This window comes from Balaenoptera musculus, chromosome 1, assembly GCF_009873245.2.
Source record: "Balaenoptera musculus isolate JJ_BM4_2016_0621 chromosome 1, mBalMus1.pri.v3, whole genome shotgun sequence".
Classification (NCBI taxonomy): domain Eukaryota; kingdom Metazoa; phylum Chordata; class Mammalia; order Artiodactyla; family Balaenopteridae; genus Balaenoptera; species Balaenoptera musculus.
Genome location: NC_045785.1, coordinates 39,723,032 through 39,795,120, shown reverse-complemented (window position 1 = coordinate 39,795,120; position 72,089 = coordinate 39,723,032). Strand labels below are relative to the sequence as shown.

At 37.1% G+C, this 72,089-nt stretch overlaps 1 protein-coding gene and 1 pseudogene across 1 annotated transcript; both read left to right on the top strand.

Moving 5' to 3' along the window:
- Positions 1 to 22,284: 22,284 nt before the first annotated feature.
- LOC118896964 (putative selection and upkeep of intraepithelial T-cells protein 1 homolog) lies at positions 22,285 to 65,807 on the top strand (the record flags this gene model as incomplete). Its single annotated transcript, XM_036855673.1, is given in 7 exon segments — positions 22,285 to 22,651; positions 24,233 to 24,466; positions 24,469 to 24,519; positions 26,501 to 26,605; positions 28,247 to 28,354; positions 31,787 to 31,909; positions 65,650 to 65,807. Coding segments are annotated over 7 exon segments (1,146 nt in total), but the record flags the coding sequence as incomplete, so codon positions are not given.
- A 3,827-nt stretch (positions 65,808 to 69,634) lies between these two features.
- LOC118896894 lies at positions 69,635 to 71,010 on the top strand (annotated as a pseudogene).
- The last annotated feature ends 1,079 nt before the right edge of the window (positions 71,011 to 72,089 follow it).

Below are 72,089 nucleotides of genomic sequence, written 5' to 3'. Positions count from 1 at the left end.
TTCAGTTATACATATATATATTCTTTTTTAGAATATTGTTTTCCACCATGGTTTATCATAAGATATTAAATATAGTTCTCTGTGCTACACAGTAGGACCTTGTTGTTTATCCATTCTATATATAATAGCTTACATCTGCTAACCCCAACCTCCCCCTCCATCCCTCCCCTAAAAAATATACAAAGAACTCTTAAAATTCAACAGTAAGAAAGCAAACAACACAATTTTAATATTAGGCGAAAGATGTGAACAGACACCTCTCCAAAAGAAGATATACAGGTGACAAATAAGCATATGAAAAGATACTGAGCATCATAAATTATGAGGGAATTGTAAATTAAAACGACAACGAGGTAACACTATACGCTATTAAGAGGGGCTAATATCCAAAACTAACAACACCAATTGTGCTGAGCATGGGGAACAAAAGGAATTCTCATTTACTGCTGGTGGAATTGCTAAAAGGTACAGCCACTTTGGACAGTTTGGTGGTTTCTTACAAAAATAAACATACTCTTACCATATGATACAGCAGTGACGCTCCTTGGCATTTGCCCAAATGAGTTGAAAACCTATGTCCACACAAAAACCTGACATGAATTTTTATAGAAGCTTCATTCAAAATTGCTAAAACTTGAAAGCAACTAAGACGTCCTTCAATAGGTAAATGGATAGGGACTTCCCTGCGGTTAAAATGCCACACTTCCAATGCAGGGGGCACGGGTTCAAACCCCGGTCGGGGGACTAAGATCCCACATGCCACGTGGTGCGGCCAAAAAAAAAATAGGTGAATGGATAAACAAACTGTGGACATCCATACAATGGAATAGTACTCAGTGATAAAAAGAAATGAGCTACCAAGTCACAAAAAGACATGGAGGAACATTAAATGCATATTGCTAAGTGAAAGAAGCCAAACAAAAAGGCTACATACTCCATGTTTCCAACTATATGATATTCTGGAAACAGCACATCTATGGAGACAGTAGGAATATCGGTTGCTGTGAGGGGATCAGGGGGAGAGGATGAAGGATAAATGGACTGAGGAAAGGGAATTTTTAGCAAAGTAAAACTATCCTGTATGATATTGTAATGTAGGATACATGTCATTACTCATTTGTCAGGAATGTATAACACAAAGAGGGAACTCTAATGTAAACTATGGATTTTAGTTAATAATAAAATATCAATTTTAGTTTATCAGTTGTAACAAATGTACCACACTAATGCAAGATATTAATAATTGGGGAAATTAGGGTAGTGATTAAAGGGACCTATGGCTATCTGCACTTTCCTAAGTAGGTTTCTATTTAATGGTGAGATAAAGGTAAGGGAGGAAAGCATCAGCGAAATTAAAGGTAGATAAACAGAAACTATCCAATCAGAAAAACACAGAGAAAAAAGATTGAATAAAAATGAACGTAGTATCAGGAATCTGTATGACAATATGGTCTAACATGCATGCAACTGGAATACTAGAAGTAGAAGAGAGAAAATAGGGAAGATTTTTTTTAAAATTCTAAAATAAACCAGAAGTAAGAGAAATATTTACATTTAAGGTTTCAGAATCTCATAAACCCCAAGCAGTATAAATTTGAGGGACTGTGTCTTTATTCCCTTCTTGCCCCTAAGTTCTTCATGACCTTCTTTTTTTTTTCTTCTTAGATTCCATATATATGTGTTAGCATACGGTATTTGTTTTTCTCTTTCTGACTTACTTCACTCTGTATGACAGACTCTAGGTCCATCCACCTCACTACAAATAACTCAATTTCGTTTCTTTTTATGGCTGAGTAATATTCCATTGTATATATGTGCCACATCTTCTTTATCCATTCATCTGTTGATGGACACTTAGGTTGCTTCCATGTCCTGGCTATTATAAATAGAGTACATTCCTTTCTAATGCTGAGTAGTATTGCATTGTATGGATGTACCACAATTTGTTTATCCATTCTCCCACTGAAGGACATTTAGATTGAAATGATATTCCATTTCCATAATCTTGATTGACTGAGTCCAGCTTTACTGAGGTATACTTGACAAGTTGTGTATATTTAAGGTGTACAACATGATGTTTTGATATATGTCTACTTGTGAAATGATTACCACAATTAAGCTAATTAACATATCCATTACCTCATATAGTTACAATTGTGTGTGTGCGTGTGTGTGTGTGTGTGTGTGTGTGTGTGTGTGTTGAGAGCACTTAAGATCAACTCTCTTAGCAAAGGTCAAATGAACAATACAGTATCATTAACTATACTCAGCGTGCTGTACATTAGAGATCCAGAACTTATCTATCCTGCATTTCTGAACCTTTGTACCCTTTAACCAACATGGCTGGCTCCACTTCCCCCACACTGGTGGAAGTGTCATTGCCCCTGGCAGTGACCATTCTACCCTCTATTTTTATGAGTTTGATTTTTTTAGTTTCCACATGGAAGTGAGATAATACAGTTTTTGTCTTTCTGTATCTGATTTATTTCACTTAGTATAGTGCCCTCAGGATCATCCATGTTGTTGTAAATTATAGGATTTTGCTTGTAGGACTGTTTGTGTAAATTGCTACAATTTGAAAAACTATTTGGTAATATCTATTCAAAGTGAACATATGTATACCATATGAGTCAGTAATCCATTTCTAGGTATCTGACAGATATTAGTGATCTCATCCACCAAAAGGCACGTACAAGAATATATATATATATATATATATATATATATATATATATATATATATATCAGATACATATATATTGTAGATGATATATGTTATATGTGATATATACATATGTATATAGATGTTTATATATATGTATATATATATTAGATTATATCATCTTAGCTTTTCTTTGTCATCTTGATCTTCATGTATTTGTGTTTGGGAGTGGGGAACTGGTTTGTTAGAGACTTTTTCTCAATGTTCTTGTCTTACCCCAAGCTGTAGGCTTTCCTTGTGAGTCTGTGTATCAGAGAAGGTCTGTGCTCCGATCTCTCCCTTAGTAAGAATCTACTAATACTTCTCACTCAGTACTTGCTACCCCTGTGTAGGGTATTGGGAGTGTGTTCTCTGTTATCCTATTTTAGCTCAAACTTAGGCAGGTCCCATGTGCCTGGGTCTCAGGTGAGGGGCTTTCTCAGTCATCCTGGTTTCCTCCATTGGGAGCTATCTCCACGGTCTAGTAACAGTAAAGTTTCTTGCCCCTCCTTCAGGAGCAGAGAAACTTTTATGTTCCCTTTTGATCTAACAACAGGTCTGCACCTGTGCCCTGAGGATGATAGAGTTTGCTGCCCTTCTGCCAGCATATTAACACTATTGTTCCATATGGAAGGAGGATCTGGGTGTAGCCTCTGCCTTTCCCACAGAGTAGGCGGCTGCCCTCTCCCAGCTTGTATCACACACAGGAAGGCTTTCTCTAGTCTCTTGACCTGCCCCCAGTCGTTCTCATGAATACACACTGGGGTCCACAGTGAAGATCCTGCAGGTGGGTGCAAACTCCTTTTGCGTCTGCATCTCCTAGAGATCTGTACTCTCATGAAAGCCCTCACTTGGCCTTCATTTATTCATTACCATTTTAGTCAAGTTTTCACACCAGTTTCTACTGTGGTTCCTCTTTTTTCTGTGCTCTGCCTCAGGTGAGTCACTGCTTGTGTCTCTTCCATTCACGGAAATTTCAGGTTCATTCCGAATTTCATTGAGTTTTTCTCTGCAAACTCAGCAGGGATCAAGAAAATTTTATGATTCTGTTGATTTTCAGATTTTCCTTGTTGTTGGGATTCCAACTTCATGAATCCCAAGTAGAAGCCAGAAATCCTTCACATTGTATTTGGATGTGAGAAAATTTTTAATTTTGATGAGTTTTTTTTTTTAATTTTTTAACTTTATTTTTAATTGTAAAATATACATAATATAAAATTTACATGCAAAGGAGTGAAGTTGGACCCTTACCCAACACCGTGTAAAAAAATTAACTCAAAATGGATGAAAGACCTAAATGTAAGAGATAAAATTTAGAAGGAAGCACAGGAGAGAAAAGCTTCATAACACTGGATTTGGCAATAATTTCTTAGATATGACACCAAAGGCACAGGTAATAAAAGAAAAAAATAGACATATTGGACTTACCAAGATTAAAAACTTTTGTGCATCCAAGGCAACAATCAACAGAGTATAAAGGCAACTCACAGAATAGGAAAAAATATTTGCAGATCACCTATCTGTGATAAGGGACTCTTATCCAGAATATATAGAGAATTCCTAAAATTCAACAACAAACCAATTTACATGAGATGTCTTTCCATTTATTTACATCTTCTTTCATTTCTTTCAGCAATGGTTTTGCTGTTTTCAGTGTACAAGTCTTTCACCTCCTTAATTAATTCCTAAGTATTTTATTCTTTTTGATGTTATTGTAGGTGGAACTCTTTTCCTAATTTCCTCTTTGGATTGTTCATTATTAGAAATGCAACTGATTTCTGTGTTGATTCTGTACTACTACATTGCTCAATTTGTCTATTGGTTCTAACAGGTTTGTGTGTGTGTGTGTGTGTGTGTGTGTGTGTGTAATCCTTAGGGTTTTCTACATATAAGATCATATCAGCTTCAAACATAATTTTACTCCTTCCTTTCCAGTTTGGATGGCTTTTCCTTTTCTCGCCTAGTTGCTCTAACTAGAACTTCCAATACTATATTGAATAGAATTGGCAAAAACAGTCACCCTTGTTTTGTTTCTTATTTCAGCAGATAAGCTTTTAATCTTTCACTGCTGAGTACAGTGTTAGCTATGGGTTGTTTTTTTTTTTCTCACACACACACACTGTATTTTATTTTTACAAGAGATAAATAGACTGACACCAAGCATTGTACATGGATGACCACAACAAAAGCAACAATGATTGCAATTACCAAACATGAAACACACTCATACTATGTCATAATATTGACATTCAGTCCAGTTTTATTCCTCATTTTTTTTCTTTTATGGTGATTACCTATGTGACCAATCAAAGAAAAATTTTAAGATCATATAAACCATCCTCCTTTGTTACAGCAGAGTTAGTTTTTCCATTGACCACATTGAAACTCTGACTTTATAAACAGAGAGTCAAAACAAGTGGTCTCATTATGTTATACAGTAGATGGAGATAACATATGAAATCACTTCTCAGTTACAAGATGAAGCTCGTTTTTCCCTAACACAGTAGTCCCACACTCAGTACTAGAAAATAAAAATAGTCACTGAACATCAGAGCTAATAGAATTTGGAATTCATTTCTAATACCTCCAACTGAGAAAACTCCATTACCCTGCCTCTCAGAATTCTTTTTGTCACAGCCTTGAAAAATTTTAAGGGCAAGTGAAAAATCTCCATTAACTATAGAGGCATAGTTTTCAACCTGGGTTGCATAATGCAATCCTCTGGGGGAACTTTAAAAACACCAGTGACATCTAAAAAGCCAAACCTGTAGAAACGGAGAGTAGAATGGTGGTTACTAGGGTCTGGGGGTTGGAGGAATTGGGGAGATGTTGTTTAAGGGTACAAACTTGCAACCGGTAGATAAGTAAGTTCTGAAGATCAAATGCTCTGCATAGTGATTATGGTCAACAATACTGTGTTATAAACTTCAAAGTTTCTAAGAGAATATCATAATTGTTCTCACCACAAAAAAAGAAATGATAATTATCTGACATGTTAAAGGTATTAGCTAATGCTCTGGTGGTAATCATATTGCAATATGTATCCAATCAATACATCGTATACCTTAAACTTATATAATATTAAATGTCAATTATAGCTCAGTTTTTAGAAAAGTAGTTTACTATAATGAGGGATGCAGAGTTAAAGAAAATGAAAAAATGATGAAAACTGAATAAAGTCTATAAATTGGTGTTTTTTGGTTAAGAAAAAAGTGGTATATCCATAAATAAAATACTATTCACCCATAAAAAGGAATACCTGCTACAACATGGATGAACCTTGAAAGTGTTTTGCTGAGTGAAAGAAGCCAGTTACAAAAGGCCCCATATCATATGATTCCATTCATATGAACTGCCCAGAATAGGAAAATCCATAGAGACAGAGAGTAGATCAGTGATTGCCAAGGCATTGAGGGAGGGGACAATTGTGAAGCATGGGGTTTCTTTTTGTTGTGATAAAAATATTCTGGAATTAGACAGTGATGATGGTTATACAATACAACATTGTGAATATACTGAAAACCATTGGATTGCATACTTTTACATGGTAAATTTTATGTTATATGAATTTATTCTCAACTACAAGTAAATAAAGAAAATCATAATTAATTAATTAATTAATTAATAAAACCAATGGCGTTCCCCACTCCGAAGTACTTCTAAAATACTCCCCAGATGATTCAAATGTGTAGGCTGGGTGGATGGGTGGAACCTGATATAGAGGCCTATTGAAAGTGTGGGGTTGATATTTTGGTGAGGCAGGGAAAGAGTTACGGGGCAGAAGCATTTCAGAAGAAAAATAATCCTATTAATGCTAAAAAATGTTTTAATCAAGGTTAATTTCACTCCAGGAATTACATCACCTGAACAACAGAGAAACTTTTGGATTCTGCCTCCAGATTTTTTTCTGCATACGTGTTTTAATCACAAAAAATGGGGCCTTGGCGTAGTTTATGCTTCATGATTTCTCTCCAGATTCTCTGCATGTGTCTTGACACCCATTCTGCTTGGCTCTGTGTGGGAAGCTAGCTCAGATATACTCCCAGGCCCTGGCCCAACCAGGGCTTCACCAGAAGGACCAGGAGAAGAGAAGGACACCAGATTCAGGCACAGGATTGAGTGGTCAGATTTAAGGGTTGGAGCCCCATCCTATAGCACAGTCACCAGGAGAGTAACGCTGAGCAGGTGGTCCTGGAGGAGTGGGTGTGGCTCTCCTTGGGGCTTTTCTCAGGCCTCTCTTTCATATTCAAGTATCTAGTTCTATGAGGCTCTCAGACTGATTTCTGAGAGGTCCCAACATGGGTTCTAATCACCTAGGTAGACATTTCTGCTTTGCATATAGAGGATAACCATAGAGGAAGGAACCAGGAAAAGGAAGTATAATGATCTTCTGCCCAGCCCATGAGCAATAGATGAAATGACAGAGTTCCACCATGGACCCCAGAGCCTCTTCTAGGAGTGCATTGGGCTATAAAGGCCAGGGATCAGTTCTCTAAGCATCTATTAATATTGTAGAATTATTTGTATCGCCACCTAAGTTACTTCATTAACCTTCCTGTTTCTCTAAAAGAAAGGACAACAAAATGCTTAAAAGGAAGAGGTCAGTTGTTTTGTTTGGAGTGCGTTGAAGAGGAAGGGAGCTGAGTGTTGTGACGGCAATGCAGAATGTGGATGGGGGCAACTGCAGGGCAGGGGGGACAGCCTTAGACCTGGGGGCCTGCAGAAGAGGAAGAAGGCCCTGAGGAGCCTTCCTGGGGGAGGTCACAGTGAAAAGGCCAGTAAGTCCCCTTACTGAAGCTCTCAAAGAGGAGAACAAACACAAACCATGAGCTCTAGAGCCAAACAACCAAGTGCTTCTTGAATATAACCTTAGGGTTCCAAAAATATGTTAAAACCCAGCTGTTCCAAACCAAACTCAATCATCCCAACCACCACATTTTGCCCGTATGTGTTAAAATTGTTCTTCTTCCCCTCATCCATACCTCAAAAAATATTCTCTCCATTCATCTGGTCAGTGGAATGCTGAAATCTGGGAGACATCCTGAAAGTCTTCAATTTCCTGAATTTCTTTATTCTATCAATTCTATTGAATACATGCTAAATAGATCTCAAATCTTTCCAATTATGCATCATCTGCTCTGCTACTGCTTTAGTTTAAATTCTCATTGCACTCTTCCATGATGATATGTATGTATCATTTACATTTTTATGTTAACATATATCCATATAGTCTATGTATTTGTGCATATATAGACAAAGTTATAGATATAATCATATATGCATATATCATCACTTACACATATACATGTATTGTACAGATATACATCATTAGGATATGTATGCATGTGTATATTAATACATATGCATAGCACCTATATTTATATGTATATAAGCATATATACCCAAATATGTGTAATAATTTATAAATATATCCATATATTTGTGCATACATGTATATATTTATATATGTAGGTATGTATTATACTTATGTATGTGTTTCCTATATCATATGACATTTAAGTTTATATATGTGTGTATATATATATATATACACTTAAGTATATATTATAGATATTCCTTAAAATTACAAACGTCATAATTTTACCTTTGTTTCTCTCTACAGTTCATTTTCTATCATTCTCACATCATGTCTCCTGTTACAGCCACAGTAAACTACTTCAGCTTTTCTGAATTTACCATCTTCTCTCATATGTCTTTCCAGCTATTGCTCCCTCAGCCTGGAAAACTTACTCTGCTCCTTTTTTTCATAGGGCTAACTATTCTTTTTGTTTCAAGAACCTTCTCAGAACCATTATCACCTTGCTGAAGCTTCCTCGAATGCCTAATCTGAATTTAGTGCCGCTTATTTGTGCTTCCACAGCTCCCTTCCTTTCCTCTCTGGGTGAAGGTACAGCATTCAGAATATATGTCTTTAGCATGGCCATTTTATTCAGCACGAATTACAGGGAATGTATAAATCAGATCATGTGTTGCCTCCTTTCAGAGTGAGGCAAGTCATGTTAGTACTTGCGATGATAACACAGTGATGCCAGTTACAATCACTGAAGGTGAACAAAGACTCCTACCCACAGAGTGAAAGAGCCAGGCTCCTTGGAATTTCCCTTGGAAAGGAACATAAGGATCAGGCTGGCAGAATCAGGTGTCTGGAGTGGAATGGCCACAGTGAGAAGGGACTTCGGTAGGTAGTTTGCCTGGTCCCCATCAGACTCCACACTGTGGGAACTCCAGGTGACCAAGGCTGGAGCTCGTTCTCTAAGGGCTGACTTGGGATCACCAGGCTCAAGTAAGTGGAAGATTCAGGGACATGGTCCTCTCTTCATAGATGGTCATCACTTCTTCTATCCCTTCCTCTTCCTTGTGCCTTCTGGGAAGTCTCCTGTCCCTGCATTTCTAGAGTCTTGACTGACCTATATTTGAAGACTATGAGATTTGGGGGTTCAAAAGGATGGGGTCTCAGTCACCTCTAGGGAAGATCTTTTCTCAGTTTTTCTTGGTGGGTCACTTGCAACTCACTCTGCAGTACGTTTCACAGCAAATCTGGGCTCAGTTTCTAGAGTCTGGTCTGATCTGGAGCAAAGAAAATATTCCTATGCATGTTATTCCCCAGTCACATAGTAACAGTGTGACCAGTCCCCACCACATAGTATTCATTGCAACCAGATTCCTCTTCTCTAATGTTGCTAGCTGAGATGAATGAAAATAGAGATAAATAAAAATACCTCACTGTGGGATATTTAGGGTGAATTTTAAAAAATTATATCTTCAAAATTATTGACCTTCAAAATGTAATATGAATGACCTTCATAAAAATATTTTAACTCATTCACCCTCAACAGGCAAGGAGCATATATCAGAAACACTTGATTTAGCTTAAAATAAAAACATAAATAACAGGAGTAGATTAGACACTAGTCTTTCTATAATACAGGAAAATTGCTGTGATCACACTGGTTTAAAGACATGCATCTCTTCTTTTGTGATCTGATTCACTTTCCTGGCAGATTGAGTGTGATTTGTGTTAAATTTCATAGTCCCTTGTTTGCATATTTGCTTTTTGTTTGAACATTTAAAAGTGTTTTTATATCAGTAAATGATACATAACATAAAATTTACCATTTTAACCATTTTTAAGTGTACATTCAGTGGCATTAGGTACATTCACAATGTGCAACCGTCACCACCATCCACCTCCAGAACTTTTTCATTTTCCAAACTCTGTACCAATGAAACATAAGACTGCATTGTTCAAACTTGTTTTAAAACTCATACAGTGTGAAATATGTACCTGATCAGGGTTTTCATTTGAGTGAGATTAAAATTTGTTTGTTCCCTATACCAATGTTTCAAAGGACATTTCCTATAACAAAGTCACACTTGTTATCCCCTATATCAAATATTCATACTGGCTTTTATTCCAATTTTGTTACAAATTCACTTTGCAGACATGTGGAGGTCCAGCTCGAGGTCAATCAACTGTCACATCCTCTTAATGACCTCCTCCAACTCTTCCCCCCTTGTGACCTGCTCTTACAATCTAAAATGTCCCCCTCTTCTGGAATGTACCCTGGGTGGTCAGCAAGAGGTGTCACTAACATGGGGTGGCTCATTTTTGTCAGCTATGTGGGTGCCTTGGAGGCAGATACCACAGCAACACTATAGGCACATGCAAGAGAAAACACAGATTAAAATAATAATTCCCCAAACAATTTTCTCCACCAAGAGCCCCATGATCCAAACTATTGACTTACTAAGTCCCCTAGGCTAGAGGTCGGATCACTCAGGGTGTTCACTTGTGTTTTATGTGATTTAACAAAGATGATGCATTAGCAGAGTCATCAGGTATGAACACACAATATCTGTTTAGATAATGGCACAGGTGCCGCCTTACAAAGCAGTAATAGTGTCCAAGGCCATCCTATTTTGGAGGACAGCTTTTAGAGAGCTTTTCGTGTAGTTTAGAGACATTTCTGTGGGTGATAAAGGCAGGCTTTGCTGCCTATCATTTAAAGCTTGTTGGGTGAATTTAGCAAGGGCTTCTATGTGTGCTACAACATCCTCCAGGCTAGTGGAGGGGACAAATGGTGGCCAAATGATTGTACCAGTGGAAAACAGAGTGTGCCTCCTAGCCTTTAGGAGAGGGGGGCTGGCAGCCTTAGGAAATTAACCCAGTTGTGTATACCATCCATGCTGGCCAGGGGAGACAGCACTGTCAGGTGTGAGGAGATGGACTGGGGGCCAGACCAGCACCCCCACCTTCTTCCCTCTCAGTGGTGCGTGTTCCAGTCTAGGTAGAGTATGTTTCAACAGGTCTAGCTTGCAGCAGGACAACAGGATCCCAGTGGAGATGGAGTAGTTTCACCTCACCCAGGGGTGCAAAGTAACTTTCCCATCCCAGTGGGACATCTCTGCAAATTCCAGTAGATAATGTTTCTCAGAGGCATGATGGAGCTTGGTGTTCTCAGTAGCGTAACATATTGATCCATGGTGAGAGTCAGGACAATGACCATTCCCTGTGACTTCCATAAGTTTACAGCACTGAGTGTCTTGGCAGGCATCCCCAGTCTGGCAACAGGTCCTCCTGGTTGACCATTAAAATGTATTAAAGCCTGAGGCAGTACTTTAGTGCACCTGGCTGAGGTGGTTTTACCTGTCAGTAATTTAATCTGCTGCTTTAATATTCCATTTTTTCCTTTCCACTAACCCTACTGTTTGTAGATTTTAGGGGAGGTGGAACCTACATTCAATGTCATGTACTTTTGCCTCGTCTTGTATAACATGACCTTTGAAATGTGGCCCCTGATCACTGTCTATTCAATGAGAGTATCTGTACATGGTACTCAGCTTTTCTAATCCCCTAATTGTGGCAGCCTAGCTTGCAGGGGGACAGAGAAAAGCTTGGCTTAGGCCAGATGCAGAGTCCACACAAACCAGGGCATATTTAGAACCCTCATTTGGAGGGTGGGGGCCAATATAATCAATTTGCCAATCCCTCACCAGCTGGGAACTCTGGTGGAAGACCCCAGACTCCTTTGGCAGTTGCCTTGGGTATTATCTAAAACATACAGGATATAAAATTACTACATTAACCAAGTCACTGCATGTCAAGGGCAATCCAGCATCCTTGGCAATATGCCATCCCACCTGGGCACTGTGGTGGCTGCTCTTTCTCTGCACCCAATCTGCTGTACCTACTGGAAGGTCAGTTGCTAGGTCATGTACCCAAGCTAGGGCATCAGCTTCCTGACTGCCAAGGGGAGTCAGCACATTCTAAGTCAGAATATAGAAGACAGTGAGGACTGCCTCAAGCTCTTAAAGGTAAATCCAAATATCTTTCTACCTATCCTGACTCCACGAGGGCTTATTCATGATCATCCACCCCTTGGCTTCCCATTGTCCAAGCCAAAGGGTTAATCCCTTCAGAACAGCCCTACTGTCAGTGCAAAGGGTGAACAGCCGGGGTCATCATGAGTGATCACCAGCCAAACTGCCCTGAATTCAGCCCCCTGGCTGTTGTGGTTCATTCCTATTTCCAGGCATCTGTATACCAGGCGCACAGCATGGCATCTTCACATTATTATCACCATTCACCTGGCTGTTCACTTCACCATAACCCTAGCACCTAGCAAACCTTTTTTTTTTTGAGGGAGAAAAAGGTGACTATCACATTTGTGTGCTGAGTCAAAAGCCAAGCCATTTATAGACCTGACAAAAAGCTTTCATGATTGGCTGAGAAAGACCATTTCATTCTTCCCTTGCTTTTACTGGCCATATGGGTCTACAAATCTGTCTCTAATTGTGAATTCTCCAGGAGCAGAAAATTCAGAGGGATTGCGCCAACTAAGGGGAAGAAAGTCAGATTTCCTTCTAAAATGGTCACTTGGTTCATCTCTCCAGAAAAAAAAAGCTAAATCTCTGTCTTTAAACTTTCATTTGTAGCTAAATATAACTAACTGTGGCATATGCTTAGACTACTGGGACCTTGGAGATTAGGACCTGTTCCCAAAACCTGCAGCCACTTTCCATGGGGAAGCAGCTCACCTGATGGAATTTACAAACCAGAAGACAAATGACATCTAGCCTGAGAGGAAGCAATCCTTTAATGGAGAAGAAGCCAGTGGCTGGCCTTGGTGATCATAACGGCCATTCTTAAGAGTAGGGTTGCCAGATTTAGTAAATAAAAATTACAGGATGCCAAATGTTGCATGGAAAATATGTATACTAAAAAACTATCACTGTTTATTTGATATTAAAATGTAACTGGGAGTCTTACATTTTATCTGGCAACACTATTTGACAATTCATTGCTGCAGAAAAAAGATGTGGAGATAGACGATTTCTGCAACATCTTGCTCCTGTTATCACTGTTTCTAAACCAGCCTCATTTCTTTTTTTTCCCCCACATCTTTATTGGAGTATAAATGCTTTACAATGTTGTGTTAGTTTCTGCTGTACAACAAAGTGAATCAGCTATATGTATACATATGTCCCCATATCCCCTCCCTCTTGAGCCTCCCTCCCACCCTCCCTATCCCACCCCTCTAGGTTGTCACAAAGCACCGAGCTGATCTCCCTGTGCTATGCAGCTGTTTCCCACCAGCTATCTATTTTACATTTGGTAGTGTATATATGTCAGTGCTACTCTCTCACTTCATCATAGCTTCCCCTTCCCTCCCGTGCCCTCAAGTCCGTTCTCTACGTCTGCGTCTTTATTCCTGCCCTGCCACTAGGTTCATCAGTTCCGCTTTTTAAAATTCCATATATATGCATTAACATACGGTATTTGTTTTTCTCTTTCTGACTTACTTCACTCTGTATGACAGACTCTAGGTCCATCCACCTCACTACAAATAACTCAATTTCGTTTCTTTTTATGGCTGAGTAATATTCCATTGTATATATGTGCCACATCTTCTTTATCCATTCATCTGTCGATGGACATTTAGGTTGCTTCCATGACCTGCCTATTGTAAATAGTGCTGCAATGAACATTGTGGTACATGACTCTTCTTGAATTATGGTTTTCTCAGGGTATATGCCCAGTAGTGGGATTGCTGGGTCGTATGGTAGTTCTATTTTTAGTTTTTTAAGGAACCTCCATACTGTTCTCCATAGTGGCTGTATCAATTTACATTCCCACCAACAGTGCAAGAGGGTTCCCTTTTCTCCACACCCTCTCCAGCATTTATTGTTTGTAGATTTTTTGATGATGGTCATTCTGACCAGTGTGAGGTAATACCTCATTGTGGTATCAGATCCAGTTAATGGTTAGGAAAAATTAATTATCTCTAATCAGCAAGTCTTCTTTATCATGTACCCAGATTTGTGTTAGGTTCCAGGGAGAAGAAACAAATAAAGAAGACCTAATACTTGCCCTTGAGAACCAATATTCATATTTAGGAGACATGATTTACATCCCAGTTAAACTGTGAGGAAGTGGTGTAAGCTGCAGACCCATACTGGAATCCATGTGAGTTATCAGTAAAGTCAGGTGTCAGGTGAGGAAGGATGGGATGCGCTAGTGGAAGCTTGACAGGTGATGAAAATTCGCATTTGTAAAGGGATCTATGCGGAGCAGAAATAAAGATAACGTATTTAGAGATAGGTAAAAGAAAGCCTGAGACAACAAATGGAATACAAGATTTTAATATTTCTAACAAAAGCTGCTTATTAAATGACAGAAATCGTAGTGATGCACATTTAGGTGGTATCCAGTCTTTGGCTAATAAAATAATGCTGCCACCAATCCTTGCACACATGTTTTGAGCATGCCTGTGAGTACATAGGTAGGAAATATTCCAGTGAGTAGAACTGTTGCTCAAAGATTATGTACCATTTTATTATATATTGAAAATATCATTCTGAAATAGTTACTAATCTACATTTCCACCAACAGGTGGTATCGCTATCTCAGATATTACAGGTATCAGAGTTTTTTATCTTTTCCAAACTTACAGATGAAAAATAAATTCTCATAGTGATTGTATTTTACTCTTTTTATTAACGAGACTGAGTATCTTTCAGAGAAATTTTGTATTTCTTTTCTCTGAACTGCCTGTGTAGGTCTTTACTCCATGTCTCCTTTGCACTGTTGGTTTTTCCCTCATTGCTTTTTTTTTTTTTTTAATTATGAAAGAATCACCTTTTACTTTTTAATTTTTTTGGCCACGCCATGCGGCATGTTTTATCTTAGTTCCCTCACCAGAGATTGAACCCACGGCTCCTGCATTTGAATTGCAGAGTCTTCACCACTGGACTGCCAGACAAGTCCCTCCCTCATTGCTTTTTAAGAACTCTTAAATTTTTAGGAATTTTTATCTCTTATACCTATTCCACATGTTTCTGACCAGTTTATAATTCAGTCTATTGATGTATTAATTCTATTTTGAACATCCAGAGGGGTTTTTTTGACTTTTTATTTTATTTTGTAAATTATGAAATTTCCCAAGTCCCCCTTTATTTTGTCCTCCTTTTTATCCTCACTGACTTTTTAAATTTTACTACTTTATTTTCTAAAGCAGTTTTAGATTTACAGAAAAAATGTGCAGAAAGTACGTAGAGTTTCCATATAACCAACCCCATCCTCCCTTCCTCACCCAGCCCCTCCAAAGTTTCCCCTACTACTAACATCTTCCATAATGTGGTATATTTATTACAACTGATGAACCAATATTGATAGATTATTATTAAATAAAGTTTACATTAGGGTTCACGCTTTGTGCTGTAAAGTTCTCTGGGTTTTAACAAATTGTTATATAAATGAGCACAAGTAGCCTCTGTATATTGGCCCTGTGTTACTTACTTCTTTAAAGCAGGCTGAGACCCATTAGCTCAAAAGCCTGCCAGTGCCAAACTCAAATTTTTACACATCCAATTGTTTTCAATATACCCCTGATAAGCATACTTTTAGCTATGTAATGCCTGTCTGCTTTGTGTGTCCTGTGAAACTGCACCCAACATCTGCTAGCCACAGGTAAGATAAACTCTGTAGCTACAGAGACCCCAAGCCACTGCTGCCCTGCAGAGCCCTCAACTCTTCACTGCTCTGTGAAGTGACATTACTAGACACATAAGCCCTCTCTCCAACCCATCTCTCCCTAGGGAGTTCCCTTGCCCTCCTCCCCTTCTGCATGGTGTTCCCTGTGCCTCCAAATGGTCTCATACTGTGGGGACTGCCACCTGCGAAACCCTGTCAAAGTGCTGCTCAAATAAAGGCTTCTTGTGTGCTACCACCACCTCGTGGTCATATCTTTTTCCTGGATCAGCCCTGAAATCCTCAAATTTACTACATTAATCCATGCATAATGCCATGTTTCTACCATTTCTGAATCATACAGAACCACTTTAAAAATACCCTATGCTCCACGTATTCATCCCTCCCTCTTCCTAAACCCCTAGCAACCACTGCTCTTTTCACTGCTTCCATAACTTTGCCTTTTCCAGAATGTCATATAATTGGGATCGTATAGTACATAACCTCTTCAGACTGGCCTCTTTACTTAGCAATATGCATCTGACGTTCCTGCATGTCTCTTCGTGGCTTGATGGTTCATTTCTTTTTATCACTGAATAATATTCTATCGTCTAAATGTACCACAGGACATATTGGTTGCTTCCAATTTGGGGGCAATTATGAATACAGATGCTGGGAACATTTATGTTCAGGTTTTCGTGTGGATGTAGTTTTCAACTCATTTGTGTTATACTTAGAAGCATGATTGTTAGAACATATAGTAAACACATATTTAGCTTTGTAAGAAACTGTCAAACTGTTTTCCTATGTGGCTGTATCATTTCGCATTCTCACCAGCAATGAATGAGAGTTTCTTTTGCTCCACATCTTTGTCAGCATTTGATGTTGTCAGTGTCTTGAATTTCAGCCATTCTAATAGGTCTTTGGTAATATCTCATTGCTTTAATTTGCAATTCCTAATGACACATGATGTTGAGCTCCTTTTCCTGTGTTTGTTTGCCATCCATATATCTTCTGTGGTGAAGTGTCTGTTCAGATGTTCTATCCATTTTTATATTGGGTTTTTTTTTATTGTTAAGTTCTGAGAAACTTTGTATTTAGTAGTCCCCACCCCCATCCGTGGTTTTGCTTTCTGCAGTGTCAGTTACCCAAGATCAACCATTGTCTGAAAAAATTAAATGGAAAATTCCAGAAATAATTCATAAGTTTTAAATTGGGAGCCATTCTGAGTAGGTTGATGAACTCTCATGCTGTCCTTCTCTGTCCCGCCCAGGATGTGAATCATTCCTTCATCCAGGATATCCCACTCCTTAGTTACTTAGTAGACATCTTGGTTATCAGAACGACTGTCACAGTATCTCAGTGCTTGTGTTCAAGTAACCCTTATTTTACTTAATAATGACCCCAAAGCACAAAAGTAGAAATGTTGGCAATTTGGACGTTCCCTTACTGTGGCTAATTTATAAATTAAATTCTATCATAGGTATGTATATATAGGAGAAAACATAGTATATATAGGGTTCAGTACTATCTGTGGATTCAGGAATCCACTGGGTTCCTGGAATGTATCCCTTGCAGATAAGGGGGGACTACTGTATTTTGGATACAAATCCTTTATCTGATATATCCTTGGCAAATATTTTTTCTCAGCCTGTAACTTTCCTTTCTCATAACAAAAGCTTTTGCAGATTAAAAAAAAAAAAAAGCTTTTCCAGAGCAGACTTTTTTATTTTAATGAATTAAAGTTTTAATTTAATGAATTAATGCTTGATCTGTTATACCTTTTATTGACCTTTATAATTCAATTTATTTACTTATTTTTCTGTTGCATAATTCAATATTTCTTCTATTCATGGTTTCCAGCTGGTGTGTTTGCTTAGAAAGAGTTTTCTAGGCCATGTTCCAAGTTATACAGCCACTTTTTCTATTTATTTTATATTTGCAAATTAATCTATGCAAAATGATTTCTATTATAAGGATTTAGACAGAAATCTAACTTTTTTTTCCAAAAAATACCCAGTTGTCCTTCCATTTATTAAATAATCTATCTTTCTGTACTGATACCAAATTTCATCTTTGTCATAAACTAAATTCCTCTATGTATTTGAAATTATAAACTGTTTCATTGAGCTCTCTTCTCATGAGCCAAACTCAGATTTTTCAAAAATGATAATATTTATACATTTTTCTATCTCGTAGAACTATTCCATGCTCAGTACCTTTTTTAAAAAAAATATTTTTTCTATAAAAGTCTATAGAAAACAAAACAAACAAAACATGTTTTGTTTTATGAAATAGTTCAAAGATATTTTTATTTGATGACCTCAAATTTCCACACTGAGTTACCCTTGCTTTACAGTTGTTCTTAATAGAAAATGCTCTAATATTTTCCATTATATCTTTGAGAATAATTTTTCACTTTTTTCTTTGTTTCCTGTAAGATTGATATAAACCTGAAAATTTATGAAAATATGTATTATGTAACCTTAAAATGTATCAAATTATATATCCAGCTAGATATAAAAATGAGTAGAAAATAATGATGAAATTATCGTTATTATTTTATAATAGATATAAAGGTAACTGTGGTAATTAGCTTGTAATCACTCTATTTTATTTGTTACATAAGGCACCTAAAACACATTCAAAATAATCAGTGTTTTGGATCCATAATTAAAGTTTAATTGTTTAAGGGAATAAAATTAACTTCATTGGCAGTGTTCAAATAGCTCAAATTATTTTCAAATATTATTATACAAACATATCATAAAATGGGGATTAAACAGTTTACACCTAAAATAGTATTCCTTTCCACATACAAAATAATTTTTAATATTTTATATGTTAATTGATTAATCAATCAATTAATTAGTTGACACATTGGTACTGAGACTCTTCTGGCCTCAAGGATGAGCAAACCTAAATTTATTTGGTGGTCTTTTTCAAGTGGTGATATAACAGGAGGGATTGGGAGAGACAAGAAGGCCTTAATGTGGGGGAAACAGAGAGTCCTAGAGTTTCAACTATGTCTGCATCCTCCCCTCAATGTGGGGCGGGGACAAAAATGTGAGGGTCTGACATGTGTCCTATTCCCACACCTTATTCTAGTCAGGAACTAAATGTCAACTTTGAGAATTTCTGACTCTCTAAACTGAAAGAACATCTGTGGTAGCCCAGTTGTATCAGAAAGGCAAAACAAAAAATGAAATATTTTAACATGGGGATACCCATAGGAGCAGGCGGTGGTGGTTTAAGACATCTGCAGGTAATACCCAAGAGAGTTGAGAGGTTTTGTGTGGAACATAAAACTTTTATAAGAGCATATAATGAATAAGAGAAGTGATAAAATTAAACACGTATTTGGTTAGAAATTTCTATACTTGAAGAAAGTTGAGTATTATCCAATTCAAAAAGCACTATCAAGCTTAAGCTAGAAAAAGAAACATAAATTCATACATAGATTCATTACAACTAAAGTGCAATAAACCTTAAAAGCTGTCTGAGAGAAAGAATGTTTATCAACGAAGGAACAGCTATCAGAGTAGTAGCAGTTTTCTTAACAGCAGCAATGGAAACCGTATATCATATTTCTTAAGGGAAACAGTCTGATGAACTACAATTCTAGTAAAGTACAAAATTAAGGCGTCTTCAGGAAAAATAAGAGAATTCACCCTCAACAAAGGAAGCTTAAAATTGATATATTCTCAAAAAATTAATCATGACTGATCAGTAAAAAAGTGTTTTATTAAATGAAGTAATGTTAGTAAATTGGACAGTTTTATGTAAAAACAAAAAAGAATATTTACCAAATTTTGCTCAAGAAAATATAGAAAACCATTTAATGTCAATGTCCATTTGAGTTTGAAAAAGGGAAAAATACTTGTTGAATAACTATCCCAAAACAACTCAGAATCTAGATTTATTGTTTCACTTTTCAAAATTTTACAGTTTTCACGCTTTGTGAGGAACTCAAGAGTATAAATAAAAGTAGGAAGGGTTTTAGATGATATCACATTGACTATATAATTCTGATATCACAATCTGACAAATGAATTCTTTAAAAAAGATAAATTTCACTATGGGTGTAAAATTAAAGCTATTAAATAAAATATTATTAAACCAAATTCAAAAACTTGTTTAAAGTAATATTTAACAATTACTACATTACACTAATCTTCAAATTGCTAAACTTCACTGCTAAAAAAATTGTGGTTTAATACCTTATATTAACAATCCTAATTAGAAAAAAAAGGTTCAATTCATATTAAAGATTTTTTGTATATTCAGCCTCCATTATATTTTCTCTTCTTCCCCTTGTTCATTCTGCTTCCATATTCCTTATTCTTATGCATCTTCCTTCTCTCCCTCTCCCTCAGTTGTGTCTTGGCAATTCTTCAGCCTTTGCACATCGACATTGATTTGTGTCAACTTGTCAATTTATGGAAAAAAAAAAAAACTATTGGGATATTGGAACTATCCTGAAATTATAATTTATCAGGGGAGAAAGATTTGAAACTTTTAAAGAAATGATTCTTCCCATTTACGAACATGGTATATCATTTTTCATTTACTTAAAATTTTCATGCTTAGAATATTGCCATGCACATTGTAAGTGCTCAATGTGTTTTAGCAATTATTGCAATCTTAGCGGTATCTGAACTTGTCTTTACTTTCCTCCCTACTCTGTTATTGGATGACGTGTGTCCAAATGTGAGCACTATTCCTCTATCATGCAAATTTTGGACACTTTTACTTTCCTCATTTAAATAATTCTGTATTTTAAAGTATTTCAGTATGAATCTGTAATACTGCATAATTACAAAGAAATAAATTTAAAATGTCTACATGGATAAAGAAATATATTTTGTTCCTTATCACATAAAGGTTTACCATACATCCAAGTCATATTTTCTCCTTCAATGAGTTGTATGGTATGTGGCTTTCTACTCTGGGGAAAAAAATCTAAGAAACTCATTTGGAAGAAATAAATTAATAACTTAGCAAACTTTTATTTTTCTCTGAGTCCATAGATTACAATCCCCCACCAAAAGTGTGAGACAGCATAGTCTAGATGGAGCAGAATTCCCCACAATGAGATCCTACATAATCTGTTAAAGTGAAATATAATCCTTTGAGGGATACAGAGAAAACATCTTTTTTTAAAAAAAGCCCTACCCATACAGATGGCCAAAAAACACATGAAAAGATGCTTAACATCACTAATCATTAGAGAAATGTAAATCAAAATTATAATGGAGTATCACCTCACACAAGTCAGAATGGGCATCATCAAAAAATGTACAAACAATTAATGCTGGAGAGGGTGTGGAGAAAACGGGACCCTCCTACACTGTTGGTGGGAAGGTAAATTGGTAAAACCGTTATGGAGAACAGTATGGAGATTCCTTAAAAAACTAAATATAGAACTACTGTATGATCCAGCAGTCCCACTCTTGGGCATATATCCAGAGAAAACCATAATTTGAAAAAATACATGCACCCCAGAGGTCATGACACCACTATTTACAATAGCCAAGACATGGAAGCAACCTAAATGTCTATCGACAGAAGAGTGGATAAAGAAGATGTGGTACATATATACAATGGAATATTACTCAGCCATAAAAAAAGAATGAAATAATGCCATTATCAGCAACTTGGATGGACCTGGAGATTGTCAGACTGAGTGAAGTAAGTCAGACAGAAAGACAAATATCCTATGATGTCACTTATATATGGAATCTAAAAAAATGGTACAAATGAACTTATTTACAAAACAGAAATAGGGTCACAGATGTAGAAAACAAACTTATGGTTACCGGCGGGAAAGAGGGGTTAGGGATAAATTGGGAGATTTGGATTGACATATACACACTGCTATATATAAAATAGATAACTAATAAGGACCTACTGTATAGCACAGGGAACTCTACTCAATACTCTATAATGACCTATATGAGAAAAGAACCTAAAAAAGAGTGGATACATGTATATGTATAACTGATTCACTTTGCTGTACACCTGAAACTAATACAAAATCATAAATCAACTATACTCCAATAAAATTTAAAAAAATAAAAATAAAAAAGCCCTACCCAGAAATAAATTTTTGAGTTTTAAAGGGATGAAAAGAGAAATCTATCAGATGTCAGGGTCAGTGTGGATTTTTTCAGTCGAAATAAAAATGGTTGGTGGTTGGCCTGCGGTTAAGAGAAAAGGCAAGAGTAATGATCACACATTTTTTAGAGAAGACTTTATTTGCCTGTGCAAATCAGTCAGTCTACATTATTTGATTAGGCACTTAGTGAGTGCAGAGATCTTTATTAAGGACTGAGCCTGATGGAATATCCCTCTTTTAACGGGTCTCTTCTTTATGTTCTTGAAATTTCTGTCTTAATCCTATTTAAAGAGAATCAAATAGAAGGGAAATTTTGGGAGTCTCTGGAAAGATACTAAAAAGGTAAGGCAGTCCTATAGGTGGTATTTGGAAGGAATGTTCAGAACCCGTTGATACCTAGAAAGCTAGGAACTCATCATGTACATATATGAATCAAATACACAGTGACTCCTGGTTCATACTCTCACCTTTTGGTTACTGTCTTCCTTCACAGAGCAGTTCACAGTGAATGTCATACAGGGGCCAATCTTGGCTCCATTGGGTGGAAAAGTTGAGTTCAGTAGCCAGCTGTCCCCACCACAGAGTGCAGAACACATGGAAATACACTGGTTCTGGAACCACTACACAAAAGCTGTTCACCTGTACTAGAATGGTAAAGACTTGTATGGAGAAACCATCTCCAAGTATGTGGAGTGGACAGAGCTCCTGAAAGAAGCCACTGGAGAGGGTAAGGTGACCCTCAGGATCCTTAATGTGAATGCTGCTGCTGATGGGTGGTACCACTGTTTCTTCAAAGATGGTGATTTCTGTGATGAGGCCATCAGAGAAGTGAAGGTCACAGGCAAGGATGGATCCCTCTGAGGCTTCTATGCATCCACGATTCTCAATCCATCTGAGGCTGAGTATTAGGAATATTCTTAGTGTTTCTGACCATCTCGTAGTACAGGGTTTGGTTAGCAAGTTCAAATTCATGCATTTAGTCTTTAAGTGGGGAAGAGTGTAGGATTAAGAATGCAAGTTGTGTCTGTGCACATATTACCTTTATCAGCAAGAACTGTCTGTTTTCCCATGTCCATGTGCACTGTTAGATCTTTAAAGTATCAACAGAATCCTTTCAGGATTTGTTACTATTTTTTTCAATTATTTTTGACATCACTTTAGTAAAACTTGACTCTATGAACCACCTAAATCTTTACAACTGTCTCCTTAATGATCATTCTTATTCCCATTTCTCCCTGACTCAATTTGCTGACGACTTAGTTCTTAAATCTAGTTCAAAAAGCCTTCATCTATATTCTTCTGTGTCCTCCAATATCACCTCAGTCTTAGTTTTCTGAATAACAAAGAAATGGTGGCAAGATGGAGGACTTGAAGTAAACTGAAAGGCTTCCAAATGTGAGGGCACAAGGTAGGGTCCTAGGCCCATTCACATTTAACATTTTCATTGGCTATTGTGATGCTCATCTGTATTTCCTAGAGCTAAGCTATCCAATATGATAGCCACTAGTCACATGTGGCTACTTAAATTTATATTTAAATTAAATAAAATTAAAGTTTAAAGTAAAAAATTAAATAAAATTGAAAATTTAGTTCTTTAGTCTCACTGACCACATCTTGATCTTAGCCAAAAGGCCAAGAAGGGATCACTGACGACATCTTGGGTGCTAAAGTCTCACGTTGTAAAAAGCTACTGATTGGACAGCACAGATAGGGAATATTTCCATCATTGCAGAAATTTTTATCAGACAGAGCTGCTCTAGAGTAACTCCTTAAATCTCTACTCATTCTTTCTTTGCCCACGCATTAGACAATTCTTAACATCCCCAGCAATGTACTGAAAATTTTCAAAAACTTGTTTATTTTCTTTAAACTGATATATACTGCTTTATTTTGATAATAGTAGTGCGTTACCTGTTTTAATCAAAGAGCACATAAATTAAAGTTTCAATTAAAGTTGCAAACTTGCCTTTATGCTATTTACTGCTTATTAATAAATTATGGTAGCTCATATGTGACTAATGATGAAGATACAAGAAAAAATGTTACACTATAATTTCTATGAGGACTGAGATCTTGATTGTTTTTGTTCATCATTATGTCCATGGACCTAGCCCTGTCTCCTAGATTTAGTAAATAATCAATAAATATTTTTGACTGACTAAGTGAATAAATGAAACAAACAGGCATTTCCTCTCCTGACTTTTTAGGACCAGGTTGTTAATTTGGATATCATAATCCTTCAGTCTGGCTTAGCCTTTTTCCCTTTTGATTAGCTTGTAGAAGCAATCAGAGTCCCACAGTGTTTGACTATCAGTATACCTAAGGGCATAAGGTTTAAAGTAGAAGAAGGGGGCTTTTCTTTCTCTCTTATGTTTCCCCATCCTTTCACCTAAATATTGTTTTCCCCTTTCTTTCCAACCAGCTACAAGCCTGGAAACGCAGGTTCCTGTGCATCCTCCTAATACCAAAGGTCTTTTAGTGGAGTGTAATTCAAGAGGTTGGTTCCCGCAACCTCAAATGGAATGGAGAGACAGCAGAGGAGAGATCATTCTACCTTCATCAAAATTCCACTCACAGGATACTGACAAATCGTTCAACCTGAAGATGACCCCTCTTCTAAGATGGAGCTCCTATGGGAATGTCACTTGCTACCTTCGAAACCTGTAACTGGTCAAGAGGAAGGAACAAGCATTGTCCTATCAGGTGAGATCTGTGTGTTTGTTCTTCAAATGATGGCCATTGTCATCAAATTTATAAACTAAAGAGCAAAATTAATATACTTTCTTCACTTGGTTTTTAGGATATTATATTCTATTGGCTTTGTTCACCATCTTGCTTGTCTTCTTTCTTATTCTCTTCTGCTACTTCATCTTTTTCACTCCGCCTTCTTGATATATGAGTTTCCCAGGGCATAGTCTTTGAGTCTTTTTTCTCTATTGTGACTTAATTCTATCTCATGGCTTTACATAAAATCAATATGATAAGAATGCCTCGAATGATATCTTCTACCCAGACCTCTCTCCCAAACTCTAGTCTCATCTCTAAACTCAACATCTCAGTGTGGAAGTCTAGTAAATATTCGGAATCAAACAGATCAAAAACTAAACTCTTAATCACCTGTCAACTTGTGTGATTTACTGCCTTCCCAGTCACACTTCTTATTTTTATTTTCTCAGAAAAAAATCCTTGAAGTCATCCTTGACTCCCATCTTTCTCTTATATTCTATATCACACGTGTCAAGAGATAATACTAGCTTTACCTTTAAAATATACCCAGAGTCTCACCACTTCTTACCACCTTTGCTGCCCTCCAAGTCTGAGACACCATCACCCATGGTCTGAACATTGGCAATAGCAACTGAAAAGTTCTCCCTACTTCGCTTGTCCACTATGGTATATTCTCAACACATGGATAGGAGGATCCATTTAAAACATGAGATATATGTCACCCTCTGTTCAAGACCCTGCAATTGTTCCCCATTTTATTCAAAGTAAAATGCCCCACAATGTCCTGCACTATCTCTGCCCCCGTTACCTATCTGACCTCATCCCCTAATGTTCTCTGTGTCTCCTCTGGTCTAGTCACACAGAACTCCTTGCTGTTCCCCAACCATGACAGAACAGCTCCTGCCTGGGGTCTTTGCTCCAGTTGTTCCCTCTTCCCAGAATGCTATAATTCCAATAAATTACCTATCTCCTTCAAATCTATACTCAAGTCTCACCTTATAAGTAAGGACCACTTTGACAAACCAACTTGAAAAAATGCAACCTTTACCACCCCCTCCACCTGGCATTTCCTATCACCTTACCCTCTTTTAATTTTTCTTTTTTATATAGTAGCATCACCTTTTAACCTGCTATGTAACATTTATTATGTTTATTGTCACTTATCTCTCTCCCTTTCTAAAACATGAAGATAGAGATCTTTGTTGTAATATACCCCAGTTTCTTCAAATATTGCATGGCACATAGTAGGTAAGCAATAAATATTCAATACTTGAATGATTGAAATAAAATAAAATGAGTGCCTTGGAAACTGCTAAGTAAATGTACATGTATTAGTATTTGTATATGTCCGTGAAATTAATGTTGGACAGATGCTGAGAGGGGTATCCCAATTCAAGATTATTATAATAGGAATAAGTCTCCAACAGGTTTAGCAGTTTACTACTTTTAGAACATTTTTGTGTTTATTTCTCTGGGCAGAAAGACATCAGATTCCCAAACAAAATGATAGGTGTCTATGCCCAGTATGTGCAAACCAGTAAACCAAAGCAGATGCTTGTTCACATGAATAGGAAAGGAGGAAAGCTTGTGTAAATGTATGTCTCAATGTATTCAAGAAGAATAATGCCAGACCCAGTGAATACACTGGAGAATTCAGAACTGTGCATATATTGGTTGCTTAGACAAAAGGACTGAAGGACTGAGTTGGTCTGAGGCTTAGAAGGAAGAACCCAGCTCTGCCTTAGGGAGAACATGAGACAGAATGGATGGGAAGAATTGGGGTGAGCAGCCTTCATTCACCTTTGCTCCAGTCCCAAACTAATCACACTTGGCTCAGTCCCACTCCAGACCCTTTGTCACTTTTCACTCACCCAATTATAACTACCTCCCCAAACTGGCTTAGGTCTAATATCCCACTGTCATGGGGTCTTGAATGCTTTGGATGAATCTATTTCTGATTAACTGTTTCCATGGAATACAATTTGGATACTGATTCTGGTCATAATTCTGGTTCTGCTGCCGACATTTATCATGGTGCCTAGTGTCGATTTATATTACAGATTACAAGGTAAGTGGGTTTGAAGGGCAGGAGATATAAAGTGGGGGTGGGAGAGCTAAAGCTGCCTGACCCTTGATTCCCAAGCCCATCTACCTCAGGAAGTTCTAAACTCTCTGGACAAATGTTAGACATATGCCCTTCATCATTCCTTGGTTCTAGATATTCTTCTTTAGCCGCGGAGCTTCTGACAATGCTGTTTATCTGAAAGCCTGGACTTTCTTGTACCTCAGTCAAATTGAAATCCTTTTTTTTTCCTGTATGGTGATAGCTTTCCAAACAAACTGGGAGATCTTTTTAACATTTCGCATTTAACATGTAACACAGTTTACACATATTTCTTACTTGACTCCTTAAATGGTCCAATGACCCTGTCAGGGGCAGGAAATAAAGTGCTAATTACACAGGGCAGAAACAGCGGAGCAGAGGTCACTTAATGGTCCACGGCATCAGGAAAATAGAACATGCAGGGAGAGTTACACCAGGTGGCCTACCCTTCCTAGGGAGAAAGTTTTCATCCATCTCAACTATGTTGTATTGGGGGAAATGGATTTGGAGGATTTGGGGGAAAATTTTAAGACACAATAAAATAGCTGTTTGATTTGAGGGTGTGCTCAATTTTAAAAGCTTCAAATGCACAGATCCTTTGTGGTATAGCTCTATCTTTCAAGATTACATTCTTCTGAGGTCTCTTTCTGCCTGAAAACCTGGACTTCCACAAAGACTCTCTCTTTGGTAGGTCAATGTTCTGCATGTTCTCCAGGAGCACAGCTGAGAGGAACCACAGTTCACAGTCTCTTGTATGTTCCAGAGCAGGTACCAAATACTGTCTGCTTATTACCTGACACACAGGTGAGCAAGACTCCTCCCGGGTCCCTTGGTGTATGGTGCTGTGTCCCACAAATCCTATAGAGGTACTTCTGTTTATGCATGGATGCCACATTTTTGTTGTTGATGGGGAGATAAAAATGAGGGCTATCTTATGCCACCATGATGCTCATGAGACTTTGTATCCCATATTTTAAACACTAAGTTAGACTGTGCATAATACTCTCCAGCAGAGGACTGGGCACGACCTGTGGTAGTAAGCACTCCCGTCATAGACTGTTTTCATGGAAAGGCTATATAGCCAAGTGACACCACGACATGTGTTAAATAAGATTTTAAACAAAATGCTGTCTAACCACCCTTCCACTGATGAAATTCTTACTTCCAGGGCTCTTATGATCTCTTAGGCAGTTCAGAGGTCTCCAGACCTATCCTACTCCGGCCTATTTTGAACCTAGACAGTACAAGGACTAGTGCATAACTTCGTCTCATCCTCCAAATGAGGCACGTTGATTGATGGACTAGATAGAGAAAAAGAAAGATAAGTTGCTTTTCTCTGGGTCTGTTTAGGCTCAGCCCAAAACTGGTCCCATCCTAGAAACAGCTCTGCTTATTGTCTCAGTGACAAACAGCTTTAGACCTAAGCCTTTAGATCCTTGGGATCCTCTAGTCCTAAGCCTTAGCTATATTTTTTTTCCCTTGGTCCTATTCTAAATAAATACAAAGGGATGGCATTAAAATATAACTCTTGCTTTCTTGGTGCATTTCCCCCAGTGCAAAGTGTCTCCACATCAATAACTGATGATTATCTCTTTTTTCCTTCAGATTGCTCCTGCAATGTGATACCTCCTTGGTCAGTGGGCACACCGGTAGTCTTGACTTCAATATGTGTGACTGTCTTCCTCATTATCTATTTGCATCACAAAAAAAGAGGTATGTGGGACCAGAAAGATGAGAACTTCATGAAAGTATCTCCTTTCCCAAGTGTTTAGTAGCTGGCAAAACATTTAGCTGAAGAAGAGTAACAGGCTATTTATAAGAAAGCCTGAGCTTCTTGTACCTCAAATATTTGTTTGAATTACATGAACAATAAACTTTTGGATCTCTTGTCATTGAGTTTGGATTCCAGCCCCTAGAATTTATGGACTTAATGATACAAACTGCTGATGCTTCTCCTCCATAGCAAAATAATATATTTCTTTCACTGTGATAACTATATTTTTGCCAAAAATCCAGCCATCATTTCATGTAATAAAATATGCCAATTCTTCCTGTACTTGAATCTTAGAGGAGATAATAATTCAGTATATCTTAAACTTTTGGGGTCATAGATTATTTTAAAGACTGATTTAAAGTAAAAAAGTCCTCTTCTCAAAATAATTCATATGTCCACAGATATTTCACTTAAGTTTATGGTCTGTATGAACAACTGAAACTGATCCTTCTCCTCTTTGACTCTCTTTGAGGGTGAAATTGAAAAGGCAATTGTGCAAGTTTGAGGATAGCTGAACCCAACATATTTTAAAATGTGCCATCAGCTCTATCTTTGAGGTCCCCATAGAAATTATGTATACATGTCAATGATCAGCAAGGTAAGGTAATTTTTTTATTATAGCTGGAGCTGTATCTATAGCCAAAAATCACAATGCGGAAGTCACAAAGTAGCGCTGAACAATTCAGAGGATTTTATTTATTAATATTCTCCTATGAAATAAAGACAAAATACCCTAAACCAGACCAGACTGCAAGTGCTTTTATATTTTACTCTAAGAAAGTCCATACCTGAGTCTTGCTTATTAACCATGTTAGCAGACTAAATGCCGTATCCATCAGTGCTGGAGGAAAGGATCAAGATGCTATAATAATAGCTAGTATATATTAAATATTTATTATGTGCAGTATGCATTTTATAAGATTAATATATTTAATTTTCAGTGAATTAGATTTTATCTGTGATAAAATCTGGTACACAAAGAAGTTGAACAGCTATTCACACAGTTAAGTGATGGTGGCGCCAGGACCCCAGCCAGGCACTTAGACTCCTTAGCCCTCTGTTTCAACAACTGTAGTGTACTGTTCCTCTATGAAAAGACTAAAAATAAAGTAAAAAAAAAAAAAAAAGAGATATTTAGTCATAGCAGCCTTGTGAAAAGGAATTTATCATTACAGGGAAATATAGCCTGGGCATTTAGCGATTTATGAGGCTTCCATTGGATATAACTGAAAGTCCCAAGAATAGGCTGCAGGTCACTGTCACTGTTGAAGCAGACCTGGAATCCTTAAGAATGACTCTGGGAATTAAAATTTTATTTTTGCTTGCTCTACCTTGAGGACCTAAAATTGAGTCATTGATCACAGAGGCCTCCATCCACACTGTTCACAACTCCTGGTAATTATGCAGGTAACACCCATCCACTAACCTCTTTTATAATTGCTACTGAACTTTCTTCTCTTTACCTAAAATGGACTTTCCCCTGAAGGTACTGCTTCCTCTACAACTATCTCATTTAGCAGCCTTCCTCCCTATTTAGGCAACTTTCTGTTTGCTGTACCTTTCTGGACTGATTTTCCTTCTTGAGGTTTATCAATTCAGAAATCTCTTTATCAATTCATTTAACAAATATGAATTGCCAGGAAATTCCACAAGCATTGTACATTTTAATTCTGCAAGAGATGCAGAAGACTCTCAATCTGCAAGAGATGTATACCATTTATTTCCAAGAATCAGTGCCAGACTAGAGTCAGACTTCTTGGCAATACTATTACCTGTGTGAACTTGGGAAAGTTATTTAAAGTCTCTGAACTGCAGTTTCCCCATCCTTAAAATATTGATGATAATGCCTACTTCATAAGGTTATTTTAGGTTAAATTAGTCAATATATCAAAGTCATTTAGCCTGGCTTCGCACATAGTACAAACAACACTAATGTATGATATTATTGTTACTATCATTACTATTAGCATAATCTAGGGATTCTGTCTCAATTCCCTCTCTGGTGTCTCATCTGCTACATGTGTTTGCCATCATCCTTCTCCCCTTTTCTCCTAAGCTTATGGCATGTCTTTCTTCACTCGCACCCCACCATCATCTTAACTTTCCTTCTAAGCATGGACAGCTCTAGCCATGCTTAGAAGACATGCTTCCTAGCCATGTAGGAAGGAAAGAAAGTTAAAAACTCAGCTTAGATTTAAACACACACACACACAATCCTCTGAATAAATACTCTTAGCATCTTTGTACTATCTTACTTCCAAGTTTTTCTTTCAATTTTGTTTTAAAGTATTTTCTATCCCTTATGGGAAGAGGCTTGAAGTTCTCCTAAATGTTAGCATGAGAAAAATAGAGGTATGTGACCAAGAGAGAGACTTACAGACTCTCCACTCTCTGATCCTTATGCACACACTCCCAGGGCAATTTTGCTATTTTTAAAAATGTATGCTATTACCCTTATAAAAGGGATCTCTGATCTAGTTAAGGGCAGAGAATTTATATCAAATTATAGGGGAAAGTAGATATTAATTAGGTGAACGCTTTACCCTTCATTTGTACAGTCTAAGACCACATGGAATATATCATGTGGGCAACAACCTTGGTGACTTCCGAGTTTTCACTTCTCCAATGAGAATATTATCAATTATTTCAACTGTTATTTCAAGGACATGGATTTAAGACTCCTAACTTCGGCTTCCTCATCCTCACCACCTTGGTTGTCTTTCTCTACAAGGTAGTATGAATCAGTGAACAATCATGTCAGTGAAACAAACTAGGGTTGATATAAGAAAGTAATTTTTAATAGACATAGCTGTCCAGTAATGAAACAGATACCCTAACTGTTGGCAATGGTGCTCCCATCACAAGACATATTAATCAGTATTATGAGTTAGGGGTGTTTTCCACTTTTATAATCACCCAGAAAACATACTTTACAGAAGACTTCTGCTCCAGATAAGAGGATGACTTTTGAGAATTGTAAGATCTCTTTCATCTCAGAGATTCTGTTCATCTTAGACTATTCTACTTCACCATACTCCTCAAGAGGTCTAGAATTCTTGAGGGGCTACAGCACCACATAAAGAAGATAAAGGTATAATGTGTCTATCTGTCCTTCAGACTCTGGCCAACCAGAGCAAGTGTCATGATGCTTGGGTGGAAGAATGGGTATCTGCCTCTTTGCAGCCTTCTTCCAGACTTAGGCCAAATGTACTCATCTCCAGGATCATCCACATAACCCAGCCTACTTCTCCTTCACCCTCACATAAGCCCAGAAGTATGGAGCAATAGGAATGTGAAAAGTAAATTTATTGGTCTGTAATTCAGTTCTCCTTTCCCTCTGTGACCCTTTTAATTCTTGCATCTCTTTCCAGTCCCCATTTCAGATCCACATTTCCAGTTGGATGTCATGTAGTTGGAAGATATGACTCTGATCCTGTGTGTTCTGATGGTCTTTATCACCATGGTCATTTCCTTTATTTCCTTTAGATTCAGAGGTAAATGGAATGGGAAGGGTGGTAACTCAGAAGGCATCTTTCTTCCAACTGATCTACAGGTACAATCTCAGATTGTAGCCTTCTTGAGGCTCCTGGGGTTTCTACAAAAGTGACCTTTCCAGTCTTTGTGCCTTAATAACTGGGGAAAGAAACAAAGACCTGTAGATTTTCTGTTGATCTGTTAATGTGCAAAGTTCTTGGTGGATTTGATGTGAGAATAATACATTAGAGATTTTCTTGCCAGAATGTGTACTTTTCTAACATGATGTCTTTGGCACATGTAATGAAACTGCACATGTAATGAAGCTGGCCAAACCAGGATGATAATATTCTCAGGATAACTCTAAATTCAACTAAATATGATTATGGAGGAAAGAAAAAAGAAGTGAGGAGAGTACCCTGTTTATTAAAAAAAAAAAAAAAAAAAGGTGATTTTGAGACCAGGTTTTACTCAGGCTAGAGAAGAAAGGTTGCTTAATGAAAAGAACATAGTTTTTGAATCCAGAGGGTTGGGTTTTTATCCTGACTTAACCATGCTGAGTGACCTTGGGTTAATGGCTTATCCCTTCTGATCTAGTTTTATTTCCTCCACGAAATGCAGAAGATAATTATGAGATTGTGAAGATTAGGAATTTTGATGTAAAAGGTCTAACATTGTGCCTGGTAAACACTCAATAAATATCACATGCACACACATGCATGCATATACCTGCACATACACACACATCAGGGAGACAATCAGAGGGGGAGAAGACCAGAAGCGGTCAGATTCTACCCCAGTGACATCTGTCTATCTCTTCCTCTCTGCTTCTATATCTCTTGAAACATCTACCTCTACTGCCTCTCACTGTCTCTACCTGTTCTCTCAAAATCTCATAGAGGTATCAGCTGATATCCCTGAAAGAAATGTACACAATACAGTTCCTTCCTAAAAAAGGAAAGGAAGAGAGAAAGAAAGAAGGAAAGAAAGGAAGGAGGGAAGGAAGGAAAGAAGGAAGGAAGGAGGGAAGGAAGGGAGGAAGGGAGGAAGGGAGGGAGGGAGGAGGGAGGGAAAGGAGGAAGACTTATGCCTTATAAGGGCTTTCTGATTGTAGCTGCCTTGAGGCTCCGGGGTTTCTACAAGTGCAGTATTAGTGCCTCAAACTCCAGTGACAGTCTCATTTCTGACTTCACACCTGTGATAGTTCTCTCAAGTAAAATTGGAAGGCCCAAGTGTTTCATCCAGAAACATTCAATACTGAGCTCTTTGTGAGGTTTAGATGTTTTCTTCTATTTTGATCTCAAAGGCAGAATTAAAAATTTAATATCATAGTTAATAATAATAATTTAATATTATAGAAACTTGTAGATGTCCACAAAGGCTGGACAGGAAGATTTATGAGCCTATGTTCACGGTAAGGCATGTGAACTAATGAAATCCCCTAACTAATTTGAAATCCCCTAACTAATGCCCAACGATGAAAGTCCTGGCTTTATTGTGCAGATATAATCTTCTTATGAAAAATGGAAGGAAATGTAGAATTAGTCACACGGGAAGAAAAATTTTAATTCTTGTGTTCCACCAGTAATCTACAATCCTAAAACGTTCCATTAAAAAATGTATGCAAGGTTATGAAAACATGTACTCTTAATTACTAGCAGACTTTTTCCCCCGAATACAATGCAAATCCATGATAAGTTATTATGGACAATACAGATAAATTATTTTTACTTAAACCAAAAAAAAGGCCTATAACCTAGAACCACAAAAATGGGTATTTGTTTTTTCATCTTTGCATCCATTGACTCTTGGCTTTCTCTGTACTACCTGTTGAGAGCTGCTAGATGTTGACGTGGCCAATTAGGACAACGAGCAAAACTAAAAGTAACAGTCAAGCTTTTATCCCCTTATTGTGGGCGTATAAGAGGCCAAAAAAGGAAAGTTGTGGTGGCTCCTCACAGTTCCATTTCCCCCATAGAACAGCACTGGGTAAGGGTCAGGTGACATGCAGCACAGGTGGGGGAAATTGTGTCTCACTATAAAGAACACTGAACAAAAGGCTCCTGCCATTTTATGGACCCAGGGGAGAGTGGATGGGGAGGAGAGACAGAGAAGGGCTAGAATGGAAAAATACTGAGTCAGAGTGGAGGAGAAGCTTTTAGTCAAGACACCGTCTCCCAATAAAAGAAGGTCTCAGAAGAGGTGACTAAAAAGCATCTCAGCTGAGGACCCCAAAAACGAGGCCTACAAAAGGAGGTACCTGGACTGGGAATGCAGGTATGCATATGAGCATGGCTGCTGGGGGCCGGAGACCTAGTCCTTGACTGCAGCTTCCTCCAGAAAGTGCAAGGCGTTGACTCTGCACCAAGTCTGGTGTGGGGAGGACAGCTTTCCCGCATGGGGTCTGCTACGCAAAGCCTTTGTAATTTCCTATGGTCAGACATAAGGAATCACACATGGGAATCTGGCCTGGAGTCAGACCCTCATTACCTCTCCAATGTGGAGAAACATTCCACCCTTTGAGATTAAACAAAGGCAAGGACAAGTCCATGATTCCTACAGTGCAGATTTATGCTTCTCATGCCTAGTTTCTGCCACTAAGGGAAACAACCCAATCAATATCTTTGCATCCAAAGGCACAGGTTAATGATACAAGGAAGAAGAAAGGAGCCTGTACCCAGTATTCATCCACTCAAAAGTAAGATTTTAATTTCATTCTTTTACATGTATCTGTACAGTTTTCCCAGCACCACTTATTGAAGAGGCTGTCTATTCTCCATTATATATTCTTGCCTCCTTTATCAAAGATAAGGTGACCATATGTGTGTAGGTTTATCTCTGAGCTTTCTATCCTGTTCCATTGATCTATATTTCTGGTTTTGTGTCAGTACCATACTGCCTTGATTACTATAGCTTTGTAGTATAGTCTGAAGTCCAAGAGCCTGATTCCACCAGCTCTGTTTTTCTTTCTCAAGATTGTTTTGGCTATTCGGGGTCTTTTGTGTTTCCATACAAATTGTGCAATTTTTTCTTCTAATTCTGTGAAAAATGCCATTGGTAGTTTGATAGGGATTGCATTGAATCTGTAGATTGCTTTGGGTAGTATAGTCATTTTCACAATGTTGATTCTTCCAATCCAAGAACATGGTATATCTCTCTATTTGTATCATCTTTTTTTTAATTAATTTATTTATTTATTTATTTATTTATGGCTGTTTTGGGTCTTCGTTTCTGTGCGAGGGCTTTCTCTAGTTGCGACAAGTGGGGGCCACTCTTCATCACGGTGCACGGGCCTCTCACTATTGCGGCCTCTCTTGTTGCGGAGCACAGGCTCCAGATGCGCAGGCTCAGCAATTGTGGCTCACGGGCCTAGTCGCTCCGCGGCATGTGGGATCTTCCCAGACCATGGCTCGAATCCGTGTCCCCTGCATTGGCAGGCAGATTCTCAACCACTGCACCACCAGGGAAGCCCCCTATTTGTATCATCTTTAATTTCTTTCATCAATGTCTTATAGTTTTCTGCATACAGGTCTTTTGTCTCCTTAGGTAGGTTTATTCCTAGGTATTTTATTCTTTTGGTTGCAATGGTATATGGGAGTGTTTCCTTAATTTCTCTTTTAGATTTTTCATCATTAGTGTATAGGAATGCAAGAGATTTCTGTGCATTAACACCATACACAAAGATAAATTCAAAATGGATTAAAGACCTAAATGTAAGGAGAGACACTATAAAACTCTTAGAGGAAAACATAGGCAGAACACTCTATGACATAAGTCACAGCAAGATCCTTTTTGACCCACCTCTTAGAGGAAGGGAAATAAAAACAAACAAATGGGACTTAATGAAACTTAAAGGCTTTTGCACAGCAAAGGAAACCATAAACAAGATGAAAAGACAACCCTCAGAATGGGAGAAAATATTTGCAAATGAAGCAACTGACAAGGGATTAATCTCCAGAATATACAAACAGCTCATGCAGCTCAATATCAAAAAGACAAACAACCCAATCAAAAAATGGGCAGAAGACCTAAATAAACATGTCTCCAAAGAAGACATACAGATAGCCAAGAGGCACTTGAAAAGATGCTCGACATCACTAATTATTGGAGAAATGCAGATCAAAACTACAATGAGGTATCACCTCACACCAGTCAGAATGGCCATCATCAAAAAATCTACAAACAATAAATGCTGGAGAGGGTGTGGAGAAAAGGGAACCCTCTTGCACTGTTGGTGAGAATGTTAATTGATACAGCCACTATGGAGAACAGTATGGAGGTTCCTTAAAAAACTAAAAATAGAACTACCATATGACCCAGCAATCCCACTACTGGGCATATACCCTGAGAAAACCATAATTCAAAAAGAGTCATGTACCACAATATTCATTGCAGCTCTATTTACAATAGCCAGGACGTGGAAGCAACCTAAGTGTCCATCAACAGATGAATGGATAAAGAAGATGTGGCACATAAATACAATGGAATATTACTCGGCCATAAAAAGAAACAAAATTGAGTTATTTGTAGTGAGGTGGGTGGACCTAGAGACTGTCATACAGAGTGAAGTAAGTCAGAAAGAGAAAAACAAATACTGTATGCTAACACATATATATGGAAAAAAAAAAAGAAAAAAAGGTTCTGAAGAACCTATGGGCAGGACAGGAATAAAGATGCAGGTGTAGAGAATGGCCTTGAGGACACAGGGAGGGGGAAGGGTAAGCTGGGATGAAGTGAGAGAGTGGCATGGACATATATACACTACCAAATGTAAAATAGCTAGCTAGTGGGAAGCAGCCGCATGGCACAGGGAGATCAGCTCGGTGTTTTGTGTCCACCTAGACGGGTGGGAGGGAGACGCAAGAGGGAGGAGATATGGGGATATATGTATATGTATAGCTGATTCACTTTGTTGTAAAGCAGAAACTAGCACACCATTGTAAAGCAATTATACTCCAATAAAGATGTTAAAAAAAAAAGTCAGGTTTACCTGCTGACCCAGTGGGATTAAAAGAAGAGTTAGAATCAAGGAGAAATTTTACTGTCATTCACAGTGGAGGGGACCAGAATTGTTAAAAACGAATCCTGTTTTCATCCACTTGGCGCCCTAAGGCCATTTCTCAGCACTGCTCCTCTGTATCCCATGGAGACCAACGATAGAGTTGCATTAGCCGCTTAAAGATTTTGCCAATTATCTTTTTGGTTTTCCCAGATCTCTACTTAAAAAAATTAAGACAATACATTAATTGATTTGAAAGAGAGATTATACAATGTAGTCAACTGAAAAGACCCAGTTCACGCTACTTGTCACCATTGACACTCTATTAATACGTCTCACACTGCTAATATTATAGAGTTTATAGCAGCAACCTCATAACAGGCCAAAATTGAAAATGGTCAAACTTGACCATGAATTGAAATGCTCTAAATTAGCTATGAGATTTTTAAATTTAAAAAAATCAACCACTTCCCATAATCAAGTCAATTTTGTTTTACAAAGAAAAAATAATTTCCCCAAATTCATTTTCTACAATTTGTCTTAATGTTTTCTCTGGTTCTACCAAGTTTGTGTTAGGGTTTTAGTATGAATCTCATTGTTTTTTCAATAACTGCTTTCTCTGCACCCTTTCATTGAATGAGTTTAGCTCTTCTCCTGTGTTGAAAAGTTAATTATTCCATTTTGATGTCTCTTATGTTTCACAATTTTTCAAGTTCCAGAAGGGTAAGGGGATGCATAAGAATATTTAGAAAAATTTTAAAAGCAAATCCACAAATCTACTGCAGTTTCTGATGTGTCTTATGATGTAAGCATCACTATTATTGTGCAATAGCCTTTTCCAAGCAAACAAACACAACATATAGTGATTTACTGTTATCTGAGTTATGAGGGTACAGGAAGAGAGTGAGTGAGGGAGAAGACAGAAAGAAAGAGAGAGTGAATATATATTATTGATTATATTTTCACCGGGGTATTCATTTACTTCAGTTGCAAAGAGATACTATGCAAATTAAATCAGACTCCTTTCTAGAATGCCTTTATTCGTTGTACACTTTCTCCCAGCAGAGGTTTCCCTCTCATTGATTTAAGCCAGGGAATTCAAGTTAATGACTTCTACATAAAAGTTGTTTCTCATGGCTTTTCCAAAGATGTTTTTGGCATCTCAGAGGAAATCAATTTGTTCTCAAACATGTTTTTATTTCAGCTACTTGCCTTTAGTAAAATTTGAATTTACAATACCTCAAGTACATTTTATTTCCTTGACAGGTTTCCTGCAAAATTAAGGGATTAAACAAGCATCAAATGTTTCATCTGGGACAGTGGATAAAGAGACTACAGAGGAACAATATGCTAAGATTTCCAAAGAAAGTAACTGTGGCTTTACAATTTTATATAAAGCCAAATAATTGCCAGATGGAGGGCAAGTAAAATATATTTGTACACTCAAGTTTGCATTTCGCTTGTAGCTCTTCTGCAAACTATGTTAACTTAAAAAAAAAAAAAGGATAGAAAGTAATCAGAAGACAGATAGAAAGTAATCAGAAGACAGAAGACAACAAATTAGGGGGATGACTGGAATAAAAACAAATAATCTACAGGGCAAAATGGAAGTAACTCTGAAAATAGAAATAAATCTATACCCATCAGTAATTAAATGTCATATCTATCCATAATTAAACATGTCCATTGAAAGAAAACTATTTTCAAATCTATGATGTTTACAAGAGACTTAACTAATGCTCAATGACAGAAAAGTTGAAAATACAGGGATGCAAAGACCAAAACTATGCAACTTTTACCAAAATATATGTTGAAAGATATATTAATATTCTGTAAAAAATAATTAAAAAGAAATAAGTAGGAATAAAAAGGTCATCCACAAAATAAAGATAAGAACCATGAACCAAAACTTTCTAAAAATTAGTGCATAGTACATAAACACTAATAATGCACTCTTAACCTTCCTACACTGTTGGTGGGAATGCAAATTGGTGCAACCACTATGGAGAACAGTATGGAGGCTCCTTTAAAAACTAAAAATAGAGTTATCATATGATCCAGCAATCCCACTCCTGGGCAAATATCCAGAAAAGACAAAAACTCTAGTTTGGAAAGATACATGCACCCCAATGTTCATTGCACCACTGTCTACAATAGCTAAGGCATGGAAACAACCTAACTGACCATCAACAGATGAATGGATGAAGAAGTTATGGTATATATATCTGCATAAGACTCATCATGTACAAGGGAACCACATCATTCATGGTTGACGTATCAAAATCAGTGGAGGATGTAAGGTAACGAGAGGGCATATTCAAAGTGCTGTTAAAATTTCAAAGAATTTGCATATGCTCCTTTAATTCTCCCTATTTTTATATAGAGAGAGTTAGCCCTTTTATTCTCTTTTTTAAAACTTTATCCAGGTATAATGATGTACATTATATCGCATACATTTAAAGTGTACAATATGATGAATTTTGACATATCCATACACCCTTTAAACTATATAATTAATATCCATTAATTCCAAAATTTTCTTCATACTTCTTGATAATCCATTCTTTACTCTCTCCCCACCACCATCCTCAGGCAAACATTGATGTTTTCTGTCAACAGAGATTAGTATGTATTTTTTTTTAATAAATTTATTTGTTTATTTTTGGCTGCATTGGGTCTTCGTTGCTGCGCACAGGCTTTCTCTAGTTGCACTGAGCGGGGGCTACTCTTTGTTGCAGTGTGCGGGCTTCTCATTGTGGTGGCTTCTCTTGTTGCAGAGCATGGGCTCTAGGTGTGTGGGCTTCAGTAGTTGTGGCACGTGGGCTCGGTAGTTGTGGCTCGCAGGCTCTAGAGCGCAGGCTCAGTAGCTGTGGTGCACGGGTTTGGTTGCTCTATGGCCTGTGGGATCTTCCCGGACCAGGGCTCGAACCCGTATTCCCTGCCTTGTCAGGCGGATTCTTAACCATTGCGCCACCAGGGAAGTCCCTAGTATGTAGTTTTTAGAATTTCATTTAAGTGGAGTCATAAAGGGCATATTCATTTTTATCACACTTCTTTTATCCAGATTAATTATTTTCAGATTTGTCCTTGTTGTTTTATGTACAGTTGAATAGTATTCTATTGTATGGACATGCAACTCTTTGTTTAACCATTCAACTGTTGATGGACTTTTGTATTGTTTCCAGGTTTTTTGCTCTAACAAATAGAGCTGCTATGAACATTCGCGTGTAAGTTTTTGCATGATTGTATGTGTCTTCATTTTCTTTGGTTAAATATTTAGTAGTGGAATGGCTAGGTCATATTATATGTGTAAGCTTCACTGTTTACAAAACTGCCAATTATTTTAAAAGTGGTTATACCATTTGAAAGTCGTACCAGAAGTGAATGAGAGTTTCAATTGCTCCACATTCTAGTCAACACTTGTAAGGCCAGTCTTTGCATTTTTAGCCATTCTAATGTGTGCATAACAGTAACTCACTGTGGTTTTAATTTGTCTTTCCTTAAAAACTATGATATTAAACATTTTTCATGTTCTTAACCTTCATTTCATTTTAGTTCTAAAAGTAACTACTACATTTAATAGCAGTAACTTTTAGCAGTAACTTTTATTTTCCAAAGTCATTTCTTCTGTTTATAAATCTTTGAGTTTTATTTACTTTCCTGAATATCTTAAATCTGTCACACTACTGTCTTCTAGCTTAAAGTATTACTATTGAAATATCTGATCATAATCTGATTTTATTTTCCCTTCATGTTGCTTGTTGTTTGGCTAGGTGACCAGAGGGATATTTTTCTTTTACTTTAAATGTCCAGGAATTTTAATAGAACATGTCTTGCTAATGATTGTTTTGAGTCTGAATTCTTCTGCATGTGATGTGCTTAGTTAATATGTAGCATCAAATCTGGGTGTTTTTTTTTTTTTAATGGAAGGTTTTCTTGAATTATAGTTTTTAGTATTTGTTTTGTTCTTTTGATTTGGCTTTGCATTCCAATGTCTGCTATTATACATATTTTGAATCTTCTTTGCCTGTATTCACTTATTTCTCACATTTTCTCCAATCCTTTGTATATCTTTATTCATGAATATACATTGGCACTTAGTTTTTGTTGGTAATGTTTCCCAGTGGATTTTGTTTTAGCTATCCATTGGGTTGGCCCAAAAGTTTCTCTGTTTATTATTGTGTGGAGAAAGAGGAAGATTTAGGTTCTAGGTCACATTTTCTATCTTTCCAGAATTTCCTTTGTGTGTAAATTTTTATATATAATTTTCTTTATACCTATAATTATTTAAAATATTTTTGAATTTCTAGAAGACTTTAAATTGTTTTAAATATTTTTTTAAAAATTGATATCCAACTAAATTTCAGTGTCATCAGAGAATGTGGCCTGTATGGTACTTATTATTAAAGTTTTTGGACTTCTGTAATTATAATATGTGAGTACTGTTTGTTAATGTTTTATTTATGGTTGGAAAGAATGAAATTTTTATCATTAGATATTGAAACTCTGTACTTCTTTCATCTTATTTTGTATATTATCCAACTATATCAGATTTCTTTTGATTATTACTTAGGGATTATTTTTTCCCTAGCCTTTTATAATTAAACCTTCTGTAGTCTTAAGTTTTAATTAGATTTCATTTAAATAACATACTGCTGGATTTTTTAAATTCATTTTTTAAGTTTTACTGGAGTTCCTAGTCCATTTAAACTTATTGTGATTATGAAGATAGTTAAATTTACTATCTTATTTTGTGTTTACTATTTGTCTCATCTTTTTTATGCTTTGTTATTTATTTTCCTTAATGTTCTCTTTGGGATAGATTGGATTTTTCTCAGTATATATTTTTCTTCTCTTGTTCAAATATTTTAATTCTACTTGTGCAATATTAGAGACCCCATTAGAGATTTGGGAATTTAAAATTAAGTTTAAAAGGTATAAAATTTATCACTCTATTAACTATTTTTCTCAACAACAAAAAGTTTCCTGAACATTTTCACTTTGTCCATATTCTAGCAATTTTTATGCATTTTCCCTCTACTACATTAGTTTCCATCTGTCAGGTTTAACCAATGAGAAGAGATATTAGTGGCTAATAAAATATTTGTTAAATTGGATCTCACAGATATATTTTTATCTTTACATAAATATCATCAATCTAAATAGTCATTTGAAAATATTTCAGGATTATAATGCTTAATACAAGTGAATTTTCAATTTCCCCTTTAACTCTGAGTTTGCATGTATTGTGCCTCCTGTCATTTTCCTTCATTATTTGATCCATTCATCAAGATACTTGGCAGATATATTTTATAAATGGCAGCTATATCAAGTAAAGCTGAAAATTCAAATAGCCTTTAATTCTGAAATTCCACATACATCTCATTGAAGCTCCTATACAAGGAGACACATTGAATAATTTTCTTAGCAGCATTGCATTTAGTACCAAAAATTGGAAATAGGAGAATGACACATAAAGTGTTACATGCCAATGCAAAAGAATGCTGAGAAAAATGCCTTAAAATGAAATTTTAAATAGACATATGCACACAATGTTATAAAATATACACACACACTTATAAATTCACAGTAAAGATGAACCTTAATTCCTGCTTAATGCTGATAAGGGTGTTGAAGCAATAAAATTTTTACTGACAGCAACCCCAAATAGCATGAGAACCTGGATACCTAGAACTCAACCAAGACTACTGAGGTAGAAGATCTTGGAAATGTAACCCAGATCAATGTTTTTCCTATCTGAACTTATCTGAGACAAGGAATCATACAACAATGACAAACAAATCTCAGAGGACTTTAAAATGAGGCAGAGAAAGAATACCTCAGAGCACCCACACTATCTGCCATGCACATTTATCAGTCCAAAATAATACAGTAATAAAATTAGCATGGCTATACTAATCATGAGTATAAATATGCTTTACAGCACACTTTTCATCCAATAAGCATTTGGTGGGAATTGGAAATATGGAAGAAAGAGAAAGGAAATGTAAAAATTAGGAAACCAGGATTTTCTAACAGGAACATGTTGAAAAAGCAGTATTAACCCTTGTCTCTAAGTTCTTGTTTACTTTTAGTTCTATATGGAGTTATTTAGAAATTAGGATCAGTAAGGAAGAAGAGCAAGACCCAGAGATGTGGCAGAGCTTGGAGTTTCAAGTGATTTTGAGTAGAGCCAGCATATGGCTGTAATTAGACATCACTCCCTGTATACAGATATACTGAAAGATATGGGAAAATCACAGCTGTGGCTTAAGGATTTCTGAGGATGCTAAGAAAACAAAGTAATTGGAGTCCCATAATAACACATAGACAAAGGACTTCAAACATCAAGTTACCTAGCATAGGGAAGAAATTCCGTTAATTTCTTTTATCTTTTAATTAGGCTGTCAATTATTTGCTTGAATACTCCCAAGTATGGTGAACTCACGATTATCTTGAGACAGACTTCTTCCTGGCTGGAGAATTCTGAATGTTAGAATTTTCTTTCTAGGATGTGTTAAAATCTACATCCATGTAAAGGGGTAAGGAGAGTAAACTTTAAGACAAATTAGAGTAAATAATCATTTTGGAGAAGAAAATCAGACAAAAATTCCTAAGCAGAGAACTCTAAAAGACAATTCTCTACATCCTTCAATTATGGTTTATTGGTAGTTTTGGAGCTCATAAATTACATATCTACCAGAGGAAATCTGATGTCAATCAGGGAAATGCATCAGAGGGCTATTAGCATGAAAGTCTACAGTTAAAAATTAAATAAACAGATAACAGGTCTTTTGTGCATTGAACTAAAAGAATGATTTTGTAAAATAAGTGTAGGAGGCATAAAGTTTCCAAATGAAGCCAGAATACTTACTCTGATAAGTGACACAAGGGAAAATTTTAGTATATAAATTTATTTCAGGGTTGGCTTTCATAATGACTGAATTTATAACAAAGGTCAAGGGCAGAAACAAGTTCCAACTATAATCTAGAAGAAACTTGGAAGAAGTTTACATTCAGAGGGAAATCAACATGGTAGATATCAGGGAGATAGTCTTCCTAAAAAGCTAGAAGTCCTGAAGCAAAAATACTGACTTACGGAAATACAGTCATTGACTGAGCTTTTTATGCCAGGATAAAGGCATATGACGTTGTTTAATTTGATTCAAGAACCAGGAGATTTGGTTGCCTGTAAATTTCTCCTTAAACTAAAGTAGAATTACTTCTCTAAGGCCACTATGGAATCATCTTTATTTAACCTACGTTTTTAAAGGATAGCATCATATGGAACAAAATCCTGGTTGGAACTTATTTCCTTCCGTTGTGTCAAATAGATAATCCCATTATTTTCTGCCTTTTGTATTATCTGTTGAAAAGTCAGCTATCTGTCCTATTGTTGTTTCTTTGAAGACAATATGTCTTTTATTCTCAGACTGCTTTAAACAGATTTGTTTCAATTTGATTTCCATAGTCTGACTACGATGTGTTTGATATGGTTTATCCTGCTTGAGGTTCACATAACTCCATGAATACATGGGTTTAAAAATAGCATTCCAGTCATTATTTCTTCAAATACATCTTCTGCTTTCGGGTGTCTAGTTACATATCTGTTATATCCTTTCACTGTTTCTCTTATATCCCTATGAATTTTTCTTTATTTTATATTCTTTTTCCTCTCTGTTCTTCAGTTTGGATATTTACAATTAAATAGTCTCCCAATTCCCTAATCCCATGTTCTTTCTGCTGAATATGCTGCTAAACTCTTTTTAATGAGTTTTTTATTTCACAAGTTATATTTTCTCCTCCTGGGAATCCCCAATATTTTCCTACCATAGATTCCACTTCTATGGTAATGTTATCTATCTCTTCCTCTGCATGCTTGAACAAATCAATTAAAGTTATTTTAAACTTATCAGCTAATTTTACTATCTCAGTCAACTTTAGTCTGTTAGGTCTGTTTCTATTGTCCATTTTTTCCCTTAGTTTAAGTTCAGAGGGTTCTGTCCTTTCTCATATGTAAAAATAAAAAATTGATCTAAGGACATTGTGATCATGTCCTTAAATGTGTGTCAACTTGACTACACTTTCCAGAATGCCCTTTCATTTATGTTTCCAGTTAGGGTAGGCCATAAGGAAAATTCCTGGGAGACGGAGGTTGGAAAGGAAGCAGCAGCCATTTTTGTAGCTTGTATATGTTGCTGCTGATCTGCTGATTCCTTTCATTGGCATGATGTAGAAGCTAGACCTGCAATTGCTCTACTTTCCCATGAATCCGCCTTCAACTTCTCTGAGTCCTAAGCCAAATGTGTGTGTGTCAATTGTGATGAAGGGCTCTGGCTTCTGCAACATACTCTCTTCAACAAGATCAAAAGAAATAAGAATGCATATGGGTTTCAGTCCATCCTAGTGAGGGTCTACTTCATGCATGTGGGTTCCATCCTGCTTGTACCCTTGCTATTGAAGTCCATTCTACTCCCTCTTCCAGTACTAATAGGGGAATTCAGGCTGTTATATTCAACGTTACCACTGAGCTGGAAAGCAGGGGATAAGAACAGGTTAAGTTAGAATGCCAGTTAGAATGCCACAAAGCTCACTGTTCTTACTGAAATTCAACTATTTTTTTCTGATTAAGTGTTCCCCTGGTTGCAAGCTTGTGGTTAGTTTCCAGAGTTCTGAAAAAAGTTGATTTCTGGTGCATTTTTTCCTAGTTTACTTACAGTTTTATAAAGGGAAAGTATCAATCAGCTCAGGTTGCCATAATAAAATACCATAAACTGGGTGGCTTAAACAACAGGCATTTATTTTCTCACAGTCCTGGAGGCTGGAAGTCCCACATCAGGGTGCCTGCATGGTTAGTTTCTGGTGAGGCTTCTCTTTCTGGCTTGTAGGTGGCTACCATCTTGTTGTGTGCTCACATGACCCCTTCTTTTTGTGCAAGCAAGGGGAGAGAGAGAGAGTGTACGAGTTCTCATGTCTCTTCTTATACAGACACTAATCCTACTGGATCATGGCCCTATCTTTATCACCTCATTTAACCTTAATTATTTCTGTAAAGGCCCTATCTCCAAATAAGTTACATTAGGGGTTAGGGTGTCAACATATGAATTTTGGGCAAGGGCGTGGACCACAAACATTCAGTCTGTACCAGGGAAGGATTTTTGAAGTTTCTTACTTTACCATTTTCACTGATGTACTCAAGCATTTTATAAATACGTGTTTTATTCATCTCTTTCAGTAGTTCTCAAAGAAGAGTTCAGGAACCACTTGTTCTGTCATGGCTTGAGGCAGAACTATCTACTCCTTCCTGTTATATTTTTATATATGACCTGTCCCTTTTTTTCATAACAAATCTTAACAATGGTGTGTGTCTGTTTTACTAGGGGAAAATCAGTTCTTTTTGTTGGGAATCTGAACATTTTTTATTTGATTTCTGTTTTTATATTAATTGATTCTACATTTTACTTTCTGAAATTCATTTTCTAGTCTCTTGGTTTGTATCTAGCTTCTTGACTCGGTAAGGGTATACTCTCAAATGAAACATGACCCCTTTCTGGTGTATATAGACTCAGAGATCTTCACCTCAGACTCCACTAGAAGTGTAGTATCAGTCAAACCACAGGATACTCAGATCTTCTTCCAAAGTTTTTACCAATGGTATCCAATATAAACAACATCTCAAAAATACAGGGGCTTTTTACTCTTTGATATTGGGCTCATTTTAAAATTCTGTATCTTAGGCCATCTCCTACAGGCATACCTACCTACCTTCTTAAATGAGTTAATGCCAGGAATAAGGAACATTCTCTCTAGCTACTTAATAATAATAATACTTGATATTTCCACTACTCTCTATTTGAAAGTTAATATATGTAATGTTAAATAGACATTTTACTTTTGATTAATTCTTGAATTAGGAACTCATTTGAAATGTAATAACTCTAATGGCATCAACTGTATTAACATTATCATATTTCTCATTAGAATAATTGATGCATTATATTATGCTAATAAGTTTCCTAATAGTAAAGATCCTCTGATCCTCTAGTTGGATGAGCTAGAAGTTAATTTTCATGTAATGTTTAATTTCACTTACAAGTACTATATGTATAATTCTTGGCTAAATTCAAAAGTTGTATTTATTTTTTTGGTGCTCTTTGACAGTGTGCATATCAATATATGCTAGCTTTGTCAAATAATTAGGAAAATTTGCTCCTTTTTTTTCCCCTTCCCTTCAAGAAAAAAAAAAGTGCACCATTGAAAAGTCTGTTATGAAAGATTTAAAAAAGAGTTATTTAAAAATAGCTCATCTATAACCTACTTAAGAGACAATTCTGTATGTTTTTAAATAAACTTGAGGTATTGAGAAATATATTTGTTGTAATCTATGACTCACAATATACTGTCACTAATATTCAATGTCTGCCCTACCTCAAACTCCAGGAATAGAATTTTGGCAACAATTTGTACCCCTTACTTTTCTAAGAATCATCCCTGATATACTGTGGTTGATATAGTATGATTTTCAGTATTTTAAGTCAATTCTGTTCATTTATCTTTGTCCATAAAACAGTCTCTATCATCAGAATAATAGTTTTGAATAATATATTATTAATCATTTTCTTATATTTTATTGTCTTCATGTAATTTACCCCATATTTTAAACATTTTTGTGGTATATTTTACATTTTATTTTAATTTGACAGCTAGGGTTGTCATCTGGAGATTTTTCAAATGCATGGTGTTAATTCCTATCCCATCCCTGTTCCAAAATTTCTAATATACTTGCCCTCCTCGGAGTTCCCAATGTGATTCGTCAATTCCTCATTAGTGAGAAGTACTTCTAAATGACATATTTTGAGGGAAAAATGAACAGTACTGATTAAACAAGTGGATGTGTTGGGGGCAGGAAAAGAGAAGATGAAAAAAGTTAAGAGCGATGCCCAGGTTTATTTTTTGAGAGATCATAAAAATAGAAATACTAATAATCAAGATAGAAAAATAGGAGTGTGGAAAACAGAATTACAGAGCATTGAAGGGGAAGGCGTACCAATTCTGGGTATTGATTTTGACGTGTCTATGGTAAAGATAGGTAGCAGGCAATTGGATCAGGATCTGGTCTTAGGTCATGACAAGTGAGATAACAAAATCATCAACTTAACAGAAATATGTGAAAGCGGAAAATTAGATGATGTTGCACAAGAAAACAAAACTATAGAGTAGTAAATGTAAAAGAGTTCTCTGTAATACTAATATTTTAGAGAACCATCAGAATAGGGGATGGTGGGTACAAATATCTGAGACATATAGGGTTATTGAAGCCATTACTGCTTTTATCAGAAGTTTTGCTAAACTAAATCTCATGTTGCTCCTTTGGTACAAATTGCTGACTGCTAAAGAGTTGCTCAGTCAAAAAATCTCCCTCTTGTGACTAGTTGTGTTGGCCATGATTCTTTAAAATCCAGTTCACTGAACTTTATACGACTGCTTTAACCAACCTCAGACCACTACTAAAATGTAATGGGACAATGTGGTAGAATGTCATGTTTCAGGGATGACAAAATATTGACACTTCAGTAAAAATTAGTTTATCAAAACTCGGTAATGACCAACGAGGAAATGAGTCCCAAGACAAGGTGACTTTAATGAGCTCATTTACTATCTTGTCACACATCTTGGCCATGAAAAACAGTACCGCATCTCAATTAAGTGATGTTCTTTTCTCCAAGAAGCAACATTGATGTTTTAAATAAGTTTAAGCATTTCTAGATGTGCCCAAGGAGAGGGCAATAAACAAATATTTTCCTAAATCATTTTAAATATTTTCCGTAACTTAATATAGTGCCTGTAATTCTAAAATTTATGTGTAACAATTTATAATAGTGTATTAATATATATATTTTAAAATCAATATGTGAATTACCTTATGGACCATGATTGTTTTAGGCTTAAAGAAAAGGAAATGAATAATCTGTGTACCTGTACAACCCTAGAAAAAAATGTCCTTTTCAATTCACTCTTCAGACCTAATAATATTGAACAAAATATTCCTATATGATAAAAATTCAGTCCTGCCGGAAAGCCAAGGATTTCCAGATACAACACATTCTCAGAAATATGCTGAACTCATACTCTACAATTCATTTAACTGTGTCATCAGAGAAGTACATTAGCATGTTCCTAGTTCTCATCCACCACTCAGATCTTACAAAGGAACTTTTCAAATCACCGGGGAACTAAGAGAGAATCAAGACTGCTTAAAAACAAGCCTTTCTTACAAAAACTCTATCCCTTAGCATCACTGAGTGTTGCCCCCTATTGCTTTATTTTCTCCTAATTTCTGAGCCCAAAACATTAATTATCTTAAAAGTCCAATTCAAACCCCACCTTCTTCAGAAATCTTTCTTTGAGTTGTTAGGTCCACGTCAAACTTTTCCTTCTCTGGCATTTTGGATTAAGGTATAAAAGTTCACTCTCTTAAAGTCTCATGTAGACACTCATACATTGCCTTGGATTCATTTTGCACTGAGAAGACAAGTATATCATGTTTAAATGTATTCCTTTTCCCAATGCATTTCACTGAGTTATATTTGTAGTCATCACATAAATACAAATTAAGACCCAGTGAGATAGCACCACATGCCAACCAGAATGGCTAAAATTTAAAACACTGGCACCTATTACTAATGTGTAGCAATTATATTTTCTGTGTAATTACTAGTATTAATATCAGTATGCAACATTATTTTTCAGGTATTTATTTTTTCATCCCTTTGCACTGAAACTGACTTCATCATTAAGTTTTAAGCATACACTCTAGTCAGGATTCTCCAGATGTAACAGGACATATGTTAATAGGAATTAGCTCATGTGGTTACAGAGACCACGAAGTACCACAGTCTGCCATCTGCAAGCTGGAGAACCTGGAAAGCTGGTGGTATAATTCAGTCCAAATCCAAATGTCTGAGAACCAGGGGAGCTGAAAGTGTAACTCCCAATCTAAAGCTAATAGCCTAAGAACTGAGGGTTATTGGTGTTAAGTCCTGGAGTATGAAGGCCTGAGAACCAGGATCTCTGATGTCTGAGGGCAGGAGAATATGGACATCTCAGTTCAAGAAAGACAGAATTTGCCCTTCCTCCACCTTTTTGTTTTATTGGATTGGATGGTTCAACAGATTGGATGATTCCTGCCCATATTGGAGAGAGCCATCTGCTTTACTCAGTCTACTAGTTCAAATTCTAAACCCTTTGGCAACATGCTCACAGACACACCCAGAAATAATGTTTTATCAGTTATCTGGGCATCCCATAGCCCAGTCAAGTTGACACATAAAATTAACCATCATAGCATATGTCCTGAAAACCAACCATCTTCTATTTTGTAATTTCATCCAATTTGAGTCTCAGTTTGAAAATCAGAGATTTTAGTCCATTTATATTTCTGATTATGGTACATTTGGATCATTTCAGGGAAATATTTATATTTTATGATACATTTATTTGTTTCTTAACTTACCATTTTTCCTACATATGAGATATTCTCCTGGCTTGAGATCTTAACTATGGTACAATTACATTTGGCTCAGGTAATTTCTCATGTAAATTTGCAAAGAAGATATATAGGTAATATATTTTAGAACTCTTTGAACATCTATGAAAATTTTAATTTGCTCTCGCACATTGGAAATTATTTGGGCTTGCACAAAAGTGCAGGCTCTTAGTCCAAAATGCTTTTTCCTCAAAGTTTTATTTTACTGGTTCTACTGTCTTCAAGTGTCCTATGTTTCAGATGAGAAGTTGAATGTCCATCCCTGTAGAAAACCTGTTAGGGAAGCAGTGAGCATTACTAAAGGTGTATAGATTCAAGCCTAATTAAATTTAGATATGGGGGAGAAGTGTACATCAGAGGCCATGCTGGTACTCACTGACCTCCATAGGACAATGAAGATCAAGGTGAAAATCTACATTTTCTAGATAGAACAAAATTGGAGAAAGAAAAGAACCCCTTTGACTCTAATGTTTTGTACAGTTAAGTACTAGAGTGTAAACAAGTACAAACAATCATTTTCATGTAAATTACAAGTGTCATTCAAGAAGCCTTGAATGATGGAGAGATACATAAAGACAAGCAAAGATAACAGTTTAAGTATCATGCAAGCTACAAAATTTGAGAGCTGTCTACTATAAACTTGGAGAGTACAGTTTTGAAAAGGGAGTAGAGTCTCTCCCAAGACACATACAGTTCTAATTCCATATTGGGATATTTGGAATATATTTGTCAGGGAAGAAGTTAAGTGATATGGTTTGGAAGTAGAACATTAACTCAAATATCATAGCTATGACCCATTCCTTTGGCAATTGCAGTCCAGGTAAAGGAAGCCTGATACCTCTGCAATTGCTTGACTTAGATAGAAACAAGTCAGGACAAGACACACACTTTGGCCCCTCTCAGAAAAGGGGCATTCCTGATTCACAAGCTTAGGGCACTGGTAGATATTTTGGACACCACCAAATTAGTACCAATTTGGAATCTACCTGATCCTCTTTTGACAGAAGAGAAAAACCTAGAACAGTGGCAAGAAAGGGACAAAATGTACTTATGTTAGAGTGAGCACAGCCCGTTTCTGGCTCTTATGCTGTTTCTTTTGCTCTTTCTTTTTGTTGGCATGGTATTCTTACATGGACATTGTTTACTATTTGGATGATATGCTACCTCTCCCTGTATGTGGGCCTTCATTTTCATCTCTGGCAGGAAGCAGAGCCTTAACAAAAGACTCCACTGGGGCAAACACTTTTGTCCTCTCTTTCTTACCCTTGTCCTGATTTTATTCCTGACTGCTGTGCCCTGTTGTACTAGCCTTCCTTCACAACTGTAGTAGTAAAGTCAACAGGGCAGGTCTTTGTTGAACTTATGGGTCTAAACCATTTGGTGCCATTTTAGTTCATGGTATGAGGCTTAACTCAAATTTAAATAGCAGTAGGCCCAATCTCCACTTGCTGAAGTTTAACTCTTTTGGAGAAAGTTCTTAATACTACGGAGTGCTAATTTTCCTAGCCATTCCTCTGTTTATTACTTCCCTTGGGAATATTGTTGGTATAATCAGTGGATAGTAAATAACAAGAAGTGAAGATTCAGATTCTGTAACCCTGCCCAAATATCTCTACCTCATTTCTATTTCCAGTATCTAGAACTGGAAGAAATGATTATAAAAGAGACTAAAGTTTAGGTATCTATGGCCCACATGGGGGGAAAAGCCTCTAGAATTAAATGTCAAACTTTAAGCAAAATGAGAAAAGTTTCAGTAAGTGGGATTCTTTTTTTTGAAGTTTTATTCATGGGCTTGAAAGGGCAGAGTATGAAGCTTAATGTGGTCTCCATTCTTCCTCACTATGTAACCCCCAATTTCTTAAAGGAACTACACTTATTTATTAGTCCCAGAGAAGTATAATGGTTGAGTGATTAATTAGGGTTTGGAGCTATGGCATTCAGAAGGGTATGAAATGAATCTGCTTTTGTTGCTCTGGCTCTTATGCATCTGCTCTTTCTTTTTGCTTACATGTGACTCACATGGGAATTGTTCATGATTTGGATCATGTGCTACCCGACCCTTGACACATGTCTTCATTACCATGTCTTAAGTTTTAGGTGAAGGAAGAGTTACATAGAGATGTCAAAGAGGACCTTCCCTGTGGAAAGAAAACTTTCAACAATTAATTGGTCAGCAGCTAGGTGTGGCTGGGCTGAGGTCTTTCTCTGCTGACGCTGAGTCTTTAATGTAAATGTTAAAACCCCCATTGTCACAATTATGTGTTCTTTTATCGGTTAAGGGGGATTTTGGAATTTAGTAGAATGAGCACTTAGCAAGACATGAGGTAAACCCTAAAATGCCCTTGTTCTTCCTGCTGATGCAGAAGAAAACATGTGAATAACCCACGTTACCATTTTCTTCTAGAGCTTATTTAATCCTGTAACAGAAGTTTTAAGAGTGTAGACTTAACACTCAGGGGATTCAGGTGGGGTTATAGGAGACAACATCCTCAGAGCTCCTACCCTTGCTGCCTCCCTTACCCTTCAGGGCTTGCAGTAGACGAGAAATGAGTATGGCAAAAAATATCATCAGTACAGTCAGGATTACACGTATATCACACATCCAAGTATGATACAATGGGAACAGGTCATTGGAAACAGAGACTGGAAAAAAGAGAAGATTAAAAAAACAATATTTTTTTAAACAAAATGAAACGGAGACTGGAAAAGATGCACAAATAAGGGAAACAGATGTGTAGAGCCCCCTAAACAAGGAGAAGAGGGAGCATTGACAAAGGAAAATCTGTCTTCTAGCCCTCATTTACTTGTCTTTTCTGAGCCTATTTTGTGACAGCAACTCCAGGCTTTATGACAAGATAAGACTTGGTAGTTTGGATGAGCCAGAGGGTGCATGCAATTTGGGCTGAACCATGAATGCAAACTATGAGGTGCCATCTCTACTCACTTATCCACAGGTAACCAAAGGCAGACTTTTATTTGCTTTTATACTCTTGGTTAGGAGCTGTAGAAGCAAAGAGTTCCAGAAATGTCATAGAGATAATACAATGGGCCACTGGGCAGTTTGATAAAACAAAATTATTTGTAATTGCAGCTTAGTGGTAGAAGGCAAAATTTGAATATGCAATATGCACTAGATATCATCACAATGTTGAAGGAGCTCGAAGTCAATCTATTTAAGTAACAAATGGACAAATAGTGATAAAGAAGGAGCCATGATCATTCAATTCAAATCTTTAAAAGTCTGTCATATTCATAAGACCCTGAAAGGGTCAATAGAGAAGTTAGAGATGGTAGTTTTCATTTCATTAATGCCAAATGTTGTCACTAAAATGTAAGCTCTAGAAGGTCAGGGTCTTTTAATTTTTTGTTTATTGTTGAATCCCCAGTATTTAGAAATATGCCTGGCACATAGTAGGCCCTTATTAAATATCTGTTAAATAAATTAGAGCTACAAAAACAACGTTCAGCAGAAATCAGAAACAGATCCAAAACAATTTTAGATATTTCAATTATAAGACAGAATATTATAAAACACTTATACATATTATATTTCAAAAATTGAAAGAGACAAGCTAAGAAATATATGCAGGACAGAAAATGATAAAAAGTAACATGAGCAATGGTACATGTGAAAAGTAGTAAATAGAACAGACGGTACTGAAACATAATACCTAAAATAGAGAATTTGAAGGATGGGTTTCACAACAAAGTAGTCATATTTCAGGAGGTAATTAATAAGCTGGGTATAAATGGGAAGACATGAACATGAAGAGAAAACGTGGCAAATAAAGAAGAGAAGGAAAGAGCCATACACCATGGAGTAGAAATTTCTGACTGATAGTTATCTAAAGTTGTAAAAGAAGAAGAGTTAAAGAATGGAGAAAGGGAAGTATTTGAAACAATGGTAGTTGATAATTTTTGAGACCTGGTAAAAAACATTAACTTAGAAAATCAGGGAGCCCTACAAATCCCTATTATGAAAAATTAAAAGAATTCCACACTGAGGAATGCACACACACACACACACACACACACACAAAGGCAAATAAAATCTCTTTAATCAGCTGGAGAATAGAACAGTTCACATTCAAGAGTCGCAATCAAACTGACAGCAGATTTCTCAATAGAATAGCAGCAGTGGAAGCCAAAAGAGTGAAATAGTATATTCAGTGCACTGAAAGTAAATAACTTCCAACCTAAAATTCTGTAGCCATTGAAATAAAGTTGAGGTAAAGGTTGCCAGACGGAAAGAAAAGTCTGAACTGCAAGAAAGAATAAAGATTAAAAAAAAAAAAAAGCTGTAAATATATGGATAAATATAAATGAACAATGTTATATAAAGCATGATTATAATAACCTCTTATGAGGCTTAACTATACCTAGAATTAAAATCCCCAATAACCACAGTATGTAACTGAATGGGGCTAAACGTTATTAAATTATTCCAAGGTTGTTTTATAATCTGAGAGTGTTTAAGGTATTAATTCACTTTAAGCTTGGTAAGTTAAGTGTACCTGTTATAATTTCTAAGGGAATAACTTAAATAATAGAAATACTGTATAAATTATATGCCAATTATAAGTGATAACAGATAGAATGATTGAAATTATAAAAATAAAAATGGAATTACTAAAAATACACAATAAAATAAAAGTGAATGTAAGAATGGAAACATGTATGTAAAAGAGGAAGGTCAAATAAGCACAAAAATTGTTAGAGATTTGAAACATCAATAAGCAAAAGAGATAAATGATCCATTTAAATGACAATTATTGTCAAAATAGATTTACAAATTAAAATTTAATTATATGACTTTTACAAAAGGAACATAAAAGCATAAGCACACAGACAAGTTTAAATATAAAAGATTTTATAAGATTGAAGGTTAGAAAAAGAGATACAATGCAAATACAAAGCAAAAGACTACTGGTGTAGCCATACTACATTTGACAAAATAGCTACTAAGGTAAGAAAGCATTATTAGCTACACTGTAATGATGATTGTTCTCTTTCATCGGTAACATTTATCAATTTTAAATGTGCATATACCTAATATGGCTTCAAGCATGTAAAGAAAAAATTGACAAATTAGATAATTTACATTCAAAGTAATTATTGATATGTTTGGATTTAAGTTTACAGTTTTATTATTTATTTTCTATATTTTCCCTACTTCTTATTTCTGTTTCCATTTTCCTGAATTTTTGGAGTACTTTGAACTTTTTATTATTACACTTTAATTTATCTTTTGTGCTTTGAAATTTATCATTTTGTATAGTTTTTGTCCATTTGTTTGGTTTCAGTGGTTGCTCTAGGTATTAAAATATACATATTCAACTTTCTACAACCTACTTAGAATCCCAATTTTACCACTACAGTTAGGTCCCTCTACTGTCCCTATTTATGTTGTAGTTGTCTTATATATTACTTCTATATCTAGATACATTAAAATCCAATCAGACAATATTGATTTTTGCTTTCCACCATCACACATGTTTTAAAGGTTTTTTTTTTTTACTTACCTCCACTGCTATGGTCTAAATTTTTGTGTCCCTCCCAAAATTTACATATCAAAATCCTAACACCAGATATGATGGTATTAGCAGACTTTTGGAGGTCATGAGGTTGGAACCCTCATGAATGGGATTAGTGCTATTATGAAGGAGATCATGCAAAGCTCCCTGAATCCGTTCTTCCATGTTAGGACACAGTGGGGAGGTGCCAGCTATGAACCAGGAAGAGGGCCCTCACCAGAATGTGACCATCCTGGCACCTTGATCTTGAACATTTCAGCCTCCAGAATTGTGAGAAATAAATTTCTGTTGTTTAGAAGCTACCAGATATGTGGCATTTTGTTATAGCAGCCTGAATGGACTAAGACATACAATTTGCTATACACTTCCTGTGACTGTACCTCAACTGTATCCAGAGCCAATTAGTAGGACAACGTGGAGAAAAATAGTCAATGGTTTTTCAAGAACTCAAGAAGAGAAGAACATTCTAACAGATTTACCCAGATATTTACCATTTCTCTTACTCTTCCTTAATTCCCAATGTCCACATCTCTTTCTGGTATTATTTACCTTGTTTGAAAAATTTCCTTTAGCAATGCTTCTCAATAGCTCAAAAATAACTTAAAAACAATGGTGTGTAGATACATGACAGATAGATGATAGACAAATAGATGATAGATAGATGATAGATAGATAGATAGATAGATAGGTATTGTATCATATTTATTGTAGTCTGAGGGTTGTTTAGGGTATTCAGACCTCCCATATGGCTGGAAACAGAATTCCATTTTGTACACTCTTACATATTCTTACTACTTTCTAATTGACCTCATAGAGCTGTCCTTTGTGTTCATCTTTGTTAAGATTTGAAACTTGAGTTTATAATTGGAGCTACAAAGAGATGTAATGTGCTTTGTTTTTGGGTATCCAGAAATGTGTAATAAATTTGAAAAAGCCTTAGAAAATAATAAAGTGATTCTTTTGCTTACTTTGATAGTCATTGTCTTATGTAAATACTTCCCGGTGACTGCAAAATAATGAAAGGTATTGCTAAATTCTCAGATACTATCATAATAAGGCATATGATATAGTATAATCTCACATCTAAATGACATCTAAATACATAGTCAAGAGGGTTAAATGGTAGGTTTCAATAGTCTTGAAACTGAGTAGGAAATAAAATAAGTAAAATTTTGTATTTTAATTTTTTCATTAATTTCTCAAAGAAGATCTCTAATCCAAAAATGCTTATGAATCATGACTTGGAGCCAACCTATAGGTAACATCAATAATTGGGTTTTATAATGGAAAAGAATATGAAAAGAATATATATATGTATAATTCAACCACTTTGCTGTACAGCAGAAACTAACACAACATTGTAAATCCATTATAGTTCAATAAAATAAATTTTAAAAAATAATTGGGTTTGGTCCCAAGTGCCCATCAACAGAGATTAGTTTAGGAAGGTATGAGAGGCTGCCGAGGGCCAAGGCTGCAGCAGCCCAGAGCCACTCCATTGCACATCCTTGGGGCCAGTTGTTCCTACAAGCAGCTGCGAGGGGAAGGAGGCAGCCTAATGTCTCAAGACAATATTGGGAGGATTAACACACATCAGAGCATCGTGACTATATCAAGGATTAGCACAGATGTCTTTTATCAAAGACTCATGCATAGGAGGACCTTCAAGATGACAGAGGGGTAAGACGTGGAGATCACCTTCCTCCCCACAAATACATCAGAAATACATCTACATGTGGAACAACTCTTACAGAACTCCTACTGAATGCTGGCAGAAGACCTCAGATTTCCCAAAAGGCAAGAAACTCCCCACGAACCTGGGTAGGGCAAAAGAAAAAAGAAAAAACAGAGACAAAAGAATAGGGATGGGACCTGCACCTCTGGGAGGGAGCTGTGAAGGAGGGATAGTTTCCACACACTAGGAAACCCCTTCAATATCAGAGACGGGGCGGGGTGGGGGCTGGCGGGGGGGAAGCTTCGGAGCCACGGAGGAGAGCACAGCAACAGGGCTGCAGAGGGCAAAGCGGAGAGATTCCTGCATGGAGGATCAGTGCCGACCAGCACTCACCAGCCCGAGAGGCTTCTCTGCTCACCCGTGGGGCGGGTGGGGGCTGGGAGCTGAGGCTCGGGTTTCGGGGGTCAGATCCCAGGGAGAGGACTGGGATTGGCTGCGTGAACACAGCCTGAAGGGGGCTAGTGCACCACAGCTAGCCAGGAGGGAGTCCAGGAAAAAGTCTGGAGCTGGCAAAGAGGCAAGAGACCATTGTTTAGGGGTGCGGGAGGAGAGGGGATTCAGAGCACCACCTAAACGAGCTCCAGAGACGGGCATGACCCGCGGCTGTCAGCGCGGACACCAGAGACAGGCATGAGACGCTAAGGCTGCTGCTGCAGCCACCAAGAAGCCTGTGTGCAAGCACAGGTCACTCTCCACACCTCCCCTCCCGGTATCCTGTGCAGCCCACCACTGCCAGGGTCCCGTGATCCAGGGACAACTTTCCCAGGAGAACACACTGTGTGCCTCAGGCTGGTGCAACATCACACCGGCCTCTGCTGCCGCAGGCTCACCCCTCATTCCCTACGCCTCCCTCTCCCAGTTCTGAGTGAGCCAGAGACCCCTAACCAGCTGCTATGTAACCCCATCCTGTCTGGGTGGGGAGCAAACGTCCTCAGGTGACTTACGCACAGAGGCGGGACCAAACCCAAAGCTGAACCCCAGGAGCTGGGCAAAAAAAGAAGAGAAAGAGAAATCTCTCCCAGCAGCCTCAGGAGCAGTGGATTAAATCTCCACAATCAAGTTGATGTACCCTGCATCTGTGGAATACCTGAATAGACAATGAATCATCCCAAATTGAGGAGGTGGACTTTGGGAGCAACGATATACAATTTTTTTCCTTTTTCTCTTTTTCCGAGTGTGTATTTGTATGCTTCTTTGTGTGATTTTGTCTGTATAGCTTTGCTTTTACCATTTGTCATAAGGTTCTGCCTGCCCATTTTTTGCTTTTTGTTTTTTAAGTATATTTTTAGTGCTTGTTATCATTGGTGGATTTGTTTTTTGGTTTGGTTGCTCTCTTCTTTTTTCTTTCTTTTTTTTTTCTTTTTATTATTACTTTTTAATTTTTTTATTTTTAATAATTATTTTTTATTTTAATTATTTTATTTTATTTTATTATTTTTTTCTTTCCTTCTTTCTTTTTCTCTCCATTTTCTTCTGAGCCATGTGGCTGACAGGGTCTTGGTGCTCCGGCTGGGTGTCAGGCCTGCACCACTGAGGTGGGAGAGCCGAATTCAGGACATTGGTCCACCAGAGACCTCCCGGCTCCACGTAATATCAAATGATGAAAGCTCTCCCAGAGATCTCCATCTCAACGCTAAGACCCAGAACCAACCAATGACCAGCAAGCTACAGTGCTGGACACCCTAAGCCAAACAACTAGCAAGACAGGAACAAAACCCCACCCATTAGCAGAGAGTCTGCCTAAAATCATATCAAGGTCACAGACACGCCAAAACACACCACCAGATGCGGTCCTGTCCACCAGAAAGACAAGATCCATCCTTATCCACCAGAACACAGGCAGTAGTCCCCTCCACCAGGAAGTCTACACAGCCCACTAAACCAACCTTAGCCACATGGGGCAGACACCAAAAACAATGGGAACTACGAATCTGCAGCCAGTGAACAGGAGACTCCAAACACAGTAAGTGAAGCAAAATGAGAAGACAGAGAAACACACAGCAGATGAAGGAGCAAGGTAAAAACCCACCAGACCAAACAAATGAAGAGGAAATAAGCAGTCTACCTGAAAAAGAATTCAGAATAATGATAGTAAAGAGAATCCAAAATCTTGGAAACAGAATGGAGAAAATACAAGAAACGTTTAACAAGGACCTAGAAGAACTAAAGAGCAAACAAACAATGATGAAAAACACAACAAATGAAATTAAAAATACCCTAGAAGGGATCAATAGCAGAATGACTGAGGTAGAAGAACGGGTAAGTGACCTGGAAGATAAAATAGTGGAAATAACGACTGCAGCCCAGAATAAAGAAAAAAGAATGAAAAGAATTGAGGACACTCTCAGAGACCTCTGGGACAACATTAAATGCACCAACATTCAACTTATAGGGGTCCCAGAAGAAGAAGAGAAAAAGAAAGGGACTGAGAAAATATTTGAAGAGATTATAGTTGAAAACTTCCCCAATATGGGAAAGGAAATAGTTAATCAAGTCCAGAAAACGCAGAGAGTCCCATACAGGATAACTCCAAGGAGAAACACGCCAAGACACATATTAATCAAACTATCAAAAATTAAATAGAAAGAAAGAATATTAAAAGCAACAAGGGAAAAACAACAAATAACACACAAGGGAATCCCCATGAGGTTAACAGCTGATCTTTCAGCAGAAACTCTGCAAGCCAGAAGGAAGTGACAGGACATATTTAAAGTGATGAAAGGGAAAAAACTTACAATGAAGATTACTCTATCCAGCAAGGCTCTCATTCAGATTTGACGGAGAAATTAAAACCTTTACAGACTAGCAAAAGCTAAGAAAATTCAGCACCACCAAACCAGCTTTACAACAAATGCTAAAGGAACTTCCCTAGGATGGAAACACAAGAGAAGGAAAAGACCTACAATAACAAACCCAAAACAATTAAGAAAATGATAATAGGAACATGCATATCAATAATTACCTTAAATGTAAATGGATTAAATGCTCCAACCAAAAGACATAGACTGGCTTAATGGATACAAAAACAAAACCCATATATATGCTGTCTACAAGAGACCCACTTCAGACCTAGGGACACATACAGACTGAAAGTGAGGGGATGGAAAAAGACAATCCATGCAAATGGAAATCAAAAGAAAGCTGGAGTAGCAATTCTCATATCAGACAAAACAGACTTTAAAATAAAGACTATTACAAGAGACAAAGAAGGACACTACATAATGATCAAGGGATCAATACAAGAAGAAGATATGACAATTGTAAATATTTATGCACCCAACATAGGAGAACCTCAATACATAAGGCAAATGCTAACACCCGTAAAAGGGGAAATCAACATTAACACAATCATAGTAGGGGAGTTTAACACCCCACTTTCACCAATGGACAGATCATCCAAAATGAAAATAAATAAGGAAACACAAGCTTTAAATGATACATTAAACAAGAATGGACTTAATTGATATTTATAGGACATTCCAAACAAAAACAACAGAATACACTTTCTTCTCAAGTGCTCATGGAACATTCTCCAAGATAGATCATATCTTGGATCAAAAATCAAGCCTTGGTAGATTTAAGAAAATTGAAATCATATCAAGTATCTTTTCCAACCACAACACTATGAGACTAGATATCAATTACAGGAAATAGTCTGTAAAAAATACAAGCACATGGAAGCTAAACACTACACTACTAAATGACCGAGAGATCACTGAAGAAATCAAAGAGGAAACCAAAAAATACCTAGAAACAAATGACAATGAAAACACGACCACCCAACACCTATCAGATGCAGCAAAAGCAGTTATAAGTGGGAAGTTTATAGCAATACAATCCTACCTCAAGAAACAAGAAACATCTCAAATAAACAACTTAACCTTATGCCTAAAGCAATTAGAGAAAGAAGAACAAAAAAACCCAGAAGTTAACAGAATGAAAGAAATCATAAAGATCAGAGCAGAAAGAAATGAAAAAGAAATGAAGGAAACAATAGCAAAGACCAATAAAACTAAAAGCTGGTTCTTTGAGAAGATAAACAAAATTAATAAACCATTAGCCAGACTCATGAAGAAAAAAAGGGAGAAGACTCAAAGCTATAGAATTAGAAATGAAAATGGAGAAGTAACAAATGATACTGCAGAAATACACAGGATCAAGAGAGATTACTACAAGCAACTCTATGCCAATAAAATGGACAACGTGGAGAAATGGACAAGTCCTTAGAAAAGCACAACCTTCCAAGACTGAACCAGGAAGAAATAGAAAATATAAGCAGAACAATCACAAGCACTGAAATTGAAACTGTGATTAAAAGTCTTCCAACAAACAAAAGCCAAGGACCAGATGGCTTCACAGGTGAATTCTATCAAACATTTAGAGAAGAGCTAACACCTATCCTTCTTAAACTCTTCCAAAATATAGCAGAGGGCAGAACACACCCAAACTCATTCTACAAGACCACCATTACCCTGATACCAAAACCAGACAAAGATGTCACAAAGAACGAAAACTACAGGCCAATATCACTGATGAACATAGATGCAAAAATCCTCAACAAAATACTAGCAAACAGACTCCAATAGCACATTAAAAGGATCATACACCATGATCAAGTGGGGTTTATCCCAGGAATGCAAGGATTCTTCAATATACGCATAACAGTCATTGTGATACACCATATTAACAAATTGAAGGAGAAAAACCATATGATCATCTCAATAGATGCACAGAAAGCTTTTGACAAAATTCAACACCCATTTATGATAAGAATCCTCCAGAAAGTAGGCATAGAGGGAACTTACGTCAACATAATAAAGGCCATATATGACAAACCCATAGCCAACATCATTCTCAATGGTGAAAAAGTGAAACCATTTCCTCTAAGATCAGGAACAAGACAAGGTTGTCCACTCTCACCACTATTATTCAACATAGTTTTGGAAGTTTTCGTCACAGCAATCAGAGAAGAAAAAGAAATAAAAGGAATCCTAATCAGAAAAGAAGAAGTAAAGCTGTCACTGTTTGCAGATGACATGATATTATACATAGAGAATCCTAAAGACGCTACCAGAAAACTACTAGAGCTAAACAATGAATTTGGTAAAGTAGCAGGATACAAAACTAATGCACAGAAATGTCTTGCATTCCTATACACTAATGATGAAAAATCTAAAAGAGAAATTAAGGAAACACTCCCATTTACCATTACAACAAAAAGAATAAAATACCTAGGAATAAAGCTACCTAAGGAGACAAAAGACCTTGATGAAGAAAACTATAAGACACTGATGAAAGAAATTAAAGATGATACAAACAGATGGAGAGATATACCATGTTCTTGGATTGGAAGAATCAACATTGTGAAAGTGACTATACTTCCCAAAGCAATCTACAGATTCAGTGCAATCCCTATCAAACTACCAATGCCATTTTTCACAGAACTAGAACAAAAAATTTCACAATTTGTATGGAAACACAAAAGTCCCCGAATAGCCAAAGCAATCTTGAGAAAGAAAAACGGAGATGGCGGAATCAGGCTCCCTGACTTCAGACTATACTACAAGGCTACAGTAATCAAGACAGTATGATACTGGCACAAAAACAGAAATGTAGATCAATGGAACAGGATAGAAAGCCCAGAGATAAACCCACGCACATATGGTCACCTTATCTTTGATAAAGGAGGCAAGAATATACAATGAAGAAAAGACAGCCTCTTCAATAAGTGGTGCTTGGAAAACTGGACAGCTACATATAAAAGAAAGAAATTAGAACACTCCCTAACACCATACACAAAAATAAACTCAAAATGGATTAAAGACCTAAATGTTATGCCAGACACTATAAAACTCTTAGAGGAAAACATAGGCAGAACACTCTATGACATAAATCACAGCAAGATCCTTTTTGACCCACCTCCTAGAGAAATGGAAATAAAAACAAAAATAAACAAATGGAACCTAATGAAACTTAAAAGCTTTTGCATAGCAAAGGAAACCATAAACAAGACGAAAAGACAACCTCAGAATGGGAGAAAATATTTGTAAATGAAGCAACTGACAAATGATTAATTTCCAAAATTTACAAGCAGCTCATGCAGCTCAATATCAAAAAAACAAACAACCCAATCCAAAAAAAATTGACATTTCTCCAAAGAAGATATACAGATTGCCAACAAACACATGAAAGAATGCTCAACATCACTAATCATTAGAGTAATGCAAATCAAAACTACAATGAGATATCATCTCACACAGGTCTGAATGGCCATCATCAAAAAATCTAGAAACAATAAATGCTGGAGAGGGTGTGGAGAAAAGGGAACCCTCTTGCACTGTTCGCGGGAATGTAAATTGATACAGCACTATGGAGAACAGTATGGAGGTTCCTTAAAAAACTAAGAATAGAACTACCATACGACCCAGCAATCCCACTACTGGGCATATACCCTGAGAAACCATAATTCAAAAAGAGTCATGTACCACAATGTTCATTCCAGCTATATTTCCAATAGCCAGGTCATGAAAGCAACCTAAGTGTCCATCGACAGATAAATGGATAAAGAAGATGTGGCACATATATACAATGGAATATTACTCAGCCATAAAAGGAAATGAAATTGAGTTATTTGTAGTGAGGTGGATGGACCTAGAGTCTGTCATACAGAGTGAAGTAAGTCAGAAAGAGAAAAACAAATACCGTATGCTAACACATATATATGGAATCTAAAAAAAAAAAAAAAAAGTTCTGAAGAACCTAGAGGCAGGATGGGAATAAAGATGCAGACCTACTAGAGAATGGCCTTGAGGACACGGGAAGGGGGAAGGGTAAGCTGGGACAAAGTGAGAGAGTGACATGGACATATATACACACTATATACACTATACACACTATATACACTATATACACTATATATTTTTATACTAATATAAAATTAATAGCCAGTGGGAAGCAACCGCATAGCACAAGGAGATCAGCTCTTTGCTTTATGACCACCTAGAGGGGTGGGATACGGAGGGTGGGAGGGAGACGCAAGAGGGAGGGGATATGGGGACATATGTATATGTATAGCTGATTCACTTTGTTATAAAGCAGAAACTAACACACCATTGTAAAGCAATTATACTCCAATAAAGATGTTAAAAAATAAATAATAAAATAAAATGGTGATGACCTGAAAAAAAAAAAAAGTAGAATATGTGTAAAATAATTCTGAATCATCCAAACAATGGAAAAGTTTGCAACCATAGAAGGAATAGGAATAAAATCATACACTGATATGAAGTTTCTTTCTGTTTATACAATTATGTTTAAAAAAAGCAAGTTGCAAAGCAAAGTATATACCATATTAGCATTTAAAAATAAGATATGGATATATAAATATTTATAAATTGACGTACATAATACTTTTATATCTGTATGTATGTACATGTGTATCTTTTTAAATATTTATTTATTTATTTATTTGGCTCCACCAAGTCTTAGTTGTGGCATGCAAGCTCTCTTAGTTGCGGCATGTGAACTCTTAGTTGCAGCGTGTAGGATCTAGTTCCCTGACCAGGGACCGAACCCGGGCCCCGTGCATTGGGAGCATGGAGTCTTAGCCACTGGACCACAAGGGAAGTCCCTACAAGTGTATGTATATGTATGTTATGCACATATATAAATATGCAAACTATATCAGGAAGTGGTCCAGGGTAGCATTACCAAGGAAATGTGGAGATGACTCTTTTCTGTCCTTACCTGCTACCCTCAGAAACATGATGGTCTCCTCATAGGTGTCACGGTCTTTAAAGAAAGAGTGGTACTGCCCCCCACCAAGAACACTGATTGTGGATCCTGAGGGTCACTTTGCCCTCTCGCAGGGTGTCCTTCAGGAGCACTGTGCAATTCATATAGCTGTGAGTGCTTTTTCCAGAGAGTTCTTCCCCATCCTTGTACAGGTAAACCAGATGGGAATAGTGTTCGTGAAAGCACACTGTGGCCGGGACAGCTGGCAGCTGAGCTCAGCACTTCCGCCCACCAGGACCACCTGGTGGCTCCTGGAGCTGCTCACAGTGAACTGCTCTGTGGAAGAAGTCGGAGACCGGATTTATTCTGAAGGCCACAGGAGAATGCTTCGCCTAGGTCCCTCTGCTCTGGACACATTGGTCTTCTTCCTGATTCTTGATGCCAAGTCCTTTCTGACTTCCGAACTTTGCTCTCAGAGATATCTTCACTCTGACAGCAGCGCTCTTCTCTCAGACCCTCCCATCTCTGCCTCCTTCTTACCTCTCAGGTCCCAGCTTAAATGTCAACTCCTTACAGAAAAATTTTATCACCGTCCACTTAACATTTCCCCTAATCATATCTTCAGTAGCACGTATCATTACCTGATATTTTTAATTCCTATCTTTATTTTCTCTCATAACCAATTAATATGTAAGCCACACAACAACAGAGTCTCTATCTTTTAAAAAATTCTCTTTATTATCCCCAGTGCATAAAGCATTGCCTGAATGTGGTAGGCACTCTGTAAATATTTAATAAAGGAATGTGGATAGTCCCCAATATTGAGAGGTGGGATGTGGACTGCTATTGCTGAACAACAGCCTTTACTTATCAAATACACCAGCTGCTTTTTTCAGTATCAGTTTTTGGCGAGTTAAAAATGGCCACAAATATTTTGATGCTCCATCCATGAAGAGAAAGTGCCTATGTCCCTTCCTCTTAAAACTGTGTGTTCTGATATTGCTTTGCTCAATAGAATATGGCAGAAGACAACCTGCAATAGTTTCTGGGTCTGTCAAGAAATGAGCTGGTCTCATTTGTTTTGTTTGTTTGTTTGTTTGTTTTTTGTACCATTCTTTCTGGAAGCCGTCAGCAGCGATATACAAAGTCTGACAACCCTGAGACCATCATGACAGAAAGGCCATGGGTTAACATGTCAGTTGACAATCCCAGGGGAACCCAGCCTTCCAGCCTACTCCACCAAAGTGCTAGACATGTGAATGAAGCCACCTTGAGCCCTTTGGAACACTCCACCCACTAGCTGAATATACCAAGAGACCTCAGTCTATGTCACGTGGAACAGAAGAGTCACGCAGCTGAGCACTGGCCAGAATTCCTGCCCAACCAGACGTGAGATATAATAAAATGGTTGCTTTAAATCACTAATTTGGGGGATAATTTGCTATGAAGCTATAGGTAACTATCACAAGCTCCTCCCATAATCTTAGTTTTTCCTCCTTTTGATTATGCCAAATTCATTCCTGTCTCTGTCAAGAGTGTTTATCCTTTTCACTGTAAGGTATCCAAATTATCAGACTTAAGGCCTATTGCTCTAAGAAAAATCTGTGGACAGCTCCAGCTCACACCAACTTCTCCTTTATCTGAGGTCCTACCAAACTTATAATTCATATCATCACATAAAAGATCGTGGTTTGTTCTTAAATATAAGGGATCTAATCATTATGACTTGCCAGTGAGAATTTGAGTCTCCCGAGAGTAGATGTTAGCCAGGTATCTGTCTCTTCTCCTTGGCACAACATTGCAGCACGGAGCTGGGGCTCCGAAAGACACAGAAACTGAAATCACATTTTATAATCATAGGTTGTTTTAACACTAATTTCTATCCTCAGAACTAGAACAGAAAGGGTAGAATCTGAGGAACAGCAGTGAAGAAGTCTCCCCATTTTCTTCACTGTCATTTACCTTCACTATTTTTCTTTATAGATGTGACACACTATGAAAAAGAAGTAGATATCCCTACCTGAGGTGATTACTATCATCTGTAAGAGGAGAATGACCACTGAGTATCCGGATACGTAAGAAAATGCCGGTTCCATTACACCTGGAAAATGAAATAGCAATTATGGGATCAGGAAGCAAGAATCATGGTAACTCAGAAAAAGAAACGGAGAATTTTGAAATCCTGTCTTTTGAGAGAATTCCCTTTGATGTGCAACTAAATGATTTAGTCAAACCACAGGTGTCAGACCCACTGAGATTATGTCTTTTCCTCTTTCCTTCCTGTGCCTTTACTGTGGCTCATTGTCTTCATTAGATTACTATTGTGAAGGGCATCTGTGGTAGACAAGAGCATAAAAGGTGTACAGAACCCAGATATGCACATCCCACACTCACTTGGCCTCATCTGCATCTTGGCTTAAGCCACTTGCTCAGTTCAGAGACCTGGCTACTGCCGCTGAGGTTACCTCATTTCTTAATGGGAACACTGGTGTGCCCTCTCCTCTGGGCGACAAGCCAGCTTTAGCAAAACATTCATAATCCCACTGTTATTGGCAGGGTCTGACCTGCCTGGATCCATGGACCTTCTGGCTCAACCCACTACTTCCACATTCAAAGGAAATGCCACATCAGGGAGGTGGGATCTAGATTCCCCAGCAGCTGCCCAGAGGGCCTGCATTAAAAAAAATCAGGTAGAACGGTGTGTAAAAATTTCAGACAGAATGGTGTGTTAACTGCCTGCCAGATAAAGTTGAATCAGTCAGATACAAGAAATTAGAAGAAGTAAGAAGATAAATGCCTGTCCTTTCTTGCTTTATTTCCTAATTTCCCCCCTCACTCTTGCTGCCTAAATTGCCACACTCCTCCAATAAACATTTAGTAATAATTTGGACACGGGCTCTTTTTCCTAGGGATCCTAAACAGAGAAAAAACAAAACAAAACAAAACACTGCTTAAGTAGGGAGATACATATTAGCATGCTGGAATTAGGAACATGTATTTGGTTTTATATACTCAACAGTTAAGCAACATCTGGTTCATGAAGAATCTCAAATATGTCAGTAAATAAAATGCTAGATTTTACCTGCTGGAAAACGGAGTGCATAAATGCAAAATATAAGCTGTGTAAATCTGTTCTGAGATGTGTGTTTTACAATACAAGAATATAAAAGAATGTATTAAAGGAGAGAAAAGTTACAGGTAAGGTGTCTCTTGCAGTGATTTAATATATCCATTTAAAAATAAGTGGAATCGGAAAGAGTGTGATAGATGAAAGCAGCGTCAAAGAGTAGGGGTAGATATTTGCAAAACGTCAACTGATTAAGGGCTCATATCAAAATTTTAATTATAAAAATTATTTTTAAGGTAGATATGCTGAAAGAAAAATAGTTAAAGGACTTGAACAATCTCAGCATAGAAAATACCCAAATAGCAGTAAAGATAAGAAAAGGTAGAAACCCTCATTAAGAATCAGGAAAATGCATATTAAAACCACAAGGCAATATCACACTCACTAGAATGGGTACCATAAAAAAGGCTGACAATACCAAGTTTTGATGAGGATGTGATGTAATGTGGTGTAATGCAGTGTACAGGGCATTTCTCATGTTCATGGCTGGTGAGAGTACAGTGGTAGGATGATATTTGAAAGCACTTTAGCATCTTCTACTAGAGTTGAAAATAAACATAGCCTATGATCCAGCAATTCTACTTTAGGAACATAATCAATAGAAATGTATGCACAAATGCACAAGAGACATATACAATAAATTTCCTGATAACATTATTGGTAATAACTAAACTGGAACAATACAAGAAGCCTAAACATACAAGCCAAGAGGGAGAAAAGGAGGAGGAGCTGCAGCCTCACAGACTTACTGAGTTGCTCCTGCAGAAAGGGGGGAGAGAGACGGAAAAGCAGGGGAGGGGGCGGCACGGCCGTTTATCTGTCTGTCTCCTTATTCGCTCTCCCCCCTTGTTCTGCTCACTCCTGGTGTCAGCCTATCCTCCTTCCCAAACCCTCCCATTCCCCCGGTTGTGAAGTGAAGGGGCGCCCCCTTCACTTTCCTTCTCGTCCTCTGTGTTTCTCCTCTCTTTCTTCCCTTCCCCCTCTAGCATTGCCACCTTCTCTCCTACACGCACGCAGGCATATAAACGTAGGTTTTTGATGCTCGTCTGCCTGTTGACCCCGCTATTTTCATGTTTCCAACAGGTTTTTCTTCCCCCCAATCCCTCAGCTGCTGCTGCTGCTGTTCAGGAGGTCAGATCTGCCACTGATGGTAACACCAGCACCGCTCCGCCCTGGTGTAATACCAGCACCACCACTCACCTCTGCCGAGAAGAGAAAGTTAAACAGCAGCAGCAGCAGTAGCGGCAGTAACAGTAGTAACGAGAGAGAAGACTTGATTCCACCTCTCCCTCCTCTTCCACGCCTTTACAACCCAGGGATTCAGCATCCCCTTCAACCTCGTCCTTCTCCTGCCTGGGGGTTTCAGTGGCTGCTCCCAGCCACGTACCGATACAGAAGAAGCTGCGTTTTGAAGACACCCTGGAGTTTGTAGGGTTTGATGCGAAGATGGCTGAGGAATCCTCCTCATCTTCACCAACTGCTGCAACATCTCAGCAGCAGCAACTTAAAAATAAGAGTATATGAATCTCTTCTGTGGCTTCGGTGCATCACGCAAACGGCCTAGCCAAATCTTCTACCACCGTCTCTAGCTTTGCTAACAGCAAGCCTGGCTCTGCTAAGAAGTTAGTGATCAAGAACTTTAAAGATAAGCCTAAATTACCAGAAAGCTACACAGATGAAACATGGCAGAAACTGAAAAAAGCAGTGGAAGCTAATCCAGAATAGTACTTCAATTAAGAACAATTAAGAAGAACTCTATCAGGCTGTGGAAAATCTCTGTTCTTACAAGATTTCTGCAAACTTGTACAAACAGCTGAGACAGATTTGTGAAGATCACATCAAAGCACAAATTCATCAGTTCAGAGAGGATTCATTGGATAGTGTTCTTTTTCTAAGAAAGATCGATGGATGTTGGCGAAACCATTGCAGACAAATGATCATGATCAGGAGCATTTTTTTGTTTCTGGATAAGACTTACGTTCTTCAAAATTCAATGCTACCCTCCATTTGGGAAAGGAATAGTGAAGCAATTGATGGAAGTTTACCCCGAAGCCTTTTAAGCATGCTCTCTGATTTGCAAATTTATCAGGATTCTTTTGAACAACCATTTGTGGAAGAAACTAACCGACTCTATGCAGCTGAAGGCCAAAAATTAATGCAGGAAAGAGAGGTTCCTGAATATCTTCATCATGTTAACAGACGTCTAGAAGAAGAAGCAGACAGACTTATTACTTACTTAGATCAGACCACCCAAAAGTCATTAATTGCTACTGTGGAAAAATAACTTCTAGGTGAACACTTAACAGCGATTCTTCAGAAAGATTTAAATAAACTCCTTGATGAAGACCGAATTCAAGATTTATCTCACCTGTATCAGCTCTTCAGCAGAGCCTTAGAATCTCCACTTCACACCACACACAAATGTGTCCCGAATGGATCAAATTAACAAAGATTAATCCTTTGTGAAAGCCAAAGCTATGCAAATGTTAGACCATTTTATAACAGCAAGCTTTTCATGAAATTGAAATATGAACAAATTCCTTTTATTCCTATGAATAAAATGTCAATGGCAAATGTTAAATTCAACTCCATTAAATTTAATAGTGTTTATATCTAAAGACGTTATAAAGAAAGTAAAATGATAAGCCCTGATAAAGAAGACATTTACAACAACTAGAGCTCAAAAGCCTCAATATCTAAAATATATTAATTACTCCTTGCCATACAAATTGCTAGTTGTCTCTTAACAGAGACAATTCTGTCTTTCTTCCTTACTTAGAAAGAACATCCAGTGTTTATGGAATAACTTGGACAACTCAAAGATTACACTTTTCAGATTCCTTGCAGCCAGGTGAGACTATAGGACTGATTTCTGGTAAATGCTATATAAACAGAACTGTAAAGAATTTTCTTCAATCCCTAAATTCAGGAGGCACACCTTCCCTTCCTCCTTAGAGCCAGACTGAAGGCCATCCTATGGCTATACCTCAGATAGAACTCGGAACTTGAAGTGGAAGAGGCTGAAAATGGAGCAGCAAGTAAAATAGAAGAAGCTTGGTTCCTTAACTTTATGAAGCTGTCCCACCAGCCTTGGAAACCAACTTCGGTCTTCTTATACCTCGTTTAATTTACATGTCTTTTTTTCTTAAATGGGTTGCAGTTACGTGGTTGTTCAGTTTATTGTTATTCTTTATAATACAAATATATAATAACAAATATATTATAAATAATATTTATACTAATTCAATAATTCAATATTTATCTTAAAGTTTTCTTAAACAAGATGAAAGACCAAAGACAAGCATCTCAAGAATGGTAAACCAGCTTCCCAAAATTGTTTAAAGACCTAGATTCCTTCCAGATACAGTATTTTGAATGTATCTCACCCACCCTTAAACACACACAAATGGGCTAAAAATCACTGAAATTATATCTTATATATGTGGGAGATTTATATTCATGATTTATAAAGTAATGAAACTTATATTAATATGTATACACAAACATATATACACATATGTATAT